Source organism: Triticum aestivum, chromosome 2A, assembly GCF_018294505.1.
Source record: "Triticum aestivum cultivar Chinese Spring chromosome 2A, IWGSC CS RefSeq v2.1, whole genome shotgun sequence".
Classification (NCBI taxonomy): domain Eukaryota; kingdom Viridiplantae; phylum Streptophyta; class Magnoliopsida; order Poales; family Poaceae; genus Triticum; species Triticum aestivum.
Genome location: NC_057797.1, coordinates 711,690,356 through 711,762,444, shown reverse-complemented (window position 1 = coordinate 711,762,444; position 72,089 = coordinate 711,690,356). Strand labels below are relative to the sequence as shown.

Here is a 72,089-nt window from a genome sequence, read left to right as displayed (position 1 = left end):
ACAACATACGGTGTTCCCTTTGTCATCGGTATGTTACTTGCCCGAGATTCGATCATCAGTGTCCTCATACCTAGTTCAATCTCGTTACCGGCAAGTCTCTTTACTCGTTCCGTAATGCATCATCCCGTAACCAACTCTTTAGTCACATTGCTTGCAAGGCTTATAGTGATGAGCATTACTGAGAGGGCCCAGAGATACCTCTCCGACAATCAGAGTGACAAATCCTAATCTCGATCTATGCCAACTCAACAAACACCATCGGAGACACCTGTAGAGCATCTTTATAATCACCCAGTTACGTTGTGACGTTTGATAGCATACTAAGTGTTCCTTCGGTATTTGGGAGTTGCATAATCTCATAGTCATAGGAACATGTATAAGTCATGAAGAAAGCAATAGCAACACACTAAACGATCATAGTGCTAAGCTAACGGATGGGTCTTGTCCATCACATCATTCTCTAATGATGTGATCCCGTTCATCAAATGAAAACACATGTCTATGGCTAGGAAACTTAACCATCTTTGATTAACGAGCTAGTCAAGTAGAGGCATACTAGGGACACTCTGTTTGTCTATGTATTCACACATGTATCATGTTTCCAGTTAATACAATTCTAACATGAATAATAAACATTTATCATGATATAAGGAAATATAAATAACAACTTTATTATTGCCTCTAGGGCATATTTCCTTCAGAAATGAGGGGATGAGGAAGACGAGACGAGGTTGATCGCTGACTCGGCACCCCCACCGGGCTTTCGCGCCAAAAATGCTTCCCCTGGTGCCCCGGGCGCCCCCAGCGTGCCGGGTTCGACCTAGGTCCGCTGGCGCCAAAATCGGGTCAAATCGGCAAAAATTAGGCTTCTGGGGGCGCGATTGGGCCTTTTTTGGTGCGAGCGATAAAAAGGGCGTTGGGGCCTGTTAGGGGGGGGAGTGGAGATTCTCTAAGGCCAACTCCAAGGCACAACCCCATTTCATCCGGTCGCGTCCGTCTGGATCAAAATGGACGTAGGCAGAGCTGGCTAAACGGGCCAGCCCACCATAATCGGGCCTGGCACGGCACGACCCGCCAAGGCACTATTATTAGTCGTGTCGGCCCACGTGTTGTGTTCTCCAGCCCAGGAACGGCCTTAGCTAATAAGCGGGCTGACCCATGGCACGTTTAGCACATTGGGCTGCATATTTTCAACCTGTTGGCTGTTTTTTTGCCTATTGGACTGTATTTTCGAACATATGTATATAAAAAATCTAAAAAAAACGGGCCATGACGTGCCGGCCCGCGTGCCTAGCCTCCAAGCCCAGGCATGGCCCAAGGCATGCCGCGGGTCGTGCCGGCGTGCTCACGGGCTGGCCTGATTGGCCCGACCCATTTGGCCAACTATAGACGTAAGTCATGGCCCAATGCACGAGAGAAACCGTAAATAATGTTCATCGAGTGTCTGTCTTGACTGAAAACTTGTGCAATTTTGGGCCAGATTCGCGTACATACGGACACTGGATGAACACACGCGTGTCGCCCACCCCGACCCCACCTGTTGGTTGTCTAATTGTTTCCCACCAGACTCATTTAATCCGCACGCCCAGCGTGTCTCGCAAGTCAGCCACCCAACTGCCCCAAACGCGTCCTTTTTAATGTGGAAGACGTGGACCAGCCAGTCCACACACTTCCATCGACACGTGCCTCCTCGAGCCCCGACACCCAAACCCTAGCTCTGGCCTCCGCTTCACCACCTAACGCCGGCCGCCTCCCGCCTCCTGCCATGGTGTGGAAGTGGGTCCCCGGCAGGGGGAAGCACAACCACGAGGCTGGTTCGTCGTTCGGCGGTCGCCGCAGCTCCATCACATCCTCGACGCCCACATTCAGCATCTCCCTGCCAACGGCCTCACCTTGCATGTGGTTGTACGTGAAGGTCGAGACTCGCTAGCACTATCGGGAGACTGGCACGCCGATGCTGTGGAATGACGTCCATCTCCCCAACAATTGGCACCCGTCGGTAGATGCAGTGCCGTGTTGTCGGTCCCGGTGAGCAGCCGCGCCTACCTGCCTCTGGACCTTGTCAACAATGCCAGGTACACCGTTGATTGCCCGCTCTAGGACACGTGGTTTCGGGAAGATCACGGCCTGCGGCGGCAATCCTTGCCACGGGCGTGCTCTACCAGCCTCGCGCGCTCCAATCTCACACCAGTCGCCCGGTCGTGCGCGGGGGCACGGGCTAACACCGACGCCCTCCCCCTTGCCGTTCCCACCACCACCACCTCCCACCATGTCTGCAGAGTAGGAAGAAGAGCTGGTGAGGAGGATGCTTGAGGACTCCGTCCGGGAGAATGACCGCGCCCAATGGGAGGGCCTCGACGAGATGATGGCTCTGTCGGCCGCCAGGGACGTCGCCATCCCGGGGCTGCAGGTCAAGGAGGAGCCCATGAAGGAGGTGCATGACGAGGTGTTCAAGGAGCCACCTGCCGCAGCCTTGGTGCGCAATCAAGGAACATGGAGGAACATGGTGCCCTGCATGCCGGAGTATGTGTCTATGTGTCCTCCCGGGTGGTCGTCGAAACATGGTCACCGTCCTCGCCATGGCCAGTAGTGATGCAGGCACCTCCCGCCTGGTAGCCGCCGCAGGGGCCGCCATCCCACCTATGGAAACCACCGCCCTACATCAACCTCATGAAGGACGACGAGGACTGAAGACAACAACGACCCTAAATCTAGGTTTTATGTTTTTTAAAGTTTTATGTTTAGTTTGAACGTGCAGCCTAAGGACTTTGTGGACGTTTATGTAATATATATATATATATATATGTAGTTTTTAAATATTTGCAATGTCTATTTGGGTCGAAATTTAAAAGTCCAAAAGCGAACAAATTTTTTGAGATGCGGCAGCAAGTTGGGCGCATCGGCGGTTGGACGACCACATGTCCGTTTTGCTTATGCAAATGGATACAATCCAGACAAATGGGTGTCTATTTGCTCCCGTGCGTTGGAGTTGGCCTAACAAGTTTGAAATCCCACAAACCAGAAGCTAAGTTGAGGGAGATTTGTCGGCCTTTGGATCTCCGCCACGTAGGCCTCGACAAATATTTTCCACACAAAACCTTATCTCTTGTTCTGCTCCAACCGACACTTCGTTCTTAGCGCCAAATTGATGCCCGTCCAGAGTGGACGTGACATGGTAGTCCAGCCGAATAACGTTGCATTCACATCGCTTCTGCGACCGAGCAACCTGCTCTGCACCATGTTAATGTTGATTTAGCGCGTGCGTGACTGGACGGGATGATGGGATGGCTTTCTACCACATTCACATCGGTGCGACGACCGAGCAACCTGCTTTGCGCCATGTTAATGTTGGTTTAGAGCTGGCGTGACCGAAACGGGATGATGAGATGACTTCCTAACACAATCAAGTGATCTGACCGTCCATCCTCCTGCCAGGCATTCACGCCATCACGGCGAGCGAGAAGCCATCTTCGTCCGAACGTATTAAAGTCTATGCTCCACCTGTTCAGGCGCACGCTACTATTTAAAGAATGTCAACCACAACACAATCCCTACCACCTTTGAGCCCCATCTTGTTCTGTCCGAGCATACACCACCCATTCCCTCCCTTCCTATTCAACTGCCGCGAGTAATGTCCGGGACCCACTGTGGGTTCGCCTCCTAGGAGGGTGATGTCTGCTAGAACTACATCGGTATTTTCTCAAAGAGAAAGGGATGATGCAGCACAACAATGGTAGGTATTTACCTCAGTGATGAGATCAAGGTTATCGAACCAGTAGGAGAACCAAGCAACACTATGTAAACAACACCTGCACACAAATAACAAATACTCACAACCCGACGTGTTAAAGGGGTTGTCAATCCCTTCGGGTAACGGTGCCACACATTGGCAAACGGACGTGATAAACATATGATAGATGGGATAAATAGATCTCAAATAAAATAAATTGCACCAAGCTATTTTTGTTTTTTTATTTAATAAATCTGAAAATAAAAGCAAAGGAAAATAGATCGCAAAGGCAAATATATTAAGGAAGAGACCCGGCGTCCGTACTTTTCACTAGTGGCTTCTCTCGAGAAAAATACCAAACGGTGGGTAAATGAATTACTGTTGGGCAATTGATAGAAATTTAAATAATCATGACGATATCCAGGCAATGATCATTATATAGGCATCACGTCCAAGATTAGTAGACCGACTCCTGCCTGCATCTACTACTATTACTGCACACATCGACCGTTATCCAGCATGCATCTAGTGTATTAAGTTCATGGAGAAACAGAGTAATGCAATAAGAACGATGACATAATGTAGACAAGACAAGATCTATTTATGTAGAAATAGACCCTATCTTGTTATCCTTAATGGCAACGATACATACGTGTCGGTTCCCCTTCTGTCACTAGGATCAAGCACCGTAAGATCGAACCCATCACAAAGCACCTCTTCCCACTGCAAGATAAATAGATCAAGTTGGCTAAACAAAACCCAAATATCGGAGAAGAAATACGAGGCTATAAGCAATCATGCATATAAGAGATCGAAGAAGACTCAAATAACTTTCATGGATAAAAACATAGATCTGATCATAAACTCAAAGTTCACCGGATCCCAACAAACACACTACAAAAGAATTACATCATATGGATCTCCAAGAGACCTTTGTATTGAGAATCAAACGAAAGAGAGGAAGTCATCTAGCTACTAAGTACAGACCCAAAGGTCTACAAAAGACTACTCACGCATCATCAGAGAGGCACCAATGGGCATGATGAACCCCTCCGTGATGGTGTCTAGATTGGATCTGGTGGTTCTGGACTCTGCGGCGGCTGAAATTGATTTTCGTCGACTCCCGTAGCGTTTTTGGAATATTGGGGTATTTATAGAGCAAAGAGTCAGTTCGGGAGGCACCTGAGGTGTGCACAACCCATCAGGGCGTGCCTGGGACTCCAGGCACGGCCTGGTGGGTTGTGCTCCTCTCGGAGCACCCCCAGGCGCTTCTCTGGCCCACTGGATGTCTTCTGGTCCAAAAAAAATCCACAAAAAGTTTCGCTGCATTTGGACTCCGTTTGGTATTGATTTCCTGCAATGTAAAAATCATGCAAAAAACAGCAACTGACACTTGGCACTATGTCAATAGGTTAGTACCAAAAAATGATATAAAATGACTATAAAATTATTATAAAACATCCAAAAATGATAATATAACATCATGGAACAATCAAAAATTATAGATATGTTGGAGACGTATCAGAGGGCTAGGAGGAGGATGCGATAATGGAAGTGGCGGAGGTGGAGAAGGCAAACGTGACAATGGAGGAGGAGGAGGCGCCCGCGACGATGGTTGGTTTCACCATGCAACAAGCGGAGGTGCACTACACCGCATCATGGCGGACTAGGCGCTGCATGTGTCCGTGTTTCAGATGCTGATGGAGGAGCAACAATACAACCTGCAACTCCTCTTGAAGAACTGCTGGGCGGAGGGCCATATCAAAGGCGAGCAGGCGTTTAATCGGGTCGTCTTGACCATAGCCGCGGAGGATCTGGGCTTTGTGGAAGAGCAGTGGACGATGCTCGGGTCCGTACACAGCGCCCACATCATTTGCAATGAGCGGTGGTAGGTTAACATTCGATCCAGCCTAATAATAAGCAATCCGCCAAAAGCAACCAAAATATTCCTTGGTGAATTGGTCGAAAACTTGAGGCGGAGTGCAACCGCCTCTTCGACGAGATCGCGAGGGAGACGGAGGGGGAAGAGACACTTCATTGGCGGACGCGACTAATGTCAACGTTGGCACGACCGCGTCGTTCGTGCCGGCCCCTAATGACATGGGGACGGACTGTCTGGCTCGATCATCAATCTCACCTTCACTGGCTCGATGATCGACCTCATCTCCATTGGCGACGTGTAAGGCTTGACAAACTCCGATGAAGAGTATACTAGGTTTGAGTCCTTTTTCTATGTAAGAAAGACGCAACTATTTATGAAAACCACATGTCCGTTATTTTTTTTGGTGCACTGCATTGGATGACGCATGTATTCTCTATTCGTCGACACATGTCCATGGTCATTTGATGTGTCCATTTTATCTCGAATACGCATGAGTGTCTGTGTCATATATTGATAGGAGGGAAAGAGGGGAAGAGCCCCATTTGCAAATATTTACATGGCATTTACACAACACGATCCACCGCATAGGCTTTAGGTGGATTACTCACCGTACACCCGCCCATCTACCCCTACATCTATAGGGAAAAGGTTATGGTCAGCGTGCAGGATGCCTGCCTGCTTCCATATTACACCCTATGATTGTATCCTTCCTAGCACATGTCGCATGTCCGTACACTTTCCGTCAAACACAATCGAGTTCCGATGCTTCCACAGCTCCCAGAGGACCAATACCTGGATGGCGCGAGCAGTCTTTGTATATCTCCCAAGCTGTGTTGACCGAGTGCTCCACGTCCGTTGGTCCTCTCCGTGTGATGGTGCAAGGCCGATCATGCCCACAATGAGGCCTACCTTTACCCACACTTCTCGCGCAAAGACACATTCGGTCAGGAGGTGGTTAATAGTTTCAGTCATCTTGGGCACATAAAGGGCAAGTGTCCTGATGTGGGAGCCCTCGCCGTGCCAGCCTGTCCGATGTCCACACTCTACCCATAAGTGCAAGCCATGTAAAGAAGCGGCACCACAAGGGGGCCTTTGATGCCCATGTGAAGCTAGCCGTGGGTGAAATGTGGCGTGTGGCAAACTTAGCCGCATATGCAAATCGGACCGAGAACTGACCTTCCTTCTCCCACGATCACATTAGTTGGTCCGGCCGCTGTGCATCCAAGTTTGTTCCGTCCACCTGTGTCCAGAGCTGCAGGAATTGGTCTAGCTCGCCCTCGTTCATGTCCGGTCCAACATCTCTTGCCCATGTTGCATGTTGTATTGCATCCTCCACTATTCTTGTGCTCCTCACCTTCTTTGATACTTTTGCATATATCTCTGGCGCCAACTCCTCTAGTCGGTGGCCATTGCACCACCTATCCTCCGAAAATAAGGCCGTCCTGCTGTCACCGAGGTGCGTTCTTACCGCCGCTTGAAATAGAGCTTTGGCCTCATGAGGTATGCTGAACTTGAACTCAGCCCAAGGTCTGGTCGCGTCTACCCGCTGAAGCCACAACCACTTCGCTTGGAGTGCAATATTTTTTTTCGAAACGGAGGCAAAAGATTTGCCTCATCTCATTAATTAAGAAGAGTTTTGAATTACATGACTGACCACCCGTAACGGCCCGAAACCGATAAGCCTACTCTCGCGGCATAAGAGAACTCAGGCGTTTGGCCCCTGCCAACCCCCAAAGTCTGATCTCCGACTTGATTCTAGATGTGATTACATTTGGCATGGCGGACACCATCCTAAATACTCTCGCATTCCGCTCGTTCCAAATCTCCCTTGAAACCAACATGACGAGAGATGTGAGGCCCTTTCTCACATTGCCATTGACGCCTACCATGTGGTGCCACCAATCATTGACGCTGTTGAAGCTACTCCAGTCGGTGATGTCCACAGCGGTCAAACCCATCCAAGTCTTGATCTCCATCCAAATGCGTACCGTGTATCGACAGCGGAAGATGATGTGTGCAGCCGTCTCTGGCTCCCTCTTGCATAACTGGCATAGGCCGCAATTTAGCCATCCTCTCCGTTGAAGCCTGTCCGCCGTCCAAACACAGTCTTGAATGATAAGCCAAGCAAAGAATTTGTGCTTTGCCGGCGCCCAATTGTTCCACACTGCAGACTTCATTTTCGATGCAGTGGAGTCGCCGAGTTGAGCTTTGTAAGCCGACGATGCCGTGTACTCACCGAAAGGCGAAAGCTTCCAAACAATCTCATCATCCACCCCCTCATCAAGGAAGACGTCTCGTAATCCAACCCGTGCTGAATTGTGAGCCCAGAATTTGTGTTGATGTTGGCAATCCACTTGTTGAGATCCAAAGCCCTATGGATGGTGTCATTCTTGTGTTTGGAAATTGCAAAAATGGAGGGAGTGATGTCTTTTGGCTTGCGACCCCCAAGCCAAGGGGAGTGCAGAAAGAGGCCTTTGCCCGTTGCCAATAGTGATGGAAGTGCACTCATAAAACAACGCCATGTCCTCTTCATCGCACGGGTGCCCCAAATCAACCCAAGCTCTTTCCGCGTCCTTACAAACCAACCAAGGCCATCTAAGCCGTAAGGCACGTGTGAATTTTTCCATGTCCAGGATGCCTAGGCCACCCATGTCCTTGGGCGTACAAACTTTCTCCCATCTTATCTTAAATTTGCCTCCAGAAACTTTATCCGTGCCTCCCCAAAGAAAAGCCCGCTGCAACTTGACGATGGACGCCATCATTCCTTTGGGCACCACAAGCGAAGTGAGGTGGTGGATGGCCTGCGAAGTGATAACCGACTTTACCCACGTGCTCCTCCCAGCCATCGTAATGTACTTTCCCTAGCCAATCATGATCTTTCCAGCAATCTTATCAAGCAAATGTTGGAAGTCCACAACCCGCAAATGATGAATGGATAGCGGAAGGCCGAGGTATCGCAAGGGGAACTGAGCTCTGACCGCTGGGAAGGCACATAGAATCATGTCAAGGTCGACATTGGAGCATCTAATAGGGGCCACCAAACTCTTGTTAATGTTCGTAACTAGGCTGGTGACGTTTCCAAAGCTTTGAAGTATGGTGGCAAGCATATCCACATCCTCCTTGATAGGCGCCAAGAATATGGCAGCGTCGTCCGCGTATAGGGAGGTGCGAAGGCGGGCACCACGGCCACGTAATCTATGTAGGTCTCGATTCTCTGTTGCCACGTCCAAGATTTGCTGAAGGGGGTCAATAGCAAGGACAAACAGAAGAGGAGACACTGGGTCCCCCTGCCGGAGGCCCTGCCCATGCTGGATAGGATTGCCAGGAACACCGTTGAGAAGAACCCTCGATGTAGACGTCCGAAGAAGGGACGTGATCCACTCACGAAACCTCGAAGGAAAACCTCTCCTCTGTAACAGGTTGAGAAGATATTCCCATCTAATTGAATCAAAAGCCTTCTTGATGTCCAACTTGAGCAGGAGTGATGGCGTGTTTGTTCGTTGGAGTCGGCAAGCATAGTTGCGAACATACATGAAGTTGTCGTGGATGCACCGAGATTTGATGAAGGCACTCTGAGCACGGGATACGAGGATATTCATAAAAGGGGTGAGCCTCATCGCCATCACCTTGGCGACGACATGGATCAAACTGATAGGCCTAAAGTCCGTGATCGCCTCAGCCCCCTCCTTCTTTGGCAAGAGAACCACATTTGCGGAGTTGAGCCAGTGAAAGTTGTCCGCATGCAAACTCGAGAAGGCGGAGATGACCTTCATAAGATCGTCCTTTATAATTGGCCAGCATCTCTTGAAGAATGCCCCAGTAAAGCCGTCAGGCCCGGGAGCCTTGTCGCTAGGCATAGCCTTGATGGCTGCAATCACCTCCTCGTCCGTCATCTTATCCCCAAGACTGGAAATATCACAATCTGTAAAGTGGAGGAGTTGCCAATTGAAGTCTGTGGTTCTGCATGGCCCTTTGTTCAAAGCGGTGGTGAAGTGCCGGTATATAATATTCTCCTTATCCTCATGCTTCGTAACCCAACCAGCCCCGTTGCTCAACTTGTGTATGAAATTCTTGCGCCTCCTCCCATTAATCTTCAGGTGAAATTTTTTGGTGTTGGCATCCCCCTCCTTCAAGTTACGGATGTGGGCACACTGCCTTTTTCTAGCCCTCTCAAGAACCGCCAAACTGATGACGCACCTCTTAAGCCGCTTACGAAGATCAAACTCCTCCGGGGAGAGGGAGCGCAACTCCTGAGCGATGTCCAATCTGAGAATAATTTGAAGTGCCATGTGAAGGTGCAGCCTTGCATTTGAGGAGAAGGATTGACTCCATTTTCTCAACCGAACAGCGGTTGACCGAAGCTTATGGAAGAGGATTTGACGAGGCTCGTAGTGGGGTGTCGAAGCAGCCCAAGCATCAGAGACAGTCTCTTGAAAACCCGGCATCTTGATCCAAAAGTTTTCGAACTTGAAGCTTCTAGGCTTTTTGGGGCCAATTATAGATGCCAACAGTATGGGACAATGGTCAGACAGGCACGAATATAAGGCATGCAAGATGTGATTTTGGAATTCAATGTCCCATTCGGCGTTGCAAAACACACTGTCAAGTTTGCTCATGGTGGGATTTTGCCACTCATTACTCCAAGTGAAACGACGATTTTGAAGGGGAACCTCGCGTGGATCACAACCATGAAGCGTGGCGCGGAACCGGTTGATACGATTGCGGTTGACGTTTCTCTTGTTCTTGTCTCTTGCACGGTAAATTTGATTAAAATCCCCATTTATAAGACACTTTCCTCCATGCCTCGGCTTGTGAGCCACAAGCTCCTCAGAAAAAAATATTATTTTTGATTGCTCTCAGTTGGGCAATATTCATCCACTTGAGATTAGTCACTCCAAGTCCACCTGCCCATCTTGGCCGGCATAGTTGATGTGTCCATTTTAACACACGGCATAGAGTTGCTCTTCATTTTCAACAATATAGTTCACGCTGGCCGGCGTCTTTGTCTGGCCGCTGCCACCGGCATTTCCACGTCGACGGCGTTGGCGTCGCCGGCTGTTGGGACGGAGCGGTCTAGATAGAGCAAAGTAGTTGAGCTTAGGCCATGACGGGCGGCGAGAGGTGATGTGGTCACGAGAAGACGAGACCGAGGCAATGGGCGGCACCACCACAACAGCAACAAGGCGACCGAGGCAAAGGCAACGCAACACCACGACAGCAACAACAGCTCGTCAGTCAACTGCTACCGCATCCACAGCTCCTACGTGAGCCAATCCATGCTGGTAGAGTACTACACTTCTTTTTCTTTCTCAATCTTCGTACGGCACGGTCTTGTCCTGCCGTCCACCTTGGGTTCATCGAGAAGGCACATCGGTCCGTCACGCACTTCGTCCTTCTTGCTGCCTACCCTGCCCTGCCCTGCAGGAAGCGGCGGCAGCATGGCCGGCCGTGGCCGCGTCCAGACACGGCAGCTGCGTGGCGTGACGTTGGCGTTGTCAAGTCCGGCCAGCCGTAGCGACGCGTCGTGTGCGGCTGTGGGCACCGGCGTCGGCATGGACCCCCGTCCGCACCTTTCCTCCCGTCGCGGAATCCCCCAGGTCAGGTCCCCGGCTCCATGCGCGAGCAGGCGCAGCCACCGGAGAGAAGAGAAGCGTCCCGTCCGTGTCAAGCACAAAACAGCGGGTGCTCGTGTCGTGTACCCCTCTGCGCGCACTCGCCAGCTTTGCGGATGATGCAACTTGACATTTTTGGATACAACAAAGGTTGAGACGGCCTCTGCGGTGTCCAGTTAGAGTAACTGAACAGAAACCGTATCTAAACCTGTATAATTTGAAAAAACACTTTTATGAAAAAAAATTGCACAAACATAGTTGATCACATACTACATAAATTTTACATGATCAACAAACTACAAGCATAGTTCATACTACATACTATGTTAACTACTTCGGATCTGACGGCGGTGAGGTCACGGCAAATGGACGGCGCCGTGGAGAAGGACGCTCAATCCTCCTCGCGGAGCTGCACAGGTCGACGTACTTCGCTGCCTGCTTCCCGCGGATGCGGCGCCACTCCTCGGCCTTCTCCTTGACGGCGAGGTTGGCGGTGACCGCCTGCCGCCACTGGAGGTCTTCGAGCTCCTCGGCGTGGTGCCAATGCTCCGCCTCCTCGCGCACGCTCCGCTCGGCGATGTCGGCCACAACGACGTCGACGTCAGCGACGTACTCTTCTGGCCCGACGACTCCAGGGCGGCCGAGCGGAGTGGGCTCCTCGGGCTCCTCCTTCACGGGGACGAAGGCGAACTCGTCCGGCTCCTCCGGCTCCTTCTTGTCCTCCGGCCACTCCCTCTTCACGGGGAGAAGGCCCACGCCGGGGGAGGAGGAGCTTCCGGCGTACGAAGACCTTGCGGAGGAGAAGGACGCGCGCCGGCAGTCGTACTCCTCCGTCTCGCTTCGCGGGAAGCTCGCCGGCGGCGACAGGCCGCGGTTGGTGCACTTCCGGGCCCCACACTTCCTCGCGCCGTCCGATCGGACACACAACTCGTGCTCCGGGTCCCTTCCACCGCCGGATTTACTGCCGGAGCCACGTCCGGAGCTCCACATTTGGCCCCACATGGCGGCTGGAGGCGGGGCGGGTGATCGCCGGCGGCGAGAAATGTGGAGAGGGGGAAGGGAAATCGCATGGCTGGACGGTAAACGAGTCGCGGAACCGCAGATATAGCGGTAAAGGCGTGAGGTTTGCAGGCCGCGCCAAAAAATTTTATGAGCCGGGTGAGTATGCGGGTACTATTCTGACCGAAAAATTAGACAGACCCGCGTACTTGCCGAAATGGGTCTGCGTGTTTTGCAGGATCTGCTAGAGTTGCTCTTAGTACTCCCTTCGTTCCATGGATATAAGAGTGTTTTTGATATTATAGGACGGAGGGAGTCGAAATGATGCTATTGCTGGGACGCGGGAGTGTCGGGTTGAGTCTTGAGACTGTCTCGGGTATATGCATGATTCGCTTGAAAAAAAAGAGGCTAAAACTGGTCGTCGCTGAAAACATTGTGACGACTTAATAAAACTATGCATGATTGTCTCAACAAAAATACATGAGTTTCTTTTCTATTTTCTATAAAACATTTGATGCATCTTTAGAAAAAATATACTTCGCATGAATAGATGTATTAATAATAAATTCAATAGACAAATAAGATGTTCGGCGTGTGAATTTTCTTTTGGTTCGTACAATTTGTGAGATTCATGTATGTATACCAACTTTAAAAAAATCATGTTGCTAGTGAAATATATTCCATAGGATCACCAAAAAAATATGTAATTTGTTTCCATGTTACACAAAAATACGTTCTTTTTTCGGCATACAAAAAATATGTTTCGCTCTAATTTGAGACTTTCTTCGTGCATTTCAAACCACAATGTTCATGACTATAAATAATGTCTACATACACTAGAAAAGGTTTTTTTAGCAAAAAATATTCACATATATAGAATATTAATATTCATGAACTAAAACATTTCTCGCCTACTTAAAAAGCCTTCATGTGTTTCGCAGCAGATTTTTTTTGAAAATTAAAATATAAACATACAAATTGTAGAAGATAATAAATGAAGGCTGCATTTTTTAAAAGGGCAACACATGAAGAAATGTCTAAAATCTCAAAAAGGTTCTTTTTTCAAAAAAGAAGAAATTATGAAAATAGGTGATTTTAAAATATAATAAAAATTGTCTGTTTACAAAAATGAAGGCTGCATTTTTTAAAAGGGCATGAAGAAAAAAACGGACCTTTTAGAGATTTGAAAAAAATCCCCTATATTTCGTGCATTTTTTTAAATAATGTTATACAAAAGAAGCGAAGAAAAAGTAAGGAAATATATAAATGCAAATAATTTTTTCAAAGTAAAACACACATATAAGATACCCTGCAAAAAAAGTACACATAGAAGATAATAACATTATTTTAAAAAGGAAAACAACTGAAGAGTATCCCATTATTGTGATACTCTTTATTGTGCTGGCCCAACTATTCCGAGCACCTTCTTATCACTCACTTAAGTCAAGCGCTTGCCTAAAAGAACCTTAAGTGGAGCGTGAATCTGGCATCCCCTCTTTGACGTTTATTGCGCAAACTGAGGCACAAAACGCACAGGAAAGCGTTAGGATTTGCCAGTCCAATTAGTGTTACAAGAATCCTTCTCTAAATTTTGGAAACTTCTAGAAGGTTGTGTCCTATTTATTACTGGTATTGGGAACCTTCTAGAAGGTTCTTTTTGTTTTTCCCTTTTTCTGTTTTAATTTTTTATTTCAAAATAGTTCATAGTTTCAATGAATATTTATAAAAACTAAAAATATTAATAAGTTTTTAAAAAATGTTCAATCTTTTTAGAACAGTCATCAAAAATTGGAGATCAGTACTTAAAATATTAAAATGTCTCAAATATAAAAAAGAATCGTTTTTTCAAAAAATAAGAAATTATGAAAATAGGGGATTTTAAAATATAATAAAAATCGTCTGTTTACAAAAATGCTCTCAATTTTTCTAAAAGGGCAAACTTTCTAAAATATATTCATTTTTATTAAAAATGTTCAAGTTTTTAAAACTAAATGAAAAACTACAAAGAAAAAAAATCATGCAACCGAAGTAGACCAAAAACATAGCAATGCTCGCTTCGTTAAAACAGGCTGGCCCAGTTACGATGGCCGGTATATTTATCCTCCTATTTGACGCAGTCACGCACTTGCATCATGTGGGAGGTCCTAGAGAATCTATGTTGGACAATGTTACATCTACGTAAATTCTTTTACGTATCTTACGTACAAGCTTAGGTGGAAACGTTTGATTGGAAAAGAAAACGGAGGGGGCCCCACCCCCTGAAAATCAGGAAGGGGGGGGGGGGGCGATTAGTTATGGATGAAAGGTTTTACGTAGCTTTTCATAAGGTAATATGTAGGTGTAGCATTTTTGATCTATGTTGAGGGATGTCTCGGAGGAAGAGTAATGCTACACGTACGTAAGGGATCTTACGTAATTAATGTAATGGCTTAAGTGGCATCTTTTGGTTGGACCAAATCAGGGAAAAGGGGCCCACTCAGTTGAAGTCGGGGGTGGGGGGGAGGGGGGTTGTTATTGGTTAGGGATGGAAAATCGCATAGCATTTTCGCTCGGAGTAACTACCTATTAAATGTGTATGGTCTTGATGACGAGTTGATGGTTTTTTCCATAAAGACTAAGGTGAGGTGTCTCAATTTTTCTTGTGCTTGGTGCCGTTTTTTTAATCCTTTCCCCTTTTAAGTGTTTTTTGTCTACTTTGTATATTCTTTTCAATATAGCCATACCAATTTGATATCTTGCAAAACACATTAACTGAGCAATTTTTTTTGTCAAAGACTCGTTTGACCAAAACAAAATACACCTTGCTGTTTGAAATTGATATCACTAGATTTAAAAATATATTATAATATCTGAAAGGCCAAGAGTACATCGTTACATGTTCATCACCTAGTCTCATTTGAAAAGGGACAACGTTAATGTGCTAGGTAGAGCACCATGAAATGAATTTTTACATGAAATTTGACCATTCTTTCTCACATGGATATGTTGGTCAAAGTTTTTAAATTACAATATTATAGAAAATGTTTTCCATGATATATTCAATGATATTGTTTCCACCCACACAATCCTAATATTTCTATACACATTTGTCAGTCATAGTTAGTGAAGATCATACTTTAGGACTGCATATATTTCAAAAGGAGGCTATATTATCTTGTTAGTTTAAAACAATTTGCACAATGTCCAGTACAATAATGCGGAAGTTGTCTTTAGTTATCCTCAAACAATTTCTTTCGCAAATACCATCAATTTTATGGAGTTAAGTATGAAATTAATTACATGATTCAATACCTATTGTACATTGTCTATATTGCATTTCTGCAGAAAATGCTTTCTTTTTTCAAATCATGAAGGAGATATCCATGCATTCATTAGAAAGAAAGAAGAGTACAACGACAAAGATGTCACCGTCATTACAATGCCAAAGATGACACGACCAGCCGCACCATAAACTTAAACACCACCACCAACAACAACACCAACACCAACACCAACACCTAAAAATCCACAACACAAGCGTCGATGACCAACATGCTAGAAAACATAGACCATACACCGAATGAACTTGCGATTTCTAAAAGCAAGGATCATGACACTAGAAGTGCGATCCTTCCAGGATGACATCCACCACCAGCCCGAGGAGAATCCGCTTAGCACCGACCAAGCGTCAGGACAAACATAACATCGACAACGCGACAAGCAGAATTCCACCATGGATACAAGACGACCGAATGGAACATGGCCCACTGAAACGCAATCGACGAGCCCGCAACCACCCAGCCGCCAGAAAGAAGGAAGATCCAATAGGAGTGAGATTAACACGGTGGCATGACTTCGAAGCTAAGGACAAGAGACAGGGGAAACACCATCACTCGAAACGAGCAAGAGAATGACCAGCCCCGGCCAAACCGAGGAGAACGAGCTGATAGGGGGAGGGGTTGTTAAGATCAAGCTGGAGGGGCGGGAGGCGGAGCGTCAGACTTGAGGCGAGTCATCCAAAGCACGAAACTGCGGCGAGCGCCAATTTTTTTTTTGCGGGATAAATACTTGTATTACTCAAAAGTCACAGGACTACAATCATCATGCGAGATAACCAAGGTCTTCGGCTGCCTGGAACCTAGCCAGGTCATAGTTCTACCCTGGCCTCTACCAAAAGTACCTAGGCTATCACTAGCCTTATTTTGAGATCTAGATACAAGAGTAATACAAGTACGATGAAGACTCAAAAAGATGTCTAATCTCCTTCACTAGGGCTGCATAAACAGATCGACCAATTCCCTCATATACGATCATAGATACAGCAACTTGCGCGTCCAATTCCAGCTCAATGGGAAGCTCTGATCGTTGTATAGCCAATGACAGACCCTTCATGCATGCACATAACTCCACCTCCAGCGCTTCCCTGCATGAGTAGAGCGCCCTACACGCTGAGAAGATGATCTCCCCTTGATCATTACGAAGAATCATTCCAGCCCTCGCCTCATTGCTGTTCATAAAAGATCCATCCGTATTCAGTTTTACCCAACCTTCCTTTGGTGGCGAGTAATGTGTAAAACTCAGTTACGATCACCAATTTCTTTACTGTAACCGACAAGGTGTCCATTGTTTCAAATAATAATAATTTTCATGAACATGTTTTCCATGGAGCAATGCTACATCTAAGAAAAAATTATTTACGTTTTACGTGATTAGCCAGTTAGCAAATTGTGATGGATTGGTAATAGGGGGAATGAGGGCCCACCTCCGTTGAATTCGGGGAGGAGGACCCGGTCCATTGTGTTGATTTTGCATGCAAAAAACATTCGATAAATGCAAATAAATAGTTCTCTGAAATACATGAACAGTAAAGCTTGAATAGTTCTGTTTGCAGCATTTCAAAGGTCCGCACATGAACATACATGGCACTTATTAGATGGCACTAACATTTGAAAGAAATTCTTCAATTGATGCTTCCATTGTGGTCGGCGTTTTCCCACCCTCTCGCAAGGTGCAGCAACGCTGTTCTTGACTCACCACCGTCGTCCAGCGCCTCCTTCGCTTGCCGCATTGCCGCTTGCGTCCGATGCCGGAGCTCCCGCCCATCATCGGACTCAATCAGCCACCTGACCTTTTCCACCACCTCCTGGCCTTCCACCATTTCTTTGGCATACCCTTCCATGGCCACGGCCAGCCGCATCTCCTCGACTAAGAACACCTTGTTTGTGTGCTGCTCGGCGTACAGAGGCCATGCCAGCATCGGCACCCCCGGCATGACCGCCTCCAGCACCGAGTTCCATCCGCAGTGTGTGACGAACCCGCCCACCGCGCCGTGCGCCAGCACTGCCTGCTGCGGCGCCCACGACATGACGACCAGTGCCCTCTCCTTGGTCCGGTCCAGGAAGCCTTCTGGAAAAAGCGTGTTGAGGTCGCCAGCAGGCTGGTGCTCGTCGCCGGTCGGGCGCCGGACAACCCACAAGAACCGTTGCCCACTCGTCTCCAGCCCCGCCGCCATCTGCTTGATCTGCTCAGCGCTGAACCGGCCCAAGCTGCCGAAACTGAGAAATACCACACTTGCCTTCGGCTGGCCATCGAGCCACGCGAGACACTCGTGGCGCTGCTGCGTCCCAGCCTCGTCGGGCTTGATCAGCGGCCCTATGCAGTACAGCGGCGGTGTTCGTCGCCCAGGGAGCGTGCAGAGGCCGGAGACGATGGCATCGGTGGCGCGCGGCTCCAAGGAGCGGCAGCTGTTGACGATAAGGCCCTGCGAGTTGCACAAGCGTTCGGATGCGCCGAGGAAGAACTTGCTGCTCAAGCTGTCGCGATCGAGGATAAACGCGGGCAGGTGATCTGCTGGTATCGGTGGCAATCCCGGGACGTGCAAAAGGTCACTGCCGAGGTCTCGGAAGCTCAGAGCGGTCTGCTCATGGATGACTTGCTGGTAGAGACAGAAGGCGACGCTGGCGATGCAAGTGGTGTGAAAGAAGTAGGTCGGGATGCCGAGCTCGACGCCGACGTCGAGCGCGCTGCTGCAGAAGAAATCGATGACGAGTGCTTCCGGGGCCGGGGAGGCGGACCGGAGGAAGTCAGGGAGGTCCGGGTTGGAGGCGCGCGCGAGCCCGAAAAGCTGCGCCTCGAAACTCCCGGCGGGCACGTCGGAGGGGAGCGTGGCACGGGGGAGACAGTGGAAGGACAAGGACGGGCTGGCGGCCTCGATGCCGGCGAGGAAGGAACCACCGGCGCCGTGGCTATCCTCCCCGCCGAGGACGACGGTGACCTCGAGGCCCTGCACCACGAGCAGCTTGCCCAGCTCCACGGCTGGGAACAGGTGGCCCGGCATCCCCGGCGGAGCGTAGATGACAACCAGCTTCTTTGGAGTGCTAGTATTGTTTGGGGCTGCCATTCTGCAAAGTGGGAAACGACCTCTCCCCTTGCGTTTCCTGATGGCTGCTCGTCGTGCTAAAGGCGACTCGGAAGCAGATTTTTTCCCCAACTCGCTGCTCGTCCACCCATCCAGCCGAGGCCGTGGACACACAGAGGCTCCGGACCGGCCCCATGGTGTCTGCTGCCGACCTGTCCAAACTCCAAAGAATATCAATTTGTTTTCGTATTCAGAAACAGATGATTCGACTCCGAATAGTGTGAGAGCGTATCTGGTGATACGGATTATTCGATGATACGATGCACCGGTGTATTCTGGACCACTGGATCACGTTCAGCAGGACAGAAAATGCACCATCTCACTGAGAGGGGCATTTTGGCATCGGGGAGCATATGCCCCTGGTTTTTAAAATGTGTTTTAAACGTATTTTAAAATGTCAAAAAATTCAGATAAAATGTTTCGCACACACATCTCAACATTCTCCTTCCGCACAAAGTCGTTTCGCGAAAAACCGACAACTTTTTTGTCGCGTGTGAAAAAGACAAAATTCAATGTTTAAAAAGGTTTTTTTTTCATGATTTTTTACACCAGCCACAAAAATTATCAGTTTTCTGCGAAAATTGGCATGCGCACATAGAATATCAAGATGTACGCGTCAAATTTTCTTTGGAATTTTTTGACATCTTGTAGAGCTTTGCCCCGTGGCAGGAGCATATGCTCTCACGTGCCAAAGTGGATTACCATATTTCACATGTTTGAGGAAATATAGACATCTTTATCTTCTGATTGCTTCAAGCCTCACACCCAGTTAAGTGTATATCAAGGGTGTTACTTGAATATTTCGCGATGGAGGAGCTGGGCATCACATGCACATTCAGCCTGCCCCTCCGAGCATGATCTAATGGTGAATGATATAGTGGAGCACTGTGGTCGTATCACCAGATACTTTCTCCCAATGGTGTCTCTAGCCGACCTGTCGGAGGCACAAAAGCATTGAAATCAGCTACTGTTGGATTTCCAACGGTGCGTCGGTCACCCGGGAATGAGGATATTGCTTTGTGCACCCAGAGGAATGACAAGTTTTTGACATTTTTTTACTGTTTTGATCCGTTTGTTTAAGGTTAACATGTTTTGACCCGTTTGTTTTAAGTTTAACATGGTTTGACCCAGCATCGATTTTTTTCTTCAGAATCTGACCCTTTTCAAAACGCCATCAACAATGGCGTTTTGCTTACACGGGAGATGCCACAGCCTATGGCGTTTGACTCTGGTCAACACACACCAGCGGGCGCGGATGTGGCAAAGCGAGAGTGCGAGACTAGTCACATTTTTTTTATCATTTGTTTAGTTGCTATAGAATGGGCTGGGAAAGTGAGCCAATTAATCAAATGAGCTGGTGTTTGGCCTAGCCCATTCTTTATTTCTTTGTTATAATATTTATATCCCTACTATCTCATTTAATTAAAAATATCGTTGCGGGGGTATATGAGGTGTTCTTTATAAGTGACACTTAATTATGTAAAAATTAATATATGGGTCATGTGGGAAATAAAATCAAGATTTTTTTCATATACATTTATTTGGATGCTTGTAGGACTATTATATATTTTAATAAAATTTTGGAAGGGACTATTATATATTTTAGTAAAATTTTGGAAGGGACTATTATATATTTTAGTAAAAATTTGGGAGGGACTATTATATATTTTAATAAAAAAATTTAAGGGACTATTATATATTTTAATAAAATCTTTATAGGTCAGTGAACCTATGCAATATATCTCACATTTCATTCCCTGTCTTCTACAATATTTTAATACTTTTCATGTCATGCAAATATTATTCGTTATTGATGCTCCATTTTTTTTCAAAGGCTCCATATATCCAATAGAAACACAACATATATTTTAGCTGTTAATTCGATTGTACAAAAGACATCCCTATGAACACCCAACAGTGTTGGCGTCCTCACTTGAAGATTGAGACAGCCAAAGAATGTTCCCGTTGGTACTTACTACTTCAACATAGAGTTTCCAACACTATTTTTTTTAAATGGAGGTATACCCCCGGCCTCTGCATCATGATGATGCATGTGGCCCTTTTATTAAAAATGCAAGAAGTATCATTATAAAGGTCTTACAGCTCGCAAACGGAGCAAAAACATAAAAGGGCCTAAAACAAACAACCGATACGGTGATAATAAGGACAAGCTCTCTAGCCCTCTATCCTGTTATGTGAACGCCATCCGAACCAGTTGAATATAGCCCGAGCCACCATCTCCCACTGGTTGCACCCAGTAACCAAAGGCTCCCTAGAGTCCATAGGAGTGAGTAAGGACCACGTACGGATCCAAGCTGTAACTCTGAAGATAACCTGCAAAAAAGTTAAGTTGTGTTGTCTGTTAAAAATTATATCGTTTCTGCAGTTCCATATAGCCCATAGTAGCGCACATATTCCAATCCGAATACGAGCCGCCGTGATCTGTTCAACTCCAGCCAACCACATCCCAAACAAAGACGCAATATCTACTGGGGGATTAATATTAAAAGCTATATGAATCGTTCTCCACAGTAATTTGGCAAGTGGGCATTCAATGAATAAATGTTGTATTGTCTCATCTTGAGCACAAAAACAACACCGCGAGTTGCCTACCCATCGCCTCTTAATTAGGTTGTCCTTTGTGAGTATAACTTGCTTATGGACAAACCACATGAAAATTTTAATCCGCAAAGGAACCTTAACCTTCCATATATGAAGTGACCTTGAGAGGGGTCCATAATTAATCAAATCCGTATAAAAGGATTTCACCGTAAAATCCCATTTTTAGTTAACTTCCATTGTGTAGAATCCGGCACGTCGGAGAGTCGAACTTCAATCAATTTCCGGACCAAGTGCAACCAGGTTGTCCATCTCGCACCTACTAACGTACGTCTGAACTGGATATTCAAGGGAATAGTTTGAAGGACGATACCTATGTAATCTTCCTTACGTTGCATAATATTGTAAAGGGTAGGATATTGTAAGGCCAAGGGTGTCTCTCCTAACCATGTATCCTCCCAAAATCTCGTTGACATCCCGTTGCCAACCAATAATTTGACCCTACGAAAGAACAAATCCTTCGTTCGCATAAGTCCCTTCCAGAACGGTGAATCAGTTGGTCTGATGGTAGTCTGTGCTAGCGTTTTCGAGTGCAAATACTTATTGCGTAGGATTTGAGACCACATGCCCTCCGGCTCTGTCCCTAACCTGTACAACCATTTGCTCATAAGACATTTATTCTTAATTTCCAAGTTCTCAATATCGAGACCCCCTTGGTCTTTAGGTCGACAAAGGATATCCCAACGTGCGAGACGGTATTTCCTCTTGGCCTCATCAGACTGCCAAAAGAATCGAGCTCTAAAGAAATCAAGTCGCTTTCGGACCCCTTTCGGGATTTCGAAGAACGAAAGTAAAAACATTGGCATGCTTGTTAGTACTCAGTTGATCAGAACTAATTGGCCCCCATATGACATCAACTTGCCCTTCCAGCAGCTGAGTTTTTTTTCGATTCGTTCTTCAATCACTTTCCATTCTTTATTAGATAATTTACGGTGATGAATTGGAATACCCAAGTAACTGAATGGTAAGGCACCTAACTTGCATCCAAACAATTGTCTGTAAGTGTGTTCCTCGTCTTTTGCCTTCCCAAAACAGAACACCTCGCTCTTATGGAAATTGATCTTTAAGACAGACAATTATTCGAATAGACATAAGGTAAGTTTCATATTACGTGCCTTAGCCATGTCATGTTCCATGAAAAGGATAGTGTCATCAGCATATTGTAGAATGGACACCCCTCCATCAACCAGATGAGGAACTAGACCCTATACATGCCCATGTTGCTTGGCCCTGCCAATAATGATGGCCAACATATCTGCCACAATATTGAACAAAAGGGGTGACATGGAATCCCCTTGTCTCAGCCCCTTATGCGTCTGGAAATAGTGACCAATGTCATCGTTCACCTTAATTCCGACACTACCCTTCTGGACTTGAGTATCCACCTAGTGCCTCCAGGTTTCACTAAAACCTTTCATGCGCATTGCCTGCTGAAGAAAAGGCCATTTTACCTTATCATAAGCCTTCTCGAAATCCACTTTTAAGATAACCCCATCTAGTTTCTTTGAGTGAATCTCACGAAGAGTTTCATGTAAGACAACTACTCCTTCGAGTATGTGTCGTCCCGGCATGAAAGCTGTCTGACTAGGTTGAATCACTGAGTGAGCAATTTGTCTCAATCTATTGGTTCCAACCTTTGTGAAGATTTTGAAACTCACATTCAGCAGGCAAATGGGTCGAAATTGTTCTATCCGGACCACCTCCCTCTTCTTCGGTAATAACGTCATCGTACCAAAATTTAGATGAAACAACTCCAAATGGCCTTCGAAAAAATCATGAAACATAGGCATAAGATCATCTTTAATGATGTGCCAACATTTCTTATAGAATTCAGCTGGAAACCCATCTGGTCCCGGTGCTTTATTCGGCTTCATTTGAGTTATGGCCAAATGGACTTCTTTTTCAGTAAATGGTGCAGAGAGAACATCATTCTCCGCTGCCTGTAATTGAGGTATATCATCAATCACAGACTCATCAAGAGACACCATGGAAGTATTGGGAGGTCCGAACAGACTTTTATAATAGTTGGAGATATATGATTTTAAATCCTCATGCCCCACTATTGTTCCCTCGTCCTGTTCCAGTTGTATGATTTTCTTCTTCCTATGTTTACCATTTGCAACCATATGGAAGAATTGTGTGTTGTTGTCCCCTTGGACAACCTTAAGCGTTTTCGCACGCAACGCCCACTTGAGCTCCTCCTCTCTCAGGAGAGCACGTAGGCCTTGCTTAGCTTCAGACTTGGTTCAATGTTCATGGACTGAGAGAAGAGTGGTTTCAACCCTTACATCGAGTGCCTCAATGAGTTGCGTTAGACGTTCTTTTTCTGCTTATAAACCCCGCTCTCATTCCTGGCCCATCCTCTCAGAAATTGTCGTAAGTGTCTAATCTTATTTTGCCATCTATCAACATGTGTCCTTCCCATAACCGGCTTAGCCCATTCGCGTGCAATCATCTCCATAAATCCTTCTCGCTCAAACCAGCTTTGCTCGAAGGAGAAGGTATTTTTGTTTGCAACATGGGTAGTGTCGGTGTCAAAACCGGTGGATCTCGGGTAGGGGGTCCCGAACTGTGCGTCTAGGCCGGATGGTAACAGGAGGCAAGGGACACGAAGTTTTACCCAGGTTCGGGCCCTCTTGATGGAGGTAAAACCCTACGTCCTGCTTGATGAATATTGATGATATGGGTAGTACAAGAGTAGATCTACCACGAGATCGGAGAGGCTAAACCCTAGAAGCTAGCCTATGGTATGATTGTTGTTCTGTATGTTGTCCTACGGACTAAAACCCTCCGGTTTATATAGACACCGGAGAGGGTTAGGGTTACACAAAGTCGGTTACAATGGTAGGAGATCTACATATCCGTATCACCAAGCTTGCCTTCCACGCGAAGGAAAGTCCCTTCCGGACACGGGACGAAGTCTTCAATCTTATCTTCATAGCCCAGGAGTCCGGCTGAAGGTATAGTCCGGCCATCCGGACACCCCCTAATCCAGGACTCCCTCAGTAGCCCCTGAACCAGGCTTCAATGACGACGAGTCCGGTGCATAGATTGTCTTCGGCATTGCAACACTACTAGGGAAAACCTTATACACAGAAACTTAGCAACAACGCGGGTTAAAAAAGGGCGCTAGTGCTAGATAGCAGTAGCGGTTCAAAATAAACCGCGCTGCAGATATGATTCTAGCAGTAGCACATGTGCCCGTAAAAGCGCTACTACTAATATTCCCATTACTGGAACGATGGGCTACGCATAGCAGTAGCGGCCTTGCAGGAAGCGCGCTACCGCTAGGGCATGAGTAGCAGCGCGTTTCCCTGTAACAGCGCTACTGCTAATGGAAATAAAATAAAATGAAAAACAAATAGAAAAGTAAATGAAAATGAAAGAAACAGAAAAAGGAGAAATAAAAAAATAAAATGTAAAGCGAAATAAATGAAAAAGCGAAAAAACAGAGAAAGGCTTAGCTATAGCGTGTGTTAGTAAGAGGCGCTGGAGCTAACACAGCTGCATCGCGTTTCAAGGACCCCCGCTATAGAAACAGAAAAGGAAATAAAAAAGAGAGAAACTTACATATGTATAGCAGTAGTGTGTTTTGGAAAAAGCGCTATAGCTACCTTAGCTATAGCGCGTTCTGCGAAACGCGCTACCGCTAGTTTTGACTTAACCAAAAAACCGTTTCCCCCCCCCCCGGCCACCACTTGCCCCCCAAATCTCTCGACCCGCCCTGCCTCCGTCTCCCCGATTCGTCGTCGCCCCACTTCGCCGCCGTCTCCTGCTGACGTCGACGCCACCGGAGCCACCAGAGCCGTGCGCCGTCGACGCCATCGGAGCCGCCCCCAACGCCACGGAGCCACGCGGCCTCATCAACGCCACCGGAGCCGCCGTCGACGCCACCGGATCCTCCCTCGCCAGAACTACCTCCCTTGCCGTCACCGGAGACGCCCCTGCCTCCCTCGCCACCACCGGAGCCATCCTCTGTAAGCCCCCACCCCTCCTCTCTCTCCCATGCATAGGTTAGCTAGTTTAATTATGTTAATTATCTAGGTTAGGGCAAAAATTTAGTTAGGGCTTTGACAGAGAAGTAGTTAGGTTAACTAATTTAATTAGGTTAATTACCTATGCTAGTGCAAAAATTTAGTTAGGGCTTTGACAGAGAACTAGTCAGGTTAACTAGTTTGATTAGGTTAATTATCTAGGTTATTTAGGCAAGTTTTATTTTAAAGATGATCCCTTCCTAGACTTTTATTGTTGATTATATCTTTTCATTGAAGTGGTCATGTTGTTTGTGCCCAAGTGGCTTTGTTGTTTCAATGAAGCTGAGTGGCCTATATATATATTTTGCGGGAATGTTGATTCATTTCCGTTCCGACAAATTTCAGGTTCTCGATTTGTCCACTTTTTAGCAAAGGTCATGCCGAAATTTTCCGTGAATTTCGGCATGACTTCTGCTACAAACTAGGACATATCAAGTGCCCGTGTGATTTGCCGCACCAGGAAGGAGTCAACGTTCCTGCAAAACAATAGGCCTTTTTATGTCATTATTCATTTTATTAGGTCTAGAATTAATTGACTAGATTTAATCATAGGAAACATGGCTAGCAACGATGAAGGACAGGGTTCTGGTGATTGCGACGACGCCTACCGGGCGGCAGACGAATTTTTTAGCCTTACCGATGATGAACCGATGTTATTGCTGGGCCCACTGGTGGCATCGGGGACTGAGACCGACACGCAGATCGGTGCTGAGACTAAGACCGGTGCTCAGACTCAGACAGGCATCAAGACTGGCGCTGAGACTGAGACCGGCGCTGCCTCGGGGAGCGGAGCCGGTGTAGAACCGAAAGCAAAGAGGCAATGGGTTCCTAACAAACTCAGGACTACTAGAGTGGTGGTCACGGAGGTGGACGACGACAATTTTGAGCCAACGGCGCCCGAGGAAGCGCGTCGATGCTACGGCAATCAAATAGGCTGCATCGTACGGACAACCGCCACTATCAACGATGAGAAACTACAGAAGATAGAAAATATGAGGAGCTCCCTCCTAAAGAAGTTTCACCAGATATTCTTGTTCCCGGGCCAGAATGAGAAGGATTATAAAGATCCAGATGAGGACCCGGCAATGAAGAAGATAAACAAACACGCCATGACCAAGTTTAGCGACGCGTTGGCCGCCTGGAAAAATCGAGTGAAAGCAAGGATCATCGACAAGAAGGAACCCTACTCCGAGATTGTAAAGGATAATCCGACAATCACGGAAGAGCAGTTTCAAATATTCAAGGAGACTTGCGAGGCTGAAGATGTCAAAAAAAAAGTCTAAGTACATGAAGGGGCTTCAAGAGAGGAACATTGGGAGCCACCACCTCGGAAGCCGTGGTTACGGCAGAAAGAGGTCCAAATGGGCCAAGGAGGACGCGGAAGCCGCGAGTCTGGGCATCCCAGACCCCTTGGCGGAGTTCACCGTCCCGCAGGAGCGTGACGTCCTCAGGGCCCGGCACCGTTGGGACCCAGTGAAAAAGGTTTACGAGACAACACCGGTCATCAAGGAGTTCATGAGACTGCTGGTAATTTTAGTTTCTGATCAATTCGACTGCACACGTTAGTCATATTTGTAAACAATCGTTGTGCCTTTTGCAGAGAGAGCAGCACAGGATTGCGGCCGAAAGTGACTCGCCGTCTGAGGCATTGGCGAGGCCCAAGTGGGACACTCCATTCAACCGGGCGTTGAACATATTGAAACAACAACCGGTGGATACTCGACCATCGTATGGATGCGTGCACGGTGTCGGAGACGGCGCCATGTGGAAGAAGTACTACCATGAGACCACGGAGGAGAGAAAGGAAAGAGGGAGGTTAAATGAAGAAAACATCGACAAGAGGGTTGAGATTGCGGTTGAGAAGAAATCAACTGAGACAGTCGCAACAGCGGTAGCTGCCGCAAAACAGGTGGCTTTAGATATTTCTACTACCTTGGTTCTGGCCATTTTCAATTGGACCAGGCAAAATCCAAAAAAAGATGCAGCGGACTTTCCCCTTGCTGACTTCTTGGCGAGGAGCAGCTCGACTAGCGTTGCACCAGCACCTGCAGCTGCACCTGCTCCCGCACCGGCTCCCGCACCGGACGTGCTAGGTGGTGCTTCGTCTTTGGATGAGCTCGACGCCCTCACGGTATCTGTCACACCGGCCCCCTTCAATATAAATGTATAATCTCCCGTTTTCATTGCCTTTCGGATGTCTCACGCGCAGACTTTTCTTTGCAGGCCGACGAAACCCCGTGCACCATATTGTACACCATCGGCGACCAGAAGGTGGACGTGGGGAAGGCGACGATAATGGAGCCGAAGCAACCATTGTTCCACAGCCGGCCGATCCCCCCGAACGTCTTCAAGGTTTCTGTGGCTAGTGTCAAACCAGGCCACGAGAATTTGCCTCCTCCAGTACTACTGGGGGATGACGACGAGACACCGCGGCGGCTTGGTGATTGTTGCAATGCTGGGTGGGTCCTGTTGTGGCCAAAGAGTCTGCTTCGTCTGGAGGCGGCCGTGAGCACACCCACGAGCACGCAGCCTCAACAAGGTATGAACATCAACACCCCACCTACCCAATTATTGTCGGGTGTCGGGTTGGGTGATAGCGGACGGGGTAAGGAGGAGGCTCCATTAGTCGCTGATGACGTCGCCATGGATGAGGATGAGGACGACGATGGCGCTGCTGAACAATATGTCTATACTAGCGCCTCCTCAGGGTTTGAGCGTCATGAGTCGGTGCCTGAATTGCCGTCTCAACATATTATGGACGACCTTCCGGTAGTAAAGAAGTTTAGGAAGAGAGCGAGGAAAGGAAAAAAAGCTGTTTCTATGATCCAGCCGCCTCAGCAGCCTCGGCTTCAGGATCGTATAGATATCCCCGGTGCGGATAAGTGGCATATCCCCGGTCAACCAATCCTACCTGCAACAGCGCTACGGGCCAGATTCGGCAATCTAAAGAGACTTCATGATGATGTGCTGCGGGTAGAGAAAGACCTCATCGCCTCGAAAGATCCAGGATACCCACTCTACATGGTTAACGTTCCGCGGCAAATGTCGTACGTCGACAGCTTCCCCGCGGATAAGTTCTTCCTCCGGTTTGATTACATATTCGACATGTTTCACGTGAAGAAGCTGGATTTTACATTTGTCCGCCTTTATGCCTTGCACATGAACTACATCATCGGGGTTGAGCAGATATCTCATATCTGTGTCGCTGACCCGTACTACATGCACGAGGGCTTCTTGGGAGTCTGCGCAAATCACCATGAATACGCGAGGGATTACATCGTCAATTTCATACTCGCCAATAAGGACAAGGAGGCGATTCTCGTGCCTTATCATCCCGTGTAAGTCATCCGCGCTGCTATCCTTCCTTCGATTTCAATCATTCATTTGCATGATGGAGGCTAATTAATTTGAGGACTTATTTTGCGCAGCGGCGGGCGCGCCGTCCTCATCATCCTCTACCCCCGATTCTCCCACGCTCTTTACTTGGACTCGTCGAAGAACATTCACAAAAAGGATTACACCCACATCAAGGATGTTCTCGACAGTGCTATGTTTTACTACCAAGCAAGGGGTGGAGAGGTCAGGGACAAGAAGAGAAGGGGCGGCAGAGTCGCCTTCGGCCATAAGACCGACTTCTGCTGCATCCAGCAACCGAAAGATTCTCTTAATGATGGATTCTATGTCCTACACCACATGCTAGAGTACAAACGGAATCACCAGAACCTTCGCATGTCACCTAGATCCGGCGATGCCCATATTCTGCAATGGGCAAAGGACATAGGAGATATCGAGGATCATCGACTTTGAGCTGAGTTCTATAACATCCAGCGCGAACTTGCCCAAATCATCATGAAGGAGGTCGTCGGAAAAACAGGGATGTTCTATGGAGAATGACAAATGTCGTGGGAAGACGTCCGAACATGGATAGCCTCTCAGCGTCTCGACCTGAAGCCTTTCACTAGGCTCGGGGACTATCTCCCTGACTTGGGTGGATGGAACGACATGTTGGAGTGATTGTCGATATATGACAATGTGTCCGTTTAGTCCATACTTTCTGTATGACAAAACTTTGAGTTATGCACGGTGAAACTTTATTTGTGATGTAATTAAACCGTCCTCCTCCTCGACTAGCGAAAATCACTCTAGTTAGGGCATTTTGGGGTACGATGAACTTTGTTATTTATGCTTACGATATGTTGTTTTTATTTTTGCCAAGTCTGTCTCTTTCTGTTGCTCAACTATATATGTTGCATATCATCGACTCATGTGATGATGCAGGTGCATAGATCATAGATGGCGAAGAAGTGCTATGCCAGGAGTATATATACGACAAGTGGCCGGAGTGTCAGGCCCTTCCGGTTTCCGAGCGACAGACAGTTGTTAGTTTAAAGGTTCACGCTAATGCGAAAGAGCGATACGAACTCATGTTGTCAAAGTGATAGCTCTTCTCGCGTATATCATTGTTTAGATGGATGACAATGTATTTGCATATCATTCGAGACTTGTATCGCTATTTTCGAGATGATGACGAGAGACCACTTTGTGTTGGATGATGATTATGATGATGACATGATTTGATGAGACTAATTGTATGTATATGCTATGATTACATTTGTATGTGTATGATATGCTAAAGATTATTGTATAAAGCCTATTCAAATACAAAACAAATACAAAACAAATATGCAGGAAAAAAACTAATAAATAAACTAGTAGTAGCGAGGGGGGAAATTTAGAAGTAGCGCCGCATTGTCAGTAGCGCGTCCCAGCAAATAGCGCTGCAGATAATATCAGTAGCGCCCTTTCCCAAAGAGTGCTACAGCTATTCATGTATAGCAGTAGCGTGGGACAACCGGCGCTACTGCTATACGTTAGCTGTAGCGCCTTATTAGTAGTGTCGGTGCCCGCACTACTGAGAGGCCCAAAACCCTCGCTGCTGGTAGGCTTTTCCCTAGTAGTGCAAGGCCGGTTCCTCCTCCAAGTACTTCATAGAAGATTTTGAACACAAAGATAATGTCCGACTCTGCAAAATAAGTTTCCACATATTGCCATAGAGAGAATAATATTTACACAAATCTAATCTGCTGACGTATTCCGTAGTGTGACATCGCACCATGGCCAAGCCTTTATTCGAATCGTTTTATTGTCCCACCTCAGCGTGTCATGCGAGGCGGTTTCCTTGGAACGTCTCGTCGAAGCAAAGATCGTGTCCCCTTATTCCGGGATTCTCATCAATACGGGCGTGGGTAAGCCAACTACGCCATTGATTACGGCGCTTGGAGATAAGCGAGTTTTACCAGGCTGGTGGGGACACGTAGTTGCGTCCACCCATATAAGGGGATAAGGATCCACCTTTTCACCTACGCCTTCTTCCTCCTTTGCCTATCCATTTTTGCGCACTCGAGCTCCAGCGCCCAAGTCCGCACTCCCCACCTCAACCTTCTCCAGCCATGTCCGGAGCGGGAGGCGAGTGGATGGTCTCCTCCGTCACGGAGGGACACATCAAAAAACTAAGGAAGGCCGGATACTTGTCTAACGACATCACGTGCCGGCTTCCCGAAGAGGGGCAGCTCCTCCCCACCCCAAGGCCCCATGAGAGGGTAGTGTTCCTTCCCCACTTCCTCCGCGGACTGGGCTTTCCTATCCACCCATTCGTCCGGGGACTCATGTTCTACTACGGCCTGGATTTCCATGATCTGGCCCCGAACTTCATCCTCAACATCTCGGCGTTTATCATCGTGTGCAAGGCTTTCCTCCGCATCCGCCCCCATTTCGGCCTATGGCTCAAGACTTTCAATGTCAAGCCGAAGGTGGTGCGCGGCAACCAGTCGGAGTGCGGAGGCGCCATGGTGGGCAAGATGCCCAACGTCTTATGGCTCGAGGGCTCCTTTGTGGAGACCCTGAAGGGGTGACAATTGGGGTGGTTTTACATCATCGAGCCGCGCGACCCTGAGTGGGTCGCAGCCCCCGAGTTCCGGTCCGGACCCCCAGGCGGCTCACGTCCTGGAAAGAGATGGGCCTGTCATGGGGCAGCAAAGGAGAGGTGACTGGACTGCAAACATGCATCCAAACCCTGGTGAACAAGCAGCTCAAGCTTGTCAACGTAGTCCAGGTTATGCTCATCCGCCGGATCCTCCCGTGTCAACAACGGGCCTTCAATCTGTGGGAGTTCAACCCGGCGCAGCACCGAACTCTGAGCAGGCTCTTCGACACGACGTACGAAGATGCCTGGAAGGTGCTTTTCAAGGGCGCCGAGGCTCCCGCATCCGCTTCCGAGGATCGCGGATTCAGCGCGCAGCGTCATGCTAGCGCGGTAAGTTGTTTGTACCTTTTACAGGGTATTAGTTTTTCATAGTTTAACTCTATGCGGGATCTAAGCTCCCTTACCTTTGACATGATTGGCAGGCGAAGTCCGGACAGATCGATTGTCCGGCTCCTTTGCCCGAAGACCCAGCCGATGCCCGCTTGGCGAAGCTGTTGGTTCCGGCACCCTATGTGGTGCCGGAGAAGAAGGCCACAGAGAAGGCCACGAGGACTCGAAAAAGTGCCCGGCGCCAGGAGGTGTCGGGTTCATCATCCGACGGCTCCAAGGCGCATTCCTCCCGTGAAGACGAGGAGGAGGAAGAAGAGACCTCTCCCCCTCCAGCGGGGGGAGAGAAGAAAAGGAAGGCCACCCTCACTGGGGAGGCCGAAGGGTCCAAGAAGGAGAAAATCCTTCCTCCGGACTACTCCACCAACGCCGACGATGGCGGAGAGGAGTGGCTGCTCAGGGCCAATCCCTTGGCGAAATCGTAAGTATCCGGATACCAGAGTAATTCATAGTATTCCTTTATTGCACAGCTTTCCCTTATGTCGAATATGATTATGCAGCCCACCCAAAGACCGGCTCGACGCGTCGTCGAGCGGTTCACTGGACTCGTCGGATGTGAATTCGCTTCCGACGGTTACCTCCCCCCGCCCAACGGACGACGCCGAAGTGTTGTCCCAACAGGTTCCAAGCCAGGAGGAGGTGGTCTTGGAGGCACCGCAAGGCGACCTCCCGGACTCCAGGAGTAAAGGGGATAAAACCCCCCAGGGCTCCAAGTCCGGCTCTAGGCCGGACACCGCTCTGGAACCTTCAAAGGTTCCAGAGTCCAGCGGGCGACCTCCTTCCAAGAGGAGCAAGCCCACTGTGCCGGTGACCCCCGTCCAACCGGAGGCGCCGGACAATCTGTTGGAGGTGCTCAAAGGCGCCTCCATTGACGAGGAGCACCGCACCATTATGAGTGCGGTGGTCCAGAAGGTTCAGTCCGCCAAGAGCGGACTGACTGAAGCTTGTGCTAGCCTTTTAACAGGCTTTGAGGTAAGTAAAGAATGTGTAAATAATATTACCGCATAGACAGTAGCCCCTAATGCTCTGTTTGGCGTTCGGGAAGAAAAGCCGAATAGAGGATCAAATAAAATTCGCAGGAGTCTAACAAAAAGGAGTCAATATGCGTATGCAGGCTTCTCTGCTGGCGTCCGCCGCACTGACTGCGGAAGTGGACACACTAAAGCAGAACCTCGAGCAGTCCGAGCAAGAGCTCGGGCGTGCCAAGAAGCAGCTCGAGGACAAGGAAGGTAAGAAATACCTTGTTTAAATATATAAAAAAAGGTGCAATTGCAAAAAATGACAGGATTATCGTGGCTATTGTAGGGGCCACGTCTGAGGTGGCGACCCTTAAGCAAGTGCTGTTTGAGGCCGGGAAGAGGGCGGCCACGGAGCGCACCGAGCGGGAGAAGTATGAGGCCCAGGTTGGCAAGGTGCGGCAAGAGCTCTAGGCTCTCATGAAGAAACATGAGAGTTTGGAGCTTGACTCAAAGACGCGAGCGTCCCAGCTCGCGGTGGCTATTGAAAATGCCAAGTCTGCCAAGGCCGAATCCCAGAAGACCCTCTTGGAGTTGGATGCGGTGAAAAAGATAGCGGCGGGTAAGGCATTCTTTATGCAAAGCAAACACATAAACGTGAGTTACTTGTTACTGACCCGAATCCGGAGATCTTCAGGAGCATTCGCAGATCTTCCCCGTAGCGTGTCCGATGCCGCTGCATTCTATCGAGCCGAGGAGGGCAGCTCGACAGAGAAGGTGTTCTGGTCTCAGTATGCTGAGGCCGGACACCCCGTGCTCCTGAGCGACCAGTTGAAGCAACTGGTCGACATCCACAAGGCGGCCGAACAAGCCATGAAGGGCCTCATAGTTCGGCTGTGGCCTGGAGAGGCTCTGCCTGGGAGCTATTTCAGGCTGGTGCGGTGGCTGGTGGGGGCCTGTCCAAGGCTCAAAGTCATCAAGCGCTCCGTTTGCATTGAAGGTGCCCGTAGGGCCCTTGCCTGTGCTAAGGTGCACTGGGGCAAGCTGGATGCGGAGAAGCTTGTGAAGGACGGGCCACCGCCAGGGAAAGAGCATCGCAAACCCGAGAATTATTATAAGGATGTTCTGAAGGGTGCCCGCCTTATGGCGGATGAATGTTCCAGGGATGTAATTTTTGAGTAAAACTCGCTCGTTTTGTCCTATGCGCTGAAAATTTGTTCATATGCGCTAAGCAATGCTATTGGAATTTAAAATATTACCTTTTGTGCGGGTGTTTATCAATTCTGAGAGATGGCGAGTCATCGGCTTCTGCCCCCGTGCCGCTAGTGCTGGGTATTCGGGGATAAACCTGAGCGCTCTTTTCCCCATGTTTGGGTCCTTCGAGGGAGGCGCTCAGTAGAACGAATAAGGCAATCGGACTATAATGCGTGAACACTCTCACCTAGCCATAGAATTCTATAATTTTAAATTTCGGCGAAGCCCCTGGTATTCGGAAGACCGAGTTCGGGGCGCTATCCACGCCTTGGCCAGACAGAGCCGACTCCTCGCTCTAAGCGGCATAAGTCTTTAGGGACTCGAAAAACCTCTCGAACAGCGACCAGCTCTCGCTTCATCATGACTGACGGTGTCCTGGACTAGGGGGTACTCACCACGTCGTCTCCCGATCTATTAGATTGGGCCAAGGACCCCCGTGGCCATATACTCATGGGCCAGTTCGGACGGCTGCCGCATACAAGGAAGATTCCACAAGACTTGGCGATCAAGACAAGGACTTCTCCCCACCGGCGTATTCGGCTAGGACTCTTGTTATCCTAGGCCTCCGGTACATTATATAAACCGAGGCCAGGCTAGTCGATAGACATACAATATATACAACAATCATATCATAGGCTAGCTTCTAGGGTTTAGCCTCCTTGATCTCGTGGTAGATATACTCTTGTACTACCCATATCATCAATATTAATCAAGCAGGACGTAGGGTTTTACCTCCATCAAGAGGGCCCGAACCTGGGTAAAACATCGTGTTCCCTGCCTCCTGTTACCATCCAGTCTAGACGCACAGTTCGGGACCCCGTACCCGAGATCCGCCGGTTTTGACACCGACATTGGTGCTTTCATTGAGAGTTCCGCTGTGATCGACAAAAGGATCGATGGCTTGCCTGCAGATCAACTGCGACTTCGGCATCTTCGTCACCAGCTCGACTGGTCACCTTGGTTCAACCAAGAATTGCACCCCGTGTTTGGATCACCATGTCCGAATGAGGGCCTTCATCAAACATCAACTCCGATCTCTATCAAGATCACGGAGGAATCATCTATGGAGCTCGGGGGCTCAACGTCAACATTGCCCTCAAGCGACTGTGCTGTTTTTCCAAACAGCGAACGCGTATCCGCCGCCACCGCCTGCTCGAGCATCGCTTTAACGATCGCTTCAGTGGAATTGTGCGGAATCGAGTCTACAACAACCCTGGAAAATTTCGTCGAGTTCCGATGGAGGAATCTCTGGCAATCTATGATATACCGGAGCCCTGTCAAATCTGGACGGGAATCTGGACGAGTTTAGGGCGTGGTGTCCAGCTTCTAGCTCGGACATCCTTTGAAAGATCCAACCGTTGATCGCCTACGGAATTCCTATATCTACCACCTCTCAAAATTTCAGCTTGATCTGACCGTCCAAACTCCGGGAACCTTCCGATTAGTGCATCACTTTTCGGATCTATTTTCTGCGCGAAAACGAATCCGACCCGAGTTCGTCTTTTTTATGAACAGGATTTCGGACATCCCTTTTGAAGGAAGTTTTGTATGGGGTATTGTGTTTCGTTCCCGAACACATCCCACTAACTTTAAGATCTTTTGAACATGATCTTCAACATCATGCTGGTGTCAAATCAGTCCGGCAATATTACTCCATGGCTGCCGACCTGCGCTAGACACGTCGTCACTTTTGCCGAGCTCAACTTCTTCGGATCATCATCTCGGCAAGCCGAACAAGAGTACGGCATCGCGAAGGATAAATCATCATCAACATCGCCGCCCCACGGATTACACGGAGCGGGCATACCGGCATCGCCGCACGGTCGCTTCATCAAGCTGGCATCAACCACGTCACGACCTGCATCGACAGGGCCGCACTATTGCTTCTTCAAGCTGGTGTCCGTCACGCCGACCTGCTTCGACTCATCGGCTGACGTCGAGGCTTCGACATCTCAGCTGGACAGGGGGCCTCGCCATCTCTTCATCAACCTACTCCGGACACTTCGGCGTCACTAGCCGACCAGCTCTGTCACGATAGCTGGGCCGAGGGCTTTGCCTCGGTGAGTCAACCTTTACCAGCATTGCCATGCCGTCGTTTTATCGCCCATCAGGCAATGGGTGTGCGGAGCGAGTTCCAATTTTGGGAATCACCTTCCTTTGGATTGCTACAACAAATAAACCAGGTGCTATTAATCCCAGTATTTTTTGCTTGTTTGGGTTCATTTTTCCCAAGGAATTATTACTCTGGTTTGTCCATAATATGTACACAGGTCTATCAAATGGCGACCGCATTAATGATGGTCGCGTGGTGGTTCGATCAGTTTCCGTACATAGTCCGGCGAACGCCGCATCCAAAGCTCGGACTGACCTGTGAATTCAGGATTTGCCACACCTTTACTACATCACACCGACGCCCTGCATCGACATTGACTTCGGCGCCAGGCCATATTTCTTCTATTCCTCACTTTGCATAAATTATTTATTATGCAACACATTTTTTAATTATCATTATTACTATTATCTCCGGTTTGCACTATTTTTTGTGTACAAGAAAATGATCCGGAGACTTCGGCATCACTCTGCTGGTCTGCATTGACTATGCTATGTAACCACTTCGGCGTGTCGAGCTCTCCGCTCCGCCACCTCAGGACCAGCTTGGGGGATGGAACCTTGCCCCGCATCAAGCTCGGACCGCGTCATCAATACCGAACACATTAACCAGCTAAGTCGCTTTCATGCTCAAAGCTTTAATTTCTAACTTGTGTTCGGTTAGACCAAGCATTATACCTTTTTGGAAAAAAGTTGCTTGTAAAAAATTTCCTTGTCCAAACTTTGTTTGTGACACATAAATTCAAGGACCCAATTCACTTGGGGGCTTCATTTATGAAGCTTTTCCTCTTGCATATGATTATACTTGTACGGCTTCGTTCCTTGTTCGTGTATTATACCACAATATGCACCATATTGACTTAAGCGATTTGCAAGCTGGGTTGCCTCGCTCCTGTGTTTACCCCTACGTTCCCGATTGTTCGGCTAGGGAGTAAAGGGAGCACCTCTGCGATTGTCACGATTGGGTCAAACGAGCCGGACCTCAGACTGGGTGAAGCCGAAAGCTAGCGCTCTTATAGTTTTCAATGATGGTCGGCACACAACGGAACTCATGAGTACAAAAAATCTATTGCACAAGTCTCATAATAACAATGAGCACCGAAGAAAGGTATCGGTGGGGGTACTATTTTCTTCGAAGATGCTTCTTACACTTCACGGCAATATAGCATAAGTTCCCTGAGCACGCTTTGTCTGTTACAACCTTATGGCCTGATTGCCTGGTTATTGGAAACACCGTCGATATTCTCGACCGATGGAGTACATAACACTTTTCGGTCCTTGACCGAAGAGGGAGAAGCTGACGGTCGGTTAAGACGCGTTTAAAGTTCGGTTGAACATAGATATGATATAAGTACTTCGGTACATGCAATCATTCTTCTACCCAAGTCACTTGGGGGCTCTTAAGTTTATTTGAGCCGTTTTATAATAAGTGTTCTTCTTCTTAGTCGTTGCAAAGTTTTATTATTATTTATCACTCCTTTTTCGACACGAGTGCGGGGTCACTAGCCGAGGAGCCTAATTTCTCTCTCGAAGCCGCTAGAGTTTAGTTTGCTAAACTGGCCTGATGAGAAGTACTCCGCCCTCGGGATAGGAGGTTGAAGCCGTAGGCTAACCCGCTCGAAGTCTTGAGATAGGATGTATCATGTTAAAGAACGACAGAAGCACTTCTTTTTTCTCAGACCAACTTTCGGATTGGCACCGAACACTTGATATTGTTCGGACGTCATGTTTTTACTGACGTTTCTTGGTTTTCCAAGCTTTTTGGCACTTTTAAACTATTTGTGCTTTTCCAGCATTAGTCTCGCAGTGCAACACCGGACACCTTTAGGGATTGGGCAAAAACATTCTCAGATATTGCTATATATGCATCGGTTTCGAATTGTGTCTTCGATCAATAGTTGGGTTGCCCGGCTCCTGCACTTGCTTCCTACGTTCCGTTTTGTTCGGCTAGGCGTGCAAAGGGAGAACCACTGCGATTGTGCTTCCAACTCACATGGTTAAGCACCTTAGTGGAGAAAGCCGAAAACTGACTGTCACAATAAGCGTAAACTGGTCAGCGATCCGATGACTATGACGGGCCATTCATAACATTGGCCGAAGTGTTTACGGCTTGACCTCGACTGTCGCCGAACACTACCGGGGGCTATTAACTGGCCTCCCAAACTAAATCCTCGATATTTTGCTCTTACATTCGAGCTGAGGTTTCATGATCATGCTTAGCATGACAACCCGAAGAAAGGAACCGATAGCGGGACTATTTTCTTTGGAAGACATTTCTTCTGTTAAACAGTAATATAACTCTCTGCGTACCTTTGTTTATAAAACTGTATGGCCAGATTGCCTTGTTTGTTGTAAATCTTTGCCCTCATAAAGGTTTTATAAAGTAGGACAAACACTCCTCGGCTACTGGCCGAGGAGGTGGAAGCCGACGGTCGGTCAACAAAGTTTTGTACAATGCGGATCCGAGCATTAATGACGTAAAGTACTTGGATACATAGAGTCATTACACATAATTTGTGATTTTACTATGGATATTGATCCTTAATTCGGCCACCCGTGCCTGCATTAAGGCTCGGGGGCTACTGGGCTTCGGGCTTATTATTTACAAATATTAAAGGGGCACATCGATCCCCTGATCTGGTGTTGCCACCCGGCCAGTGTCTCGGGGGCTACTGCATTGCTTGTCCAATGCAGAAAATATTATGTGCAATATAGTTTCTGAGGAGATTTTGATCCTCAGGTTGGTCGGCCGCACCCAACCTGAGTCTTGAGGACTGAGCACGCCGCTTTTGTGTCCCGAAGTATTCTGTCGAGCTAGGACTTGATCCTCAAGCCGATTTTGCAAATCAACCTGAGTCTCAGCGGCTACTGGGATCATCGGTCTTATGTCATCCTTCATGTGCATCTCGGGTTTTAGACCGATACACACCTTGAGGGCTACTGGCTATATATCTCGGCAGAGAATAAATTGAACCAATAAAAAATACTGACAAAAAATCAGCTCATAGTCGGGGTGGTGCACCACCTCGGAAGCAGTCCGGCATAAAGCTCGGGCGCTAGTGGCTGGCTCCATAGAGGGCATTTCCGGCATTAAGCTCGGCTAAACTCCTTCAACTTTTTTGAACCAAGGTGATATGACACCTCGGATATAGTCCGGCATTGGAGCCTGGACACAGTCTGGCGTTGGAGCTCGGATATATTTCGGTGTTGGAGTTCGGATACATAGTCCGGCGTTGGAGCTCGGATACATTCTGGCGCTAGAACTGGGAAGCGGTCCGGCGTTGGTGCTCGGCTGCAAAAGATACCTCGAATGCAGTCCGGTGTTGGAGCTCGGACGCAAGAGGACCCTGCCTCCCGGGAACAACTTCAAACCCGAGGTGTGGCATAAAAATAAACAAGGCATTGATAAAGGCCGGAAACTTAAAGGGGCTCCTCGGATACCCGACGTGTAAACTCGTCGAATGCATTTCGGCGATCCTCAAGATCGAAGATAAAGAAGATTTGTTGAACCAGTTTTCAAGACCGGCAACCGAAGATGAAGAACGGTTCGAAAGAATCGAGGAGCGTCCCTAACTTGAAGACCGGTTCAGGGGGCTACTGACGGTGTCCTGGACTAGGGGGTACTCACCACGTCATCTCCCGATATATTAGATTGGGCCAAGGACCCCCGTGGCCGTATACTCGTGGGCCAGTTCGGACGGCTACCGCATACAAGGAAGATTCCACAAGACTTGGCGATCAAGACAAGGACTTCTCCCCACCGGCGTATTCGGCTAGGACTCTTGTTATCCTAGGCCTCCGGTACATTATATAAACCGAGGCCAGGCTAGTCGATAGACATATAATATATACAACAATCATACCATAGGCTAGCTTCTAGGGTTTAGCCTCCTTGATCTCGTGGTAGATCTAATCTTGTACTACCCATATCATCAATATTAATCAAGCAGGACGTAGGGTTTTACCTCCATCAAGAGGGCCCAAACCTGGGTAAAACATCATGTTCCCTGCCTCCTGTTACCATCCGGCCTAGACGCACAGTTCGGGACCCCCTACCCGAGATCCGCCGGTTTTGACATCGACAATGACAGTCAGTTTTAGCTTTCTCTACTGAGGTGCTCGACCCAGCTCAACTGGGGCACAATCACAGTAGTTCTCCTAGTGCTACCTTAGCCGATATAGCGGAACGTAAGACACCAAAACATAGGAGCCGGGCAAACCCAACTATTGACCCAAGACATGATTCGGAGCCGATGCATATAATGCTATAAGTTCGGGGTGCCGCACTTGTTAAAGTGTTCGGACTTCTCACACCATATTGAGGGGTACTAAAGCCCCTGGCGTATTTTGGCCGTACCAAAGTGTACGGGGCAACATGTCGTTAAGGAACATATATTTAAAAAAAAGAGTAATGCAAAAATAGACAAAAGCTATGCATTGTTTATTAAAAAGGGCTGCGATCAAAGCAGAACGTTACAAAAATGCGATAAGAAAAAGGTTGGACTATTTATCATGTCCGTTCCAGGGGCAGGCTGTGGAATGGTATGCGAAACAGGTATACTGCTCGTGATAAAGACCACCTGGGAGTTCCGTAATGCGGCATGGCTTGTCTGCTTCCCTGGTTCTTGCATCGTTTGTGCGGCAAGTGTGCTGAACAGGCCTTCCAAAGAATGGAGTCCTGAAAGTAAGAGAAAATTAAAAAATCGGCAGCCCCTGGTGCGGTTTAAGCCGTGTTTCGGGCGTGCCGTGATGGTGCCCCTCCCCCTGTACCCATGGTATTTCTAAAGCGTAGTTATGTATGCGAAGCACTGGTGTCGCATTTTTGCGAGGGCTGGGGTTGGGGCCGCATTACTACGCTTGCTCAGAACATGCCAGGCAATCTTGTTGTAGGTTACTCCGGGCGCGCTTGACGGTGTCCGCACGTTTAATGGCCGGACTGGAGAACTGCCTGGAGAGGCTGCTTTGTACTTCCGCTGCAAGGGCCGCCGTGTGCTCCTCCGTTCGGAGGGAGCGTTCGGTGTTTCCATTGACCGTAATTACTCCTCGAAGGCCTGTCATCTTGAGCTTAAGGTATGCGTAGTGTGGTACCGCATTGAACTTGGCGAATGCGGTTTGCCCGAGCAGTGCGTGATAGCCACTGCGGAATGGGACTATGTCGAAGATTAACTCCTCGCTTCAGAAATTATCCAAAGATCCGAAGACCACTTCAAGTGTGACTGAGCCTGTACAGTTGGCCTCTACACCTGGTATTACGCCTTTAAAGGTCGTTTTGGTGGGCTTAATCCTCGAGGGATCTATGCCCATTTTCCGCACTGTATCCTCGTAAAGCAGGTTCAGGCTGCTGCCGCCGTCCATATGGACTCTAGTGAGATGAAATCCGTCAATAATTGGGTCTAGAACCAATGCGGCGAATCCGCCATGACGGGTGCTAGTGGGATGGTCCCTTCGATCAAAGGTGATCGGGCAGGAGGACCATGGGTTGAACTTTGGGGCGACTGGCTCTACCGCGTATACGTCCCTTAACGCACGCTTCCGCTCCCTCTTGGGGATGTGGGTTGCGTATATCATGTTCATCATCCGCACTTGTGGGGGAAAACCCTTCTGTCCACTGTTGTTCGGCGGCCGGGGCTCTTCGTCGTAATCGCTATGCAGCCCCTTGTCTTTATTTTCGGCATTTAACTTGCCTGCCTGCTTGAACACCCAACAATCCCTGTTGGTGTGATTGGCCGGCTTTTCGGGGGTGCCATGTATCTGGCACAAGCGGTCGAGTATTTGGTCCAAACTGGACGGCCCCCTAGGATTTCTTTTGAATGGCTTTTTCCACTGACCGGATTTATAGCCTCTGAATCCGGCATTAACTGCCGTATCCTCAGCATTGTCGCCGTTAATGCGGCGCTTCTGCTTGTTGCGACGCGACCTGCCACTACTGTCCCTGGTATCCAAATTACCAGGGTTCTTGGTCATATTGTTGCTACAAGCAAACCAGCTGTCTTCTCCCGCGCAAAAGCGGGTCATGAGTATCGTGAGTGCTGCCATAGATTTCGGCTTTTCCTGTCCAAGGTGCCGGGCAAGCCACTCGTCACGGATATTGTGCTTGAAGGCTGCTAGGGCCTCTACATCCGGACAGTCGACTATTTGATTTTTCTTTGTTAGGAACCGTGTCCAGAATTGCCTGGCCGATTCCTCGAGCTGCTGGATTACGTGGCTTAGGTCATCGGCGTCTGGTGGTCGCACATAAGTGCCCTGGAAATTGTTGAGGAATGCGGCTTCCAGGTCCTCCCAACAACTGATTGATCCTGCTGGCAAGCTGTTAAGCCAATGCCGAGCTGGTCCTTTAAGCTTGAGTGGGAGGTATTTGATGGCGTGGAGATCATCGCCGCAGGCCATGTGGATATGAAGGAGATAATCCTCGATCCATACCGCAGGATCTGTTGTGCCATCGTATGATTCGATGTTTACGGGTTTGAAACCCTTGGGGATTTGATGATCCATTACTTCGTCTGTGAAGCATAGTGGGTGTGTGGCGCCTCTATACTGGGCTATATCACGATGTAGCTCCGATGAGCTTTGTCTACTGTGTTCGGCCCTACCGGATTTGTGTCCGGCGTGACGGTTATCGTCTCGAGTCGTGGGGCGCCCACGCGATTCGTAGATCGATCTTGTTTGCCTTGCCTTGTCCTCCAACATATCTCGCAGGTCTGGCGCATTTTCCCGTGCCTTGGTATGGGGTGCGGCTTGAGTGGAGGGCCGAGAGGCCTCTCTGTCGCAGCCACGAGGTGGCCGGTCGGCCGTATCAAGTGCTGGTGATGTAGGTTTAAGTGCTTCCTCCTCTAATCGGGATAGCAACCTGCGCTTTGGGTAGCTCTTGGAGGGGCATTCGAGTTTATGCTCTTCGGCCGCAAGGACTTCAGTCCATCTGTCGACTACCAAATCTTGATCAACTCTAAGTTGTTGCTGTTTTTTCTTGAGGCTTCTTGCCGTGGCTATAAGCCTGCGTTGAAAATGCTCTTGCTCGACGGGATCCTCTGGCACGACGAATTCGTCGTCGTCGAGGCTTGCCTCGTCTTCAGAGGGAGGCATATAATTATCGTCCTCAACCTCTCTGTCTGCCGCTCTCTCATGAGGGCTGGCTTCTCCATCCTCCTGTGCTGAATCTTGCTGGAGGGGGTTTTCTTCGGCACTCTCCGGAGTATTATTATCTCCCGTGCTGGAATCACCGTATTTGTTTTGGCGGGATTTTGAGCGGCGCCGCTGACGCCGGCGCTTAGGCTGTTTCTTGGAGGGGTCATCCTCCGCTGTTCCATCGCCATCTCCTTATTTTGGGGTGTCCACCATGTATATGTCATATGACTAGGTGGCTTTCCAGGGCCCAATAGGCGCTGGTTCTTCATCGTCTCCTGCATTGGCGTCCATACCGTCGATGTCTTCGGAGTCGAAGTCCAACATGTCGGTTAAATTGTCGATAGTGGCTACAAAGTGGGCGGTGGATGGGCTTTGAATTTCTTCATCGTCCGTATCCCAACCTTGCTGACCGTAGTCCGACCAGGGCTCTCCTGATAAAGAGAGAGACTTTAGTGTCTTCAGAATATCGCCGAAAGGCGAGTGCTGAAAGATGTCCGCGGTAGTAAACTCCATGATCGGCGCCCAATAGGATTCGATCGGCAGGCGCGCGGAGGGTTCGGAGTCCGGAGAGGAGTCCGGCTCCTTGGAGTCACGAGCTCGCGGAGTGCGGGGCTGGTGTTCGGCTCGATCGCCGTTTGGATCGCAGCCCCCGAGGCGGCGTCCAATCACCCTTCCTCGATCGGCGCAGTTGGCTCCGAATTAAGGGTCGAAGCGATGCGGGTGCGGCCTCCAGGGCACTGTTCGGCGGCAGAGCTAGATCATGCTCGTCGTGACAGTGCGGCGCGCTCGGCAGTGGCTCGAATCCGTCGAAGATCAAGTCCCCGCGGATGTCAGCCGTGTAGTTTAAACTTCCAAATCTGACCTGACGGCCAAGGGCATAGCTTTTGACCTGCTCCAGATGGCCAAGTGAATTGGCCCGCAGTGCGAAGCCGCTGAAGACGAAGATCTGTCCGGGGAGGAAGGTCTCACCCTGGACTGCATCGCTATTGATGATTGTAGGAGCCATCAAGCCTAACGGCGACGACACAGAGGAACTCTCAATGAAAGAACCAATGTCGGTGTCAAAACCGGCGGATCTCGGGTAGGGGGTCCCGAACTGTGCGTCTAGGCTGGATGGTAACAGGAGGCAAGGGACACGAAGTTTTACCCAGGTTCGGGCCCTCTTGATGGAGGTAAAACCCTACGTCCTGCTTGATTAATATTGATGATATGGGTAGTACAAGAGTAGATCTACCACGAGATCAGAGAGGTTAAACCCTAAAAGCTAGCCTATGGTATGATTGTTGTTCTGTATGTTGTCCTACAGACTAAAACCCTCCGGTTTATATAGACACCGAAGAGGGTTAGGGTTACACAAAGTCGGTTACAATGGTAGGAGATCTACATATCCGTATCGCCAAGCTTGCCTTCCACGCGAAGGAAAGTCCCTTCCGGACATGGGACGAAGTCTTCAATCTTGTATCTTCATAGTCCAGGAGTCCGGCTGAAGGTATAGTCCGGACATCCGGACACCCCCTAATCCAGGACTCCCTCAGGTAGCCTCTCCCGAATCTAAGAAGAGTGGTGTATGATCCGAGATCGCTCTTTGCATCGCATGAACCAACACCAACGGATATTTTTGTTCCCATTCCACACTAGCAAGTACCCTGTCCAGCTTTTCATAAGTGGGAACAGGTAGCGAGTTGGCCCATGTGAACTGTCTACCGGTGAGCTCAATTTCTCCCTGACTGAGGCTCTCGATAATCATGTTAAACATCATAGACCACCGTCCGTAAAAATTGTCATTATTCTTTTCTTCTCTTCTCTGGATTATATTAAAATCCCCCCGACCAGTAGTGGCAGATTTTCGTCTCCACAAATCCGCACTAAATCGGCAAGAAAATCAGGTTTAAATTCAGGTTGCGCTGCCCCATAAACCGCAACTAGCGATCATCGGAACCCGTCCAATTTCGATCTCACCCTGAATTCAACTGAAAAGTCTCCCTGCACTACATTAAGTACCTCGAGCGTCTCGCACCGTACTCCTAGTAAAATCCCGCCGGATCTTCCTCTAGGTGGTAAGATGTGCCAATCAAAATCGATACCACTGGAGAGGGTTTGAAGGAATTGGGATGTGAAATTATCTCGTCCAGTTTCCAAAAGTGCTATAAAATCTAGATGATGCTCTAATGTTGTCTCTGCTAAGAATCTCTGTTTAGCCAAGTCTACTAGACCTCTGCTATTCCAAAAGAGTCCTTTCATAAGTCATCATGGAATTTTTTCTTAAGCTTAACTCTAGCACTTCAGCGTATTGCCGAAGTAGGATAAATTTTCCGCTTCCAGGGTCGTTTGGGCTTCTCCCCAACACCCTGTGGAACGATATTATCATCAATAACAGACACTGCCTCCTCTGTCAAGAGAGGCGCTACTGTATCTGTGTTCTCAACTTCCTCCTCATCTTCAGTATTGACACTAGGCAAAAGGTTGTTGCAGATATTTGCAAGATCAGTAATTCCTAAACTATTCATGTCATTGTCATTCATAGGTTGGATAGAGGCAAGATTACAAATGATCTCAGAAGCCCTCTCCGCTTCCATGTCTAGAAGATCATTGACGGATTTGACGACCTCGGTATCATTTGATCCAAAGAAAAGCCTAAGTCGTTTGCCTTATCAACTAACTCATACTCAGAAAAATGTAAAATTGAACAACGTATATCAAATGACATACCTGCAGTAGTCTCGGCATGACGAAGCATGGCAGCCCTCTTGGCCCGCGCTAGCTGAAAGTCATCCGCATCCGGCTGTCCCTGGATCCGGTTGCTGACATGCCTGCCAGCCGACACCGGATCCGTAATCCCACCGAAAGCGATGAGCTCCTCCGTGGTCCTCTCGCGCGGGGTGCGGTTAGGACTCCCACGCCCCTCTCGTAACGTCGGTGAAGGAGGAAGAGGCGTGATGGAGGGAACTGCCGGTGTGGGTGACAAGGGGACAGAGGACCTTGGAGCCGCCCGCTCACAAATCTCGTCCCCCTTATCACCCGTGGTAGTCGTCGTACCTCGGCCGCCCTGCTCGGTGCCAAGCTGCAGAGGGGTTACAACACGGGACTCCTGCCAGCATCTCACCCCAACTCGACCGGAGACGTGGAATTGGGAAGCGCGCCGTGGATCTCCTTTCCAGGCGCCCCTCCCGCCGGCGAAAGGTCCGACAGTGGTATGTGGGTGTGGTGGACCTCCTGCCCAGGGTCTCCTAAAACTGCGGCCATCCCAACAGAACCCACCATCGCCCCGGAAGTAGGCTCCATGGTCGTCACCTTGCCGACTAAACTCGGCACTGGTGGAAGCTCAAGCTCTATCGGGTCATCTGTCTCGACCCTAGTGCTCCATAACCGGCTAGGCGCGGACCTCGATACAAAAGAACCAAAACGAAGCGTGTTCATCGGAGTGGTGGACGGGGGCGTCTCTTTGGTAGAACTGTCTACCTTATCAGAATATGTAGCAGGCCCCTTGTCCGACTCCGGCATAGTGTCATCGGGCCCCTTCTCCTGGTCCCCGGGTGCGCCGCCCCCCTCCGTAGTATCCATGTCTTGTGTGCCATCTCCAGCCTCTGAAACTGCAGTATCCTCAATCTCAAGCTCTAAGAGGTAAGTAACTCCAGCATGTGTCCATCTGACTACATCTGGTATGTGCTCAACGCTCACAACACTGACCAAAAGCCTCGCCACGTTTTGTGCGCGAGTGAAAGGCATATCCACCTTTTCTGTCTTACCAATCAAACCACCCAAACTCCAAGCAATCAGAAAATGTTTTACATATTTGACTAAGAAATAACAATTCTGTTCTGTAATATATGTGATTGTTAGGCATGAGCATGGTCTATTATATGGAACTTTGACTATTTTTATTTGTACACATATGTTTCAGAAAATATAGAAAATTTATACCATGAAAGAAAACTCCATCGAAAATATGTTGGTAACATTTTCATCTTAGGAACCTATATATTCTTTCCATGTGAAAATATAGGACATATTTTGCACCCACAAACGTTTTCCTATTATATACCTGTAGAAAGGAAAGACGATGTTCCTTCTATACTGGTGATAGATGTCCAGAAGGTCTTTCTATTGCCTATATGCATCCGTTAAATATATAATTATAGGTGATGTGGCTGCTTTCAATGCACCTTTTATTTGCTCGGGTGGTGTAAAAACTATTGTTCAAGAAAGCACTTGTCTGACATTGGTATTTTGATAAGCCGAAGTTCAAAGTTCAGTAGACCATATACCTTCTCTCCAACTTTGTTGCATATCCCTACAAAACAAAAATGTCTTGGTTCCCTATAATACCAAACGTGTTTGCAAACTAAAGAACAATCAACAAAAGCCAACAATTTACAAAAGGAATGATTACATATGTTCTATATTCTTGTATCTAATCTCCTACCTGGTTAATTATATCGTTCTCTATATAAATAATGCAAAGCCTTATATTCCATTTGAAGGAGTACTTACTTTGAACCATGTGGGAAATTAGGGCCCTTAAATACTGATAAAAAAAGATGTGACTAGATCTCAGTCGACCGAGTCTCAGTCAAATGACATAGTATAAGAAGAAAAAATAAAAAAATGTACAAATCTCCATGCAAAAAAAAAATATATAACATCCACAGAGACATAACGAAGCCACAGTCAAACGGAGACTTGACAAAAAAAGAGAGGTTTGCGCTACCTACTAATGCCTGCTGATTAGGAGAACCTGGCTAGCCACTAGTCTAGTGGTAAGGGCACTCGGACCACCGGAACAAGCAGAAGGTCACGACGCAGCCTCACGGTGACTCCCATCTCCTCCGTCATGTCGAGCTCCCCGGCCTCCGCCCCTCCCGGCGGTTCCCAGTCGAAATGGTACAGCAGCCCGGCGAGAGCGAGCTCAACGTTGGCCAAGCCGAACGACATCCCGGGGCACATCCGCCGGCCCGCCCCGAACGGCGTGTACTCCATGTCCGCCCCCTTGAAGTCGATCTCGCCGCGCTCGAACCTCTCCGGTATGAACTCCTCGGCGGCGTCCCAGTGGGCAGGGTCTCTGCTGATGGCCCAGGCGTTGACGAGCACCATGGTCCCCTTGGGCACGTCGAAGCCCAAGACCTGACAGTCGTTCATGCACTCCCGCGGAAGCAGCAGCGGCGCCGGAGGGTGCAGCCGGAGCACCTCCTTGATCACCAGGCGCATGTAGTTGAGGCCGCCTAGGGAGTCCTCTGTCACCTTGGGTTGTCCGGCGGTGGCCTTCCCGCTGGATCCTCAGGAGCACGTCGAGCAAGTCCTCCTTGTCGTCATCGGCTGCTCTGTTCTCCTGGTGCTCCTGGACGACGGCGTCCATGAACGCGGCACCTTCTTCCTGGTGCCGCTTCATCCGGCCCGGCATCCGGCTGACGAGCATGGCGAGGTGCGACGACGGGTAGAGGTCCGGCAAGCTCATCCTGGCGAACAGCCTGATCCCGCGCTCCAGCATCACCAGGAACTTATCCCGGTCCTTGAACCTGCTCCCGATGATGGCGCGCACCGCCGAGTCGGCCGCGTACGCCGACAGCCGCTGGCTGAGGTTCACCGGGGTAGACGACGCGGCGGCCGCCGCCACCGCCTGGAGCAGCCGGCCGGCCTCCTCCTCGCGCACGGGCCGGAAGGACTGGACGCGCCGGGCGCTCAGCAGCTCGACGGTGCAGATCTTGCGGATCTGGCGCCACTTGTCGCCATACGGCGCGAAGACGATCCCCTCTGCTCCCTCGGGGATGGAGAGACGGATCATGCGGCTGATGGGGCGCGTGGCGAAGTCGACGTCGCGCGCCACCATGACCTCGCGCGCGGCGTCCGCTGAGGAGGCGACCACGATGGGGAGGCCGCCGAGGCGGAGCAGCAGGAGAGGGCCGTGGCGTCGCGCCAGGTCGCGCATGGCGCGGTGCGGCAGATCACCCACGAGGTGGTGGAGGTGGCCGATGACCGGAAGTGCCCACGGAGACGGAGGCAGCAGGCGGGCGCCCTCGCGGTGCCGGCGTCGGCGCACCGCGCGGTTGAGGCATAGGAGAGGGACGACAATGGCCAGGAGAGGGAGGAGGAGCTGGTAGAGCTGCAACGACTCCATGCTTTGAGCGGTAGCTCCAGTTTCAGAACGGCACAGTTCAGAGTAACACTGACGGAGCCGCCTGCATTGCATCCCCCCACGCTTACAATAATGCCGTCGCTTGAAACAGAGCCAAAACCATTGTATAGTATAGGTGTCTTTGTGTTTGTCCATATCCTCGCACACTTACCGCTGTCTGCCCGCCCTCCCAAGGTAGGAGATCTGAGGCTTTGCATTCTCTGCAGGCATTCTCAGGTGACGCCTACGAGATGATAGTGTTAGGTATTGCTGTAATTCATTAGGATTGCCGTGATAGGATCGTAAGACTACGCATTAGAATATTACCACCAATCAATGGATGTAGATATTGGTTTGACGATGTGAACTCCCGTGCCTACTTAATGCACGCGTATGCATGCTCGGTGTAGATGGTTGCAGCGGATAGCGGCGTCCCTTCAGCACCACCAACACTACTGTGGAACACGGGCATGCCTTGAAGATGATCTCCTGTGGTGCAACGCTCCCTCAAATCGGTTAGGATTTAGGGATGTGGGGATCAAAGTAAACCATGGGTGAACTAGTCTAGCGTAGGTGTTGACGACTTCCATCTAATATATGTGCGCTGATGACAGAGAAACAAAACCACTTGTTGGTTAGGGCGCCCCCGATTAGGGCGCATTCGTCACATGAGGGTGATCAAGGTTGGTGTCCCCCCCCCCCCCCCCCCCCCCCCCCAATCCCCTAATGTTATCTTTTATCCTCTCAGCCTATTAGCCTATTGAGCCTTTAGATCAATTTCAACATTCTTCTCCTTGATCATTAGAGTCAATAAAATTTACCAAATTTCCATAGAAATAATGTATCAAAGTAAGGTGTTACAATAGCCAATGAAATGTCATTAAATATCAATCCTTATAGCACACGTCCTATTTTGAAATGTAAATACATTACTTTATGGGTAGTGGTTCATATTAGGGATCCCATAATTCCAAGATCACGAGACCTCCAATAATCACATACTTGTCGTACTGATATGTTTAACATTAATAGTTTGATCATGGATTCTATATTTCAAAACATGATACTTTATGTCAATGTGCTTGGCAGCAACACTTGATTTGTTGTTGTTGCATGCATAGAAAACCGTGGGTTCATTATTGCAGTACACTGTCAGTGGTTTGGAAAATTATGTCTGATACGTCTCCAACATATCTGAAAATTTTGAAGTGTTTGTGTTATATTTGTATCATTTACTAATATTTTGGCATAATATTTATTTAACTAACATATTAATCCAGTGTTAAAGGACAGTTCCTTTTTTCTACTATTTTTGGAAATATAGGTCAAAACTCTACGGAGCCGGAACGCGCTGATTTTTTTTGTGAATTATTTTTGGGAATTGTCGGAATTTTGGGCGAAGGAATCGACACAGAAAACATGCCCGAAGGCCCCACAAGGGCAGGGGCGCGGCCACCCCCTGGTCGTGCCATGGGCCCTTGTGGGAAATACCTAAGTCGGTTGGGGCCATTCTTTCGCCACAAGAAAGCTAATTTCTGGAAAAAATAATTGTGTAAAAAATTCAGCCCGATCAGAGTTACGGATCTTTGGCTATAAAGGAATGGATGCCCGACTATAGAAAGGGTTCCAGAAAGTGGCGAAAACAAAGAGAGGTATCCAATCTTGGAGGGGTTCTCGCCCTCCGGGAGCCGTGGAGGCCAAGGACCAAAGGGGGAATCCTCTCCCCATCTGTGGGAGAGGCCAAGGAAGAGCAAGAAAGAGAGGGCCTCTCTACCCCCCCTCTCTCTCTCGGTGGTGCTGGAGCACCGCCGGGGGAACCACCATCACGGGGACCATCTCCATCAACTTCACTGTCTTCAGCACCTCCATCGCCTTCCTCCGTTTTTATTTAGCAGTCCACTGTCCCGCATCCCGCTGTAATCCCCTTTGGACATGGTTTTTGATGCTATATATTATTATCCGATAACTTTCCACATTGCTATTATGTCGGAGTAGATTATTTTTTCAATGGGTTAATTGGTGACCATGATTGATTTGAGTTGCATGTTCTATTTTGTTGTTGTCCTTTGGCGCCCATCACATGAGCGCACGTATATGTATTACAATACAATATGTGATTTATTGCTTATGGTAGGTTGCGGGAGGGATAGAGACCTAAACCCCAGTTCGTGAGTCGTTGCATATGGGATGAAGGGGGCAATTTATCTTGATGTCATGGTTGAGTTTACCTTAATGAACTTGTTAGTATTTCCAGATGCTTGCTAATACTTCCAATCGTAAGTGCATAAAAGTCTGAGAAAGGGATAGTATGTTAGCAGAGGCCTCGCCGACATATAAAACTGCAATGACGACTGTTAGTCAATTGCCTAGTGACCTCCTAGTGACACGGAAATTCATTTTGACTCATACTCTCATAGTGACATGCACATCCTACAACCACTTTTCCACACTCGCTATATTTACTTTATTATTCTTTATTTAAAGAACACCTAAATTTTATTTCTGCGTTCTTTATTATTTTGTAAACCTATCTCATTACACCCGCAAAGTAGGTTTACTCTTTGTTTCTAGCTAAAGCGAACGTTTAGTGTGTGTAGAGTTGTATCAGTAGTTGATATAACTTGAGAGAATATTAGTTCTACCTTTAGCTCCTCATTGGGTTTGACACTCTTACTTATCAAAAATGATACAAACTGATCATTTACACTTGTGGGTTATCAATGTCTACCACTTTAAGTCCGGGAATGACATTCTCTAGCCATACCTGGCCTCATAACATGCTATAAATTACGCCTGCATAGTAGATGAGGCCGTTATCATTTTATTGGATCTTTTCCACGATATAGCTCCTCCAGTGAGTGTGAATATATAATCGGACGTCGATTTCTTACAATCCACCCACCCAGAAAGATAAGAGTGTGAATAACTAAGAGCATCTCCAAAAGCCGCCCAACGCGCTCCGCGCTAAAAACCAATTTGCAGCATGCCGATCGCCTGGTTTGGCGCTGCGGGCAGCGCTGATTCCAGCAGCCGCAGTAAAATGCAGCGCGCACATAGCTCCAGCAGCGCGCAAAAATACAGCGCGCGCGAGCAACCGGCGCATGCCATATTTTGCATTTTGGACACAAAATGAATTTCAAACATCGCGAAACAAACACATGCAATATTTAAGTCATACGAACAAGTTGATGACTAAAAGTTCATGTCCACAAGTTCAAATTCATGCCCACAACATCATCCAATCAAGTTCAAAATGCAAACCAAGTTCATGACACAAACGAAAGGCACATCAACAATCAAGCCTCGTCCTCATCTTTATCCTCATCTTCCAAACAAAAGGCACACCCCGCAGCCGCCTGATCGACAAATCCAAGTCACTCTACAGGTACACCATCATCTTTATTAGTTGTTCAATCATCTTGCATAATTTGGGTTTCTTATTGATCCCCAATACATTGGCTCTTCCTTCCTACCCATTCAATTTATTCATGTACCAGATTCATGGTGTTTGGATTTAACTGGAAGAAGTGATACAACAACACCGGATAGCTTATTCATGTTCTCCACAATCTGGATACAACAACGAAAAACACTTGATTTTTTGTTGTTGATGAATGATGCATGAGCTAGTCATGTGAAGGAAATATGCCCTAGAGGCAATAATAAAGTTATTATTTATTTCCTCATATCATGATAAATGTTTATTATTCATGCTAGAATTGTATTAACCGGAAACATAATACATGTGTGAATACATAGACAAACATAGTGTCACTAGTATGCCTCTACTTGACTAGCTCGTTGATCAAAGATGGTTGAAGTTTCCTAGCCATAGACATGAGTTGTCATTTGATCAACGGGATCACATCATTAGGAGAATGATGTGATTGACATGACCCATTGTGTTATCTTAGCACTTGATCATTTAGTTTACTGCTATTGCTTTCTTCATGACTTATACATGTTCCTATGACTATGAGATTATGCAACTCCCGATTACCGGAAGAACACTTTGTGTGCTACCAAACGTCACAACATAACTGGGTGATTATAAAGGTGCTCTACAGGTGTCTCCGATGGTGTTCGTTGAGTTGGCATAGATCGAGAATAGGATTTGTCACTCCGATTGTCGGAGAGGTATCCCTAGGCCCTCTCGGTAATGCACATCACTATAAGCCTTGCAAGCAATGTGACTAATGATTTAGTTACGGGATGATGCATTACGGAACGACTAAAAAGACTTTCCAGTAACGGGATTGAACTAGGTATTGAGATACCGACGATCGAATCTCGGGCAAGTAACATACCGATGACAAAGGGAACAACGTATGTTGTTATGCAGTTTGACCGATAAAGATCTTCATAGAATATGTAGGAACCAATATGAGCATCCAGGTTCCGCTATTGGTTATTGACCAGAGACATGTCTCGGTCATGTCTACATAGTTCTCGAACCCGTAGGGTCCGCACGCTTAAAGTTCTGTGATGATCGGTGTTATGAGTTTTTGTGTTTTGATCTACTGAAGGTAGTTCGGAGCCACGGATATGATAACGGACATGACGAGGAGTCTCGAAATGGCTGAGACGTAAAGATATATTGGACGACTATGTTCGGGCACCAGAAGTGTTTCGGGAGGTTTCGGGCATATACCGGAGTACCGGGGGGTTACCGGAACCCCCCGGGGAGTATATTGGGCCTAATGGGCCTTAGTGGGAGAAGAGGAGGGGCGGCCAGGGCAGTCGCGCGCCCCTCCCCCTCTAGTCTAAATTGGACAGGGGGGGCGGCGCCCCCTTTCCTTCTCTTCTTCTCTCCCTTCCTCTCCTACTCCTACTCCTACTTGGAAGCGGGAGTCCTACTCCCAGTGGGAGTAGGACTCCTCATGGGGCGCGCCAAGGAGGCCGTCCCCCTCCCCCCTCCTCCACTCCTTTATATACGGGGAGGGGGGCACCCCTTGGATACACAACAATTGATGATTGATCTTTTAGCCGTGTGCGGTGCCCCCTCCACCATAATCCACCTCGGTCATGTCGTAGCGGTGCTTAGGCGAAGCCCTGCGTCGGTAGCTTCATAAACACCATCACCACGCCGTCGTGCTGACAAAGCTCTTCCCGGAAGCTCTACTGGATCGTGAGTTCGTGGGACGTCACCGAGCTGAACGTGTGCTGAACGCGGAGGTGCCATACGTTCGGTACTGAGGATCGGTCAATCGTGAAGACGTACGACTACATCAACCACGTTGTCATAACGCTTCCGCTTACGGTCTATGAGCGTGTGTAGACGACACTCTCCCCTCTCATTGCTATGCATCACCATGATCTTGCGTGTGCGTAGGATATTTTTTTGAAATTACTACGTTCCCCAACAGTGGCATCCGAGCTAGGTTTATGCATAGATGTTATATGCACGAGTAGAACACAAGTGAGTTGTGGGTGATACAAGTCATACTGCTTACCAGCATGTCATATTTTGGTTCGGCGGTATTGTTAGATGAAGCGGCCCGGACCGACATTACAGGTACGCTTACGCGAGACTGGTTCTACCGACGTGCTTTGCACATAGTGTCTGGCGGATGTCAGTTTCTCCAACTTTAGTTGAACCGAGTGTGACTACGCCTGGTCCTTGTTGAAGGTTAAAACAACACTAACTTGACGAATTATCATTGTGGTTTTGATGTGTAGGTAAGAACGGTTCTTGCTCAGCCCATAGTAGCCACGTAAAAGGTAAGTAGAGGACGTCTAACTTGTTTTTGCAGTGCTATATTTTATTGTATGAGATGATCATGTTTTGTAACGGAGTTATCGGCAACTGGCAGGAGCCATATGGTTGTCGCTTTATTGTATGAAATGCAATCGCCATATAATTGCTTTACTTTACACTACTAGGAAAAGGCCTACTAATGGCGCACCAGTGTTGCCTACTAATGGCGCACTACTGGTGCGCCATTAGTATCACGCCACTAGTATTTCTTACTAATGGCGCACCACGGAGTGCGCCATTAGTATAGAACACCATGCGCCATTAGTATGCCTCCCAGGGGCCATATTTAACCATGTGCTTTGGCATACTAATGGCGCACTGTTGGGTGATGCGCCATTAGTGTACTTTGACATACTAATGGCGCACTCTGTAGTGATGCGCCATTAGTATGAATATTAGGTTTTTTTCTACTTTTCTTATTTTTGCACAGGTTACAAAACATATTATTTGACAGAATATAGACAGCAGCACACAGCAACAGCAGATTCATCGAATACAATAGAAGATTAGTCTCCGAATACAATTCATCATATTAGTCTCCGAATTCAAAAGACCGAACAAAGATAAAACATTACAAGTCTCGAGACCGCGAGTATCGAGTTTGTCTTCACATTACAAGTCGATATCGATCATCTAAACTACCATCACATAAAAGAGAGCTGCGGTCATCACGATGAGCATCATCGCGATGAAACTGGTCTTCATCCGGTTCCTCCAACGCTCCCTCCTCTCTCCCGCTAGATAGCGGGCGTATCTAGATTCCGCCTCCGCCCTAGTGGTGTACCCTTTGTAACTGTTACCGCTGAAACGGTGAACCTGTCTCTGACACTCCTCCCAGTCGTCGTAGACTCCGGGAACCTTACCCTTGTACACGATATACGACGGCATCTCTATGCACAAGCCAAACAACGGACAATACATACATAAGCAATATATAAGTATGCAACAAAAGGATCGGAAGAGAAAAGCAAGACATTAATAGCACGATTCATGGTCCTACTAATAAATAGCATCAGTTACATCTAAGTTGAACGACTGTCCAAACCAAAGAGACATACAATTCATTAAAGTTTAATTACAACATGAGCGAATCAATGTTTCAGAACTACACATCACTACTTTCGACCCGACTCATGGGACAGGAGCGTGGATGAAGCCGCCGTCTGTCGTGATGGTCATGAAATCGCGGGCGTTGTCAGCCTGCATTTGTAGCGTTCCGTCTATCTCACTGTTGGACGGTTGATATCTGAGGAAGAACTGCCCCGAGGTATGAAGGACATCTTGATGGATGATGTCCGCAAACTCCGACTGGATGCGAAAGAATTCTTGTCTGATGTCCGCGTCCTGGATTGCCGACAAGCTCGCGGCCCAATCTTTGAGATTATCTGGTAGCAGAAGGTGATGAAGGTCCCTTACGATCGCCCGCATGTGATGGAGGGCATAGTAGGCATCCTTCTGACCGCTAGGTGGCTGCTTGACGCGGCAGAACGTCGTATTGTGGGCGAACACGTGCTTGCCGTACTTACGAACTGCCCTGGTGAAGGTGCCTCCAGATTTGGCGTAGCCAGGGAGAACATCATCAAGAACTTTCTTGATATTTGTGTAGTCTATCTTGGAGTCATGGTTCGGGTCGAAATACGTGGCCATGGAATATTTCGGGCTTAAGAGGATGAGTGTGCAATGTGTGTCACTGCACAGAACACGGAATGTTAGGAAAAAAGAACGATTGAAATCTAAGAAATCATATGTTACGGGGCGGTTAAGGGATGACTTACTCGGGAAAGTAAGCCACAAGGAAGTTATCCTTATCTGGGTTTGCCAGAATGACGCCTTCGAGGTGTGAACTCGCGACTTGGCGGTCCCCAGCGCTGCTCAAGAGCTTGGCACGCATGTAGAAGGGGTCGACTATCACGATGTCCGGGGTCTTGTCTCTAATGATCCGCATCTCCATATTCAGCGAAAACAACCGAACGAAGGTGTAGTGCAGCGGATGAAGGTTAAACATAGCAAAGATGTCATCAAACCACAGGACGATCGTACCCCCGATGTCGCCATCCACAAAGCCCTTGCCCTCTGGCACCTTGGCCACGAAAACCGGGTATGCCACATCATTCTCTCTGAGACGCCGCTTCTCCAAAGAAAGAACACTGTCGTGCAGACTCCGCATAGCACCGGTTGCAGCATTGAGCATATTTGTCGGTAGCATCGCCCTACCCGCCACATGCACCCTCCTCGAGATATCCTTAGGTGAAGGTGGCCCGTCCTGAGCACGGATCGTACTCGACGCCCTTTTGAGTCTTCCGTTTCCGGCTCTTCTTCTTGATCTGCTGTAATGGGACCGAGTTCTGCTCACAGAGCGCCTTCTTGAGCGTGTTGGGGCTGATAATATTTCGCACCTCAGCTATCTGAGGCTCGGTGAAGGCGGCAGCTGGAGGCGTCTCCTGAGAACTGAACGCCAGACGACGCCTGTTGCAACTGGGTTTCTCCGCCGTACCAGCTAGATCGCGGTCGTCTTGGTTGGGTTCTTGAGAAGGAGGCCCGCAGAACTCGTCACCGTACCCATGTTCGGCAAAGTACTTATCGACGTTGGTAAATGTACCGTCGTCGTTGTCGTCGTCGTCCGGATCCTGTGCCATATGCATGTCCGGATCCTGTGCCATAGGGATGTCCGGCATGTCCGGTAGCGTTGCGGCGTTCTTGCCATGGCTTGGCGCCGGCACGACTGGCGGTCTTGTCTGTGGGGTGGTGTCCCCCGCCCCCAAACGAATCTGGCTCTTCGCCAAAGCAGGGGCCAGCTTACGCAGGCGCTGAGGGTCATCTCATCTTCTTCGTCGGCCCCAGCGGGTTGAATCGGAGGTAACAGCTCGTCGCAGCCTGGCAGCACCCGAACCACTTCAACCCTATACACTGTGGGTGGCATCGGATTACCGTGGAACACGGGGTTGCCCAGTTGAACGATTCTGCCGTTGGCGACATCGACCAACTCACCGCCCACAAAGTGCAGGAGAGTGCAAGGAACGTCGGCGGCGCCCTGCGAAAACATGTAGGGCGTCAGGGATGCCCAGTCAAAGGAAAGGAGATGAAGTCATCGGCCGAGAGGCTTAGTTACCATGATGCCGTCGAGCTCGGCTAATGTCGAGGCACCGCCAATGGCGGGCGTGCAACTGACGGAGGGGCCGCTTGCTGGCGAGGTGCCGGCCGGCGTACACCCGGGTGCATTAAGCTCCAATGCTCGTGCCGGCACCGGAGACACGAATACCGCCTCCGCCGAAGACACCAATGGTGCCGCTGGAGACACCAATGGCGCCACCTGCGCGCTGTGCGAGTTGCTAGCCGTGAAGATGGGAACCGGGGAGGCCCCTGTTGGCCGCCTGCAATCCACGTCATCAGCCCATGAATCAACGTAGGCACCATGGCATTGAGCTTCGTTCCCAATTGTTGTTCCACTTGCTCTTGGACAAGCTCCGGAATCCGCGCCACTTGTGCCTTGAGTGCTTCAACCTCGCGCGACTGGCTTTCCGAGCTAGTCTTTTTCTCCTTTCGCCCACCAGCGGTATAGTATGACAACCATTTTGTGGACAGGCCTTTGCCGGCCACACGACCAGCTGACGTCGGCTTACTGAGCTTATCCTTGTTTTTCATTACGTTCAACGCCCTATTCAAAGGGGTGTCGAAAGGGGAGCTCTGAGACGACCCCGCGCTACTGCTTTCTTTGTCCTGTAGAAGGAACGTGAACCATTTAGAAATATTGGGGATTAATTAGAATGCAACCATATGGAGCTAATTACGCGGGGGTGTATTCCTTACCAGAACAAGCTCAAGCGCCTTGGTCTTCGGATCCGTGGTAAGCTCCTTTGTTACCGGGTCCTCCTTGTACCGGGCCCTGAGAAAGTTCCTGGTCTGCTTGTCACGGTATTTCTCGAAGCGGGGCGGTAGGCCTTGCTCGGCACGCTCCGCGTCCTCCTTGTCCCATATAGGCTCCGCCACTCTGTAACCGCCGGGACCGAGTTGGTGGACCCCTAAGTTCAACTGCCGCATTTCTTTCCCCCACTGACTTGATTCGGAGGTTGCGGGGCTCTCGCACTTGATCTTGAACTCCTTGTAGTCATCTTTCGCTCATCAAAGGATATTTCGCCTTGATCTTCTCATAACTATCACCTTTTTCAATCATTGCCTTCACCGTGCTTTTCCAAGTAGACAGGGTCGTGCTCATCCTCATGAGGGAGGCACCGTTCACTTTATTCCCTGAGAGGCGTGTGTTTGCAAACACAGCGGGGAACTTGTATCGTTCGTGCAGCTTCGTGAAGAGGAGGCTGCGCAAATTCCCTCGGTCCTTATGCCTTAGGTTCTCGGTGTTGATCAAGACGGTGCTCCGAAGAATGCACCCGAGCTGAACCGAGTACCCCTTGACTACGTGTTTGGGCACCGTCGGATTCCCGTCGGAGTTCACTTTAGTAAATTCCTCCCTGACGGTGCCGAGCATGCTCGGGCGCCGTTCCTTCCGTTGCCTCTTCGGTTGGCTGCCATCTGTGCGTGCGCCGCCATCATCAGTGGTGGCATCCGCGGCGCCATCATTAGTGGTGTCATCCCCGACACCACTAGGGGTTGTGTAGTCAGGATCGGTGTCTTCCGCGGCGTCCTCATAGCGGTGAGGTTCTTCCTCCAACTCCTGGGACAGCTCCCAGAATTGCTTGCCGCCCGAACCGCCGGCCTCATCATTGTGGGCCATGTTTCGCTCTAAATAGGAAAAAAGTTTGGTCAAAAAGTTGGTTATTGTCAAGGAACAAGATCATGGTCTCATCATTTAGGGTTTGTCGACACCGAGGCATCCTAAAAGCTAAGCTTTTATCATTTAGGGTTTGTCGACGCCGAGGCACCCTAAAAGCCTAAGCGTACATCATTTAGGTTCTCATCGACACCGAGGCACCCTATAGAAGCCAAGTTAAGTTTTCATCATTTAGGGTTTATCGATGCCGAGGCACCCTAGGTTGGGCCTAATCACTTGGCACTAATCACTTGGCTCTATTGCCACCTATGTTGGGTTTATCATCTAGGGTTTATCGATGCTAAGGAGAATTCTAAGTTGGGCCTAATCACTTGGCTCTATTGCCACCTATGGTTTAATGCAGCAAGAATGGCGGGGCAGTTGATCCTACTTAACTAAGTACTAAGATACCCCGGCCCATGCATTAGTCGCAAGTACCCCATATGTCCTATTTTTAGCAAAGTCATGCTAAAATTCACGGAAAATTTCGGCATGACCTTTGCTGAAAATAGGACATATGGAGTACCCGAATTTGCCGGAACGGAAGTTAATCGACATTCCGGCAAACTCAAGGGCCTCTCGGGGTACCTGCAAATTCATCACGACACAATGGTCGGAGACAAAACCCAGCAAACTAGCAAGATGATCATCATCTTTGCAAGTCATTACTTGTCAAATACAGAAGAAGGAACAATTTATTTGTGACATAGTTGGCCCATACAGAAGAAGCAACACCCTGCACTAGCCTAAAAACAAGTGAAGTTTCACCCATATAAGAACAACTTTATAAAATCAGAGAAGTTGCTATGTTTTTTCTACTGCTAGGAAAAACATCACTCATTGGAAATGAAAATCTCAGTACCAACAGTTTGAACTTTGAAATGAAATACAGTAGTAGTATTAGTAGTATATGGAGTAGTATCTTGTCTAGTAGTAGTATTAGTTGTATATGGAGTAGCAAGTTTTGCCTCAGAGACCGCAAAAGCAATGTTTTTCTCAATTCAGATAGAATGCATGCAATTGATTTCATCTGGACTACATCATAGAACCACCAATAAAGGACACTGAAAAAATATATAGAGAAGCATACGGTTCCTATCCTTGAGTAGCATGATTAGAGATGAGTAGATCTCCTAAAGGTATCCTAAGCACCTGCTGTTACTCTTGGAAGCAATGCAAACATGTAAAAGTTATTACTGTTGACAATACTACTCAAATATCCAACTATCAGGACACAAGGCATGATAATCCATCTAATCTAATGAAATCTGAACTCAACCTGATCATGGTTCATGCCCTCAGACACATCAGCGCCTCAAGAATGCCATGACAAAAATGAAAAGGACCAAGACAATCACCACACAAGTGAAGAGAGAATTCGGGGCCTCTTTGACAAAAATGAAAAGGACCAATACAATGAAAAAGACCAGTGAGATGAAAAAACTAAGGTAAGGGGGGACATCAAAACGTAGAAGTGCATAACACAAGCTCACCGACATAGACACACATAACAGCCGCACAACAGCATAGACATTAAACATGTGCAGAGATCACAATCAACAAAGGTTTCCATCAGGTGTATTTCAGACTATTATTCCCATCCCGAGAAAGCACCGACTTCAGAATATCCCCTTTTCAAAGAATGTGTTCTGTGATGAAAGGACTAGCGAATCATGTTAAAGGTAACCCCTACTTTTGATCCTCAACTATAATAACCGCATGCAGTGCAGAGAAGTGTTGATGCAGGCATCAAACATTATAATGCCACAGGGCAAGGTCTCAAGTTATATGATCAGTTGTGCTTGACTGAAAATTTTGATAGGAAAATTTTGACTGAAATTTTGACTAGAGTAACAAAGGCATAACAGTAGAAATTACAGGTGTAGATTGCTCTGTTCAACAAACTTCCTATCAGTCCAACAATGTTTCTGAATCTAAACTTTTTCAGTTAACAGAACCTAAACCTGACAATGTTCAGTTAATAGAAAGGGGGGAGGGAGGGGAACCGGTGCAGCTCACCGAGAGGAAGACGATGGCAAGCTCGTGCGGGGCCGGGGTTGACGAGGTGACGCGGATTGACGGTGAGGCCGCGGTGGCCGGAGGTAGAAGAAGGCGCAGACGCCGTAGACGGTGGAGGCATTGGTGTCGTAGAGGCGCCGGAGACCTTGCCCTGCGAGACAGAGAAGGGGCCGTCAGCCCCGGCGCAGGCGGGGGGCAAGGGGAGAGGAGGAGGGGGAAGGGGAGGAGGAGGGGTCGGGCGGGGGGGGTACGGTGCTGCGTCGCTGCTCGGCGCCGATGGCGAGGAGGAAGGCGAAGACGTTGAGGGTCGGGGCGGCGGGGGTGGGGGCGCGGGGGCGGCGGGGGTGGAGTCCGGCGGGGGTGGGGGCGCGGGGGCGCGGGGGCGGCGGGGGTGGGGGCGCGGGGCGGCAGGGGTGGAGTCCGACAGGGGTCGGGGCAGTGGCGTCGTGGGTCTGGCGAGGGAGAGAGGGACGAAAGGGGATCTGGCGAGGTAAGAGGGAGGACTTAGCTATAGGGGGGAAGCTTACTATTGGCGCACCACCCGTCGGTGCGCCATTAGAAATCTTTTTTTAGATAGCAATGGCGCACCCACCGCGGTGTGCCATTAGAATCTTTTTTTTAAGATACGCAATGGCGCACCACCAGGCCGGTGCGCCATTAGTATATTTTATTATTATTTATTTTTTAATAAATGAATATGAAATATGAAACAGTAATATTTTTTATAAAACAGTAATAATTGTTGTTTAACAACAATTGTAGTCTACAATTTTATTATTATTATTTTAGAAAATGAATATGAATATGAAACAGTAATAATTTTTTATAAAAACAGTAATAATTTTTTTAAAAATATCATCAAATTTGTTATTTGAAAATATCATCGGCGGCGGCGGTGGAGCGGGGGAGGGTGCGGGGGGTGCTCGTCGACGGCGGTGGAGCGGGGGAGGGTGCGGGGGGTGCTCGTCGGCGGCGGTGGAGCGGGGGAGGGTGCGGTGGGTCGTCGGCGGTGGTGGAGCTAGCGGGGGAGGGTGCGGGTGGAATCGAGATCGAGATGGAGGGTGCGGGGGGTGCTCGTCGGCGGCGGTGGAGCGGGGGAGGGTGCGGTGGGTCGTCGGCGGCGGTGGAGCTAGCGGGGGAGGGTGCGGGTGGAATCGAGATCGAGATGGAGGGGGATCGAGATCGAGTGTCCTCATGAATTCAAAAAGTGCCAATGAAATTTAAAAATATTCATGATATCAAAAGTGCCCATGAAATACAATCGAGAAATGAAGACTACGATTTAAATACAATCGATCTTAGCTAGCTATCTGTTCACAATCTTCTTGCCCTTCTTTTTCGCAAATGGAGTTCTTCTGTGGAACGGACGTCCTTTAGGTAGGGTGGTCCTGCTTCTTCTTGTGGTGTATGCTGCTACTTCATCGTCGTCGTCATGTTCGATCTTCGGGTCGCCGTACTTGTCGAAGTCTTGCTCATTGGCTACTCCATCCATTCCGATGATCTTCCTTTTGCCTCTCCTCACGACAACACGACTGGGCTTTGACGGGTCGGTAATGAAGAAGCATTGGTCCACTTGGGAAGCCAGTACCCATGGCTCATTTTTCGCGGTGACGTTTGCGCCCGCGGTCTTGGATTTGGCTTCGGGTATAACCATGGTGGTGAAATACCGGTCTTCTTTTAGGACGCTCTTGGCCCATCTGACACGGAACATCGGGACCTTCTCTCCAGCGTAGCTCAGCTCCCAGATCTCCTCGATCCTTCCGTAGTATCTGTCCTTGTCGTTACTGGTGTAGGATTCCATCGTTACCCCAGAGTTCTGATAACCATCGCTCTTCATGTCCTTGTCCTCGGTGTAGAATGTGTAGCCGTTGATATCATACGCATCATAGGTCATCAGGTTGTGCTCGGCGCCCTGTGACAAGGCGAATATGAGTTGTTCTTCCGCGGAAGAATCCTCATGTAAAGGGTACGACAGAAGCTTCTGCTTGAACCAACGCGTGAAACATGAGTTGTGCTCTTTGATTATATCTCCGTCTGTCCTCTGTTGGCCTCGGTCATTGTACGTCTTCTCAATAAAGGTTTTGTGCTCTACCACCCAAGGATCGACCATGTCTATGTGTTGTAGCGCGACTAGGTTTGCTCTTTCAAAGTCGGCGAGTTGACCCTCGAAGACGACATACATTTCTCAGCGACCCTCACGGTGACCCCATCCAGCGAGCCTGCCGAGGTGCCTGCTGACGGGCAGACCAACGGGGTTCTCGATGCCTAGATAATTCGTGCAGTAGGAGATGCACTCTTCGGTCAGAAAGCCCCTGGCTATACTTCCCTCTGGACGTGACACATTGTGAACGTATCCTTTGATGACACCATTTATCCTTTCGAACGGCATCATGTTGTGCAGGAACGTCGGCCCGAGTTGGATGATATCCTCCACTATATGGACCAGCAGATGCACCATAACGTCGAAGAATGCGGGCGGGAAGTACATCTCAAGCTCGCATAGTATCACCACGATCTCTTCCTGTAGCCTTCTGAGTTGCCTCACGCCAACCGACTTCCGAGAGATGACGTCGAAAAAGTTGCATAGGCCAAATAGCATTTCACGGACGTGCGCGTCCATGATCCCACGGATTGCAATTGGAAGTATCTGCGTCATCAGCACGTGACAGTCGTGAGACTTCATCCCGCTGAACTTCTGCTTCGCTGGGTCTAGGTATCTGCTTATCTTCCCCGCGTAACCGTAAGGAAGTTTTACTCCTACGAGGCAGGTGAAAAACTGCTCGATCTCCTCCTGACTTAGAGTGAAGCACGCGGGAGGGTAGTCATTTCCGGTCTTCTTGGCCTTTTTGCCTTTGCGACGACTTTCTGTGTCCTGCTTCGCCTCATCATCATCATCATCATCATTAGCGTGAAGCTCCTGCCTGATGCCCATTGATTTCAAGTCTGCCCTTGCTTTCGGCCCATCTTTGGTCCTCTCTGGCATGTTGAGCAGGGTACCAAGCAGACTCTCACACACGTTCTTTGTGATATGCATGGCATCAAGGCTGTGAGGCACACGGTGGATCTTCCAGTACGGCAAGTCCCAGAAAACAGACCTCGTTTGCCATACCTTCAGCAGCGGCTCTAGCGCCTTTCGCTTCTTTCCCGGCTCTGGTGCCTTTTGCTTCTTTCCCGGCAGTGGGAATTCTTTCCAATTTTTCAACAGCCCGTCTATTTCCTCGCTGCTCCTCGTACGCAGGCGTCTTCGGGGTTCGGTTTCACCATTGAACAGATCCTTGCGTTTCCTCCACGGGTCATTGTTGCGAAGCCACCTTCGATGTCCCATGAACACGGTTTTCGAAGACCCGGGATCTCTATCTAGCTGGTGATACGTTGTGTCATCCATGCACCTGACGCATCCAGAAAATCCATGGACCACCTGCCCCGCGAGATATCCGTAACCGAGATAGTCGTGGACCGTCGTGAGCAGTGCGACTCTCATAGGGAAATATTCTTTCTCTGCGGCGTCCCACGTATTGGCTGGCGTTTTCCACAGCGTGTCTAACTCCTCTTTCAGCAGCCCCAGATACAGATTAATGTCGTTCCCTGGTTGTTTCGGCCCTTCAATTAGCATACTCATGTGAATGTACTTCCTCTTCATGCACAACCAGGGGGGAAGGTTGTACATCCACACAAACACAGGCCAGGTGCTATGTGTGCTTCTCTGGCTGCCAAACGGATTGACTCCATCGGTGCTCGCGCCCAGCACGATGTTCCTTGGATCCTTCCCAAATTCTGGGTGTTCGAAGTTCAACGCTTGCCACTGGCTCCCATCCTTAGGGTGACTCAGCATCTTGTCTTTTTTATTTATCTCCGGATCATTTGCGTCATCTTCTCGCTTCTTCTCCTCCCTATCCGCGTGCCAACGCAGGAGCTTTGCTACCTTAGGGTCCGCGAAATACCGCTGCAGACGAGGAGTGATCGGAAAGTACCACACCACTTTTCGAGGAGCTTTCTTCCTCTTCTTGTATCGAGTGACGCCGCACACCGGACATATGGTAGACTCCGCGTGCTCGCCCCGATAAATGATGCAATTGTTCATGCACACATGGTATTTCACGTGCGGTAAATCCAGAGGACACACGACTTTCTTCGCCTCCTCGAAACTGGTCGGGCACTTGTTCCCCTTGGGAAGACGTTCGTGCCAGAATGACATGTTCTCGTCGAAGCATGCGTCGGTCATTTTGTGTTTTACCTTCATCTCCAAAGCCATGAGCGTTACTTTCAGGCGGGTATCCTCGGGTCTGCATCCTTCATACAATGGAGTAACCGCGTCTATCTCCAGTTGATCCAGCTTGGCTTTCTCTCGGGCGGCAGCTCTTGCGTTATCCGTCTGCTTGAGAAGCAGCTCTTGAATATGAGGGTCCTGCACCCAGCCCATCGATGGTCCATCGTCGTCTGCTCCGCCGGCATCTTCATCTTCATGATCATGCCCTTCGTCTGCTCCGGCATCTTCCTCATCATCATGTCCGGCATCTTCTACATGATGACTGTGTACAGCATCACCGTCGTGATCATGTCCTGGAGATTCTTCGTCTTCTCGCCCGCCCGAGCCGCGGTGGTTGTCTTGCTGCCCTTCCTCATTTCTTGCCCGGCCCCCATGGACGACTTCATAGTCATCTTCATCACCTTGCCACCGATAGCCATCCATGAAACCACGCAAGAGCAGGTGGTCCCGCACCTGCCCGGAATCCGGGTCCGCAATAAGGCTCTTCAGCTTGCATCTTCGACACGGACATCTTATCTCCGTCTCGTTCTTTTGAAGCATCTCGGCCTTCGCGGAGCTCAAAAACCTATTCACGATGCCTTCGGTCATCGTGCGGACCATGGTCGCCTGCGGGGTAGAGCAAAACGATATTTTAGAACCAAGAAAAAATTTGGCATGACTTTCCCTAAAAATAGGACCAAAAAGAATGCATAGTGCCAAAATTCTCGCCGAAACGGAAATGAATCAACATTCCGGCAAAATATTGGCAACTATCGCATTTCAAATACCGGTACCTGCAAACACAAACATATATGCAACACCACAAACATATGCAACACCACAAACATACATAGATCTAGCTAGGCCACAAAAAGTGCATGTGCACGTTGTTGGAGCGAGCTAGGGAGAAAAAAAGTAGATCTACAACATGAAGATAGCTTTCCCCTTACTTACCTATCAAAAAAGGTAATTTCACCACTTAATTTTGATGAATCTATGGTGCAAATGAGGTGAGGAGGAGGAGGCAGCCGACAAGCTTGGAGAAGGAGGTGGAGGGAATGAAGTGGGGAAAGTGAGTGTGTAGGTGTGGCTGTCCAAAATATCTAGCTGGTCCCAGGTTACTAATGGCGCACCACACAGCCATGCGCCATTAGTAACCCAACATACTAATGGCGCACCTCCTGGCCGTGCGCCATTAGTAGTTTTGCAAAAAAAGTAATAATATAATATATATATATATATACTAATGGCGCACCGTGGCATAGTGCGCCATTACTAGTTTAAACTAGTAATGGCGCACTTTGCAACGGTGCGCCATTAGTAGTTTTGAAAAAAAAGAATAAAAAATACAGCAGTGGCGCACTCTACGGCTGGTGCGCCATTACTAGTTAGAACTACTAATTGCGCACTTTGTCTGGATGCGCCATTAGTATGTTTGGAAAAATGAAAAAAAATTGTTACTAGTGGCGCACCTTGTGCCTGGTGCGCCATTAGTGTCTTCCACACTAATGGCGCATCACCACATGGTGCGCCATTAGTATATAGTAGTGGCGCACCGCTTCTCTGGTGCGCCATTAGTGTCAATTTCATCTATAGCCCATTTCCTAGTAGTGTTATCACTAAGCGATAGCGATAGTCGTAGAAGCAATAGTTGGCGAGACGACAACGATGCTACGATGGAGATCAAGGTGTCGCGCCGGTGATGATGGTGATCATGACGGTGCTTTGGAGATGGAGATCAAAGGCACAAGATGATGATGACCATATCATATCAGTTATATTGATTGCATGTGATGTTTATCCTTTATGCATCTTATTCTGCTTTGATTGACGGTATCATTATAAGATGATCTCTCACTAAAAATTTCAAGGTACATGTGTTCTCCCTAAGTATGCACCATTGCAAAAGATCGTGTACTGAGTGCTTCTACAGCAAACAGACTGGTCACTGGAAGCGGAACTGCCCCAAGTATTTGGCGGATAAGAAGGATGGCAAGGTGAACAAAGGTATATGTGATATACATGTTATTGATGTGTACCTTACTAGAGCTCGCAGTAGCACCTGAGTATTTGATACTGGTTCTGTTGCTAATATTTGCAACTCGAAACAGGGACTACAGATTGAGCGAAGATTAGCTAAGGAGGAGGTGTCAATGGGTCGGGTTTGGGGCGGGTGGAGCTGGTCCAAATCCAACCCATGACCAATCTTCCTACCCCCTGCCCATCCACCAAATTATCCATGGGCACAACTTGTGCCCATGCCCAAACCCGCTGGATACCCACATACCCATGGAGCTCCATGGGCATAGAAAAGTCAGCATGAAGCCTTCCCAAATATCAAATCAACTGATCATCATTCACTCACAAATGACAACATAAGAAACATGCATAAGTAGGTAACAAGTAATACGATGAGTCCTTAAGTGTGACATACCAGAGGTTGATTCTGTAGCATATAGCTCATGGCACAAGTTGCATATTTCCTGCCATTTCCCATTGATTCGCTCTTTCTACTATCACTGTCATATGACCCCACATGTCATACGGGTATCCATTGGATATCCATGGAGCACAAACTATAACCATGCCCAACCCGGCTGTTCGTGGGTATCCATATCCACGGACCCATGGGCAGAAATGTGCTCCATACCCTTGCCCAAATGGGTCGGGTATCCATGGGTATCCAGATCCATGGATAAAATTGCCATCCCTAGGAGGTGACGATGCGTGTGGGAAATGGTTCCAAACTCGATGTGATCGCCGTCGGCACGCTACCTCTACATCTACCTTCGGGATTAATTTTAGACATAAATAATTGTTATTTGGTGCCAGCGTTAAGCATGAACATTATATCTGGATCTTGTTTGATGCGAGACGGTTATTCGTTTAAATCTGAGAAATAATGGTTGTTCTCTTTATATGAGTAATATCTTTTATGGTCATGCACCCTTGAAGAGTGGTCTATTTGTGTTAAATCTTGATAGTAGTAATACACATATTCATAATGTTGAAGCCAAAAGATGTAGAGTTGATAATGATAGTGGAACTTATTTGTGGCACTGCCGTTTAGGTCATATTGGTGTAAAGCGCATGAAGAAATTCCATACTGATGGACTTCTAGAATCACTTGATTATGAATCACTTGGTACTTGCGAACCAAGCCTCATGGGCAAGATGACTAAAACGCCATTCTCTGGAACAATGGAGCAAGCAACAGAATTATTGGAAATTATACATAGTAATGTATGTGGTCCAATGAATATTGAGGCTCGCGGCAGGTATCGTTATTTTCTCACCTTCACAGATGATTTGAGCAGATATGGGTATATCATGAAACATAAGTCTGAAACATTTGAAAATTTCAAAGAATTTCAGAGTGAAGTGGAAAATCATCGTAACAAGAAAATAAAGTTTCTATGATCTGATCGTGGAGGAGAATATTTGAGTTACGAGTTTGGTCTACATTTGAAACAATGCGGAATAGTTTTGCAACTCATGCCACCCGGAACACCACAGCGTAATTGTGTGTCAGAACATCTTAATCGTACTTTACTAGATATGGTGCGATCTATGATGTCTCTTACTGATTTACCGCTATCGTTTTGGGGTTATGCTTTAGAGACGGTTGCATTCATGTTAAATAGGGCACCTTCGAAATCCGTTGAGACGACGCCTTATGAACTATGGTTTGGCAAGAAACCAAAGTTGTCTTTTCTTAAAGTTTGGGGCTGCGATGCTTATGTGAAAAGCTTCAACCTGATAAGCTCGAACCCAAATCAGAGAAATGTGTCTTCATAGGATACCCAAAGGAAACTATTAGGTACAACTTCTATCACATATCCAAAGGCAAGACATTTGTTGCTAAGAATGGATCCTTTCTAGAGAAGGAGTTTCTGTCGAAAGAAGTGAGTGAGAGGAATGTAGAACTTGTTGAGGTAACTGTAGCTGCTCCCTTATTGGAAAGTAGTTCATCACAGAAACCGGTTCATGTGACACCTACACCAATTAGTGAGGAAGCTAATGATGATGGTCATGAAACGTCAGATCAAGTTACTACCGAACCTCATAGGTCAACCAGAGTAAGATCTGCACCAGAGTGGTATGGTAATCCTGTTCTGGAAGTCATGTTACTTGACCATGATGAACCTACGAAACTATGAAGAAGCGATGGTGAGCCCAGATTCCGCAAAATGGCTCGAGGCCATGAAATCTGAGATGGGATCCATGTATGAGAACAAAGTGTGGACTTTGGTTGACTTGCCCGATGATCGGCAAGCCATCGAGAATAAATAGATCTTCAAGAAGAAGACTGACGCTGACGGTAATGTTACTGTCTACAAAGCTCTACTTGTTGCGAAAGGTTTTCGACAAGTTCAAGGGGTTAACTATGATGAGACTTTCTCACCCGTAGCGATGCTTAAGTCTGTCCGAATAATGTTAGCAATTGTCGCATTTTATGATTATGAAATTTGGCAAATGGATGTCAAAATTGCATTCCTGAATGGATTTCTGGAAGAAGAGTTGTATATGATGCAACCATAAGGTTTTGTCGATCCAAAGGGTTCTAACAAAGTGTGCAAGCTCTAGCGATCCATTTATTGACTGGTGCAAGCCTCTCAGAGTTGGAATAAATGTTTTGATAGTGTGATCAAAGCATATGGTTTTATACAGACTTTTGAAGAAGCCTGTATTTACAAGAAAGTGAGTGGGAGCTCTGTAGCATTTCTAATATTATATGTGGATGGCATATTATTGATTGGAAATGATATATAATTCCTGGATAGCATAAAAGGATACTTGAATAAGAGTTTTTCAATGAAAGACCTCAGAGAAGATGCTTAAATATTGGGCATCAAGATCTGTAGAAATAGATCAAGACGCTTAATTGGACTTTCACAAAGCACATACCTTGATAAAGTTTTGAAGAAGTTCAAAATGGATCAAGAAAAGAAAGGGTTCTTGCCTGTGTCACAAGGTGTGAAGTTGAGTAAGACTCAATGCCCGACCACTGTAGAAGATAGAGAGAAAATGAAAAGTGTGCCCTATGCTTTAGCCATAGGCTCTATCATTTATGCAATGCTGTGTACCAGACCTAATGTGTGCCTTGCTATTAGATTAGAAGGGAGGTAACAAAGTGATCCAGGAGTGGATCACTAGACAGCGGTCAAGAACATCCTGAAATACCTGAAAAGGACAAAGGATATGTTTCTCGTTTATGGAGGTGACAAAGAGCTCGTCGTAAATGGTTACGTCGATGCAAGCTTTGACAGTGATCCAGACGATTCTAAATCGCAAACCGGATACGTATTTATATTGAATGGTGGAGTTGTTAGTTGGAGCAGTTCTAAACAAAGCGTCGTGGCGGGATCCACTTGTGAAGCGGAGTACATAGCTTCTTCTGAAGCAGCAAATGAAGGAGTCTGGATGAAGGAGTTCATATCCGATCTAGGGGTCATACCTAGTACATCGGGTCCAATGAAAATCTTTTGTGACAATACTGGTGCAATTGCCTTGGCAAAGGAATCCAGATTTCACAAAAGAACCAAGCACATCAAGAGACACTTCAATTCCATCCGGGATCAAGTCCAGGTGTGAGACATAGAGATTTGCAAGATACATACAGATCTGAATGTTGCAGACCCGTTTACTAAGCCTCTTCCACGAGCAAAACATGATCAGCACCAAGACTCCATGGGTGTTAGAATCATTACTGTGTAATCTAGATTATTGACTCTAGTGCAAGTGGGAGACTGAAGGAAGTATGCCCTAGAGGCAATAATAAAGTTATTATTTATTTCCTCATATCATGATAAATGTTTATTATTCATGCTAGAATTGTATTAACCGGAAATATAATACATGTGTGAATACATAGACAAACATAGTGTCACTAGTATGCCTCTACTTGACTAGCTCGTTGATCAAAGATGGTCGAAGTTTCCTAGCCGTAGACATGAGATGTAATTTGATCAACGGGATCACATCATTAGGAGAATGATGTGATTGACATGACCCATTCCGTCATCTTAGCACTTGATCGTTTAGTTTACTGCTATTGCTTTCTTCATGACTTATACATGTCCCTATGACTATGAGATTATGCAACTC

At 48.2% G+C, this 72,089-nt stretch overlaps 1 protein-coding gene and 1 pseudogene across 1 annotated transcript; both read right to left on the bottom strand.

Moving 5' to 3' along the window:
- Positions 1-17,067: 17,067 nt before the first annotated feature.
- On the bottom strand, positions 17,068-18,651 carry LOC123190450 (anthocyanidin 5,3-O-glucosyltransferase). Its single transcript, XM_044603093.1, has one exon. It carries the CDS (start codon positions 18,600-18,602, stop codon positions 17,163-17,165), a length of 1,440 nt encoding a protein of 479 aa, XP_044459028.1. The 5' UTR covers positions 18,603-18,651; the 3' UTR covers positions 17,068-17,162.
- A 28,951-nt stretch (positions 18,652-47,602) lies between these two features.
- Positions 47,603-49,237, bottom strand: LOC123186102 (desmethyl-deoxy-podophyllotoxin synthase-like; annotated as a pseudogene).
- Between the last annotated feature and the right edge of the window lie 22,852 nt (positions 49,238-72,089).

Coding starts and splice junctions, on each gene's coding strand:
- LOC123190450 (XM_044603093.1), bottom strand. CDS start 18,602: ATGGCAGCCCCAAACAATACTAGCACTCCAAAGAAGCTGGTTGTCATC.